The following is a 54,908-nucleotide window of genomic DNA, read 5'->3' as shown; positions in this document are numbered from 1 at the left end:
AGTATTTCTTGAAGGTATATATAGCTTAATAATAAAATGCTTGGGACACAAAATGTCCCAGGATTGTCCCAGAGGGACCTCTGGCTTCTGAGGCTTCCTTCTGCGCACACTTTTTGTTTCTTTGTTTCTTGTGCAAAGTTGTTTGAAATGTTGTGTATAAAATTACCTTCAGGGTATATGTATGAGGTATAGATGAAATAGTAATAATAATAATAATAATAATATAATGTTTCATCATATATATATATGTATGAGGTATAGATATATTAAATAATAATAATGATAAATATAATGATAAAAATAACAATAATGTTTCATATATACCTCATACATATATATAGATATATGAAATTATATATATATATATATATATATATATATATAGTATATGTATGAGGTATTAAATGAAATAATAATAATAAAATATATAAGCAAAATAATAATGCTTCAAATATACCTCATACATATATATGTATGCGGTATATATGAAATAATAATAATAATAATAATAATAATAATAATAATAATAAATATAATTATAATAATAATGTTTCATATATACCTAATAATAAATAATAATTTATACATATATATAATAATAATAATGCTTCACATATACGTCATACATATATGTATACATACAGGGTGTATTTATGAGGTATATAATAATAATAATAATAATAATAATAATAATTTATTAATAGCCCACCCAATCACAAGAAATCCGGGTGGGCTACAGCAATAAAAATACAGAGAATACAATACAATACAATACAATAAAAGAGGATGACGTAAGTATATGAAACAACAACAACAAAACAACAACAACAATATATCATAATATAATATATTTTTATTTAATATATTCATATTTTATTTCATATATTATTTCATATACAGGGTATATGTATGAGGTATATATGAAACAACAACATTAATAATAATAATACATATAATATTTTTATTTCATATATCCCTTATACATATACCCTGAATATGAAATAATATATGAAACAAAATATATTATATTATGTGTATGAAGTATATATGAAATACTTTTAATAATAATTATAATATAATATATATATTTTTTATTTCATATATATCTCATACATATACCCTGAAGGTAATTTTATACACAATATTTCAAATTCACTTGCTGCAAGAAACAAAATGTATGCAGAACGAACCATCAAAGGCCATAGGGGTCAGTCCCTCAGCCACCCATATGGATAATTGTGGAATATTTTAGGCCCAGGGGAATATCTATACTGTAATATTATAAGGTAATATTTATAATATTACAATAATAGGAGATGGAACTCAAATCTAAACATGAAATTCATTTATGTCAATGTTGTTATTACTTATATTGTTATCATCAATATAATCAATAGTTTTTTGTGGGTTTTTCGGGCTATGTGGCCATGTTCTAGAAGAGTTTATTCCTGACGTTGCGCCAGCATCTGTGGCTGGCATCTTCAGGGAATATATATTTGCCTTAGGGTCCCCATAACTCAGAAATAACTTGAAGGAAAATGTTACTCCCCCCCCCCCTTTAAGTTAAATTGATGACTTTTGAGAGCTGGAATTTATGTGAAATACATAGAATCACACAACCACAAAGCCTTTAGGCTTGTATTACTTGAACAGTAGCTCTATGACCAAATGCTTTCCATAGCTGCTTATGATATCGTGGGAGTCTTACGTTCAGAGAGACTAAAATCACAGGCTACCCTGTTTAGTTCTTTTGCCTTGTCTGAAATACTTCAGTCCATCCTACCTTTATTTTTGTTTCCACAATACCCAGTTTTGTCCAGCAGGAGTCCCCATTCACCCAAAGAATTAATCTATGGACAAAGTTGCAACACTTTATCCTCATACCAAAGTGCAAACCAGCGTAGTCACAGTGGTTTGAGTGTTGGACTGCAACTCTGGAGACCAGGGTTCAAATCCTCACGCAGCCATGAAAACTCCAAGGGTGACTTTGGGCAAGCCATACTCTCCTAGCCTTAGAGAAAGGCAAAGGAAAATCTCCTCTGAATAAATCTTGCCAAGAAAACCCTGTGACAGGTTCACCTTCAGGTCACCTTAGTCAGAAACGACTTGAAGGCACACAACAATTATATCTGGGCTACCTGTATAGCCATTTCTCAGATTTTTTTTTTAAAGTTGCAAGTCCCAGCTCAAAGTCTCAATTCATAGAATTCATATCACTGGAAAATACCTCAAGGGGGCATCCAGTCCAACCCCTTGCCATACAGAGCAATGGCCACTTAGTCTCTGTTTAAAGACATCCAAAGAAGGACACTCCTCCACACACTGAGGAAGCATATTCCATTGTTGAACAGCTCAGAAAGTTCTTCCTAATGTTGAGATGGAATTTCTTTCCCTGTAGTTTGCATCCATTGCTCCGAGTCCTAGTCCCTGGAGCAGCAGAAAGCAAACTTGTTCCATCCTCAATATGACATACCTTCAATTATTTAAATAGGACTGTCATATCACCTTTTAACCTTCTCCAGTCTAAACATACTCAGCTTCCTATGTCTTTCCTCACAGGGCAAGGTTTCCAGACCTTTCATCATTTTGGTGGTCCTCCTCTGGATATTGCAGAATAGTAAATCAGCACTTAGGTAAATTGCTTTGATTCGGTTTTCCAGCTAGCCTACTACATAGGAGAGCAAGAGAGCTCCCATGAACAGAAGAAGAGGCTTGCTGGATTAGTCCATGGGTTTATTAAATCTAATATTCTGTTTGCACAGTAGCCAATCAGTTGCCTATGGGAAGCATACCAAGCCCCATGGTGAAGTAGTTTGAGTGTTAGACTAGGGAAACTGGGAGGCCATGGCTGGCACCAAATAAGGCTTTCTGAGTAGCAAATTCCACTGGCATGGCACCACAACTGAGGAGGACTCATTACTGGTCACCTACCCATTAGATCTCTTAACTGTACTGACCTGTATCAATATAGAGAAGGGGGAGCTTTCTAAAAAGTAGTAGTTAGCATATAATAAAAAAAAGAAGACAATTCATCTCAAAATTGTGCATAATTTTGTTGTGCTTTAACAGCTTAAAGACAAGATTTTTAAAATAAATATAATGGCCAATTAGAGCAGTTGGAATGTTGGAATAGGCCTGGGGAGATCCAGATTCAAATTTTCATTCAGCTACGGAGTCCGCTGGGTGATCTTAGGCCATTCACAGCCCTTTATCTACCTCATAGAGTTGTACAAAGAAATGGGAGTGGGGATATAAGAAAATCATTTACATCAGCTGGAGAGCCTTGGAAGAAATATGGGATGTAAGTAAAAAAAGTTATTAACCCTGTGTTTAATTTTCAGTTTCATCAAGTTTTAATAATTCAGACTAGTACAGTACAGAATAGCAGCTGGATTAGTTGGAAGCATAGACCTAATATGACATGGAAAAGAGCATTGTTGTTGTTGTAGTTTGCCTTCAAGTCAATTTCCACTTATGGCAATCCTATGTTTAACCTATCATGGGGTTTTCTTGACAAGATTTGTTCAGAAATTTGCCATTGCCTTCCTGTAAGCCTGAGAACATGTGACTTGCCCAAGGTCACTCAATGGGTTTCATGGCCGAGCTGGGAATCAAACCCTGGTCTGCAGAGTCAAATCCAACACTCATATCCCTACTCCATGCTGACTCTCTGAAGCCTAAATGTTGAGCTAGTTAGGTATCCCAGAAAAGTAAGGACTACCTGATTTTAGCCTGCTGTTTGCTGGAGCACTGAACTACACATATGATGTACTGTAAAAGGCTGTACATTGTGTACTGTCATTGTGTGATCAGTTATCATCCAGGCTGTGGATATAGCAGGGGAGATACATTTATAAATTTCCTTTTAGTTTATTTTCATCGATCTTGCAGACACTCATTACAAGTGATATCTTTTTCTAGCAGTAGGGAGAACTCTATTAATTACATCCAATGTAGTGCCAAATAGAGTAGACCCATTAAATCAACTATTGCTTTATCATATTCCAACTGATTCAATAATGCTACTCTCCTGGTCCTGATGGGAAGAACTGCTCCATAGTGGAATGGACTGTCTTGGAGGATGCTGGGCTGTCTTTGCTGGAGGCTTAGAAATGAAGCCTAGATAGCCATCAGTAGTGATGTACAGTGGGCCCTTCCTATATGCAAGGGATCTGTTCTGGACCCTCCACTTATGACAAAAAACACATAAGCTCAAGTCCCATTTGTTTTAATGGGGTCGCGCATACCATTCATTATTCCAGGGCTTGCCATCCGCATGATGTTGAGTCTGCGTATGGCAAGCCTGCATATGTCACAGGTGTTTTGTACTGTAATTCTTCACTAAGTTTCTTGAAGGAAGTAATTTTCTTTCCACTGTGAGAAAAGCTTTAAAATCATGCCATTTTGGCAGTGTCCTCAAAATTCACGTCTTTTGCATTGGTTGTTTTGTGCATAATACCCTTTTCTGTATAGGAAAATGTTTTCTGTGCAAATCAAACAACATATGAATTTTTCTCAGAAAAAGCCCCTAGTTACAGCATTTTCTGTGCAGAAAACAGCTTCTTCTGTGCAGTAAATGATATTCCTGGATAAAAATATTATTTCACACAGGGTTAAGTCCTGAACTGGAAAGATTTTTGTCAGTTCAGGAATCTCAATAGGCAAAAAATAGGTTTGAACATCCATATCTAACCATCAGCCAGGGATATTTTAGCTGATGTCTGGCATTGGCAAAGAGTCAGAGCACATAACCTTTAGAGATCCTTCCAACTCTACAGTTCAAGTTCTTTTATCTTTGAAGTCAACAAGCCTATCTTAGCAGTTTTCCCTCTCCAACCCATGAAAAGGTTTCTTGTAAAGTTAGTGGGTCTTAATGGCCTGTTGAAGATAAAGCCACCCTAAAATACTTTGCATTACAATCGGAATATTATTGTTGTGCACCTTCGATTCCTTTCTGACTTATGGCAACCCGATGGCGGACCTATCATGAGACTTTCTAAGCAAGATTTGTTCAGAGGTTTGCCATTACCTTCTCCTGAGGCTGAGATAGTATGGCTCACCCAGGTTCACCCAGTAAGTTTCATAGCTGAGCTGGGAATCGAATTCTGATCTCCACAATGGTAGTCAAATTCGCAAACCACTATGCCACTCTGACTCCTACAACAGGGATAACTGAAAGCAATGTATCATTCTCGGAAAAATCAATTTCCTCCTAGCTACTGTCTCTTCTAATTGCTATAGAATTTCTATAGGATTTTATTGTGTTTTACTTGTTTTTGTGTTATTTTGAAATGGGCTAATCAATAAACATTTCTTCTTTTTTCCTAGCTACTGTGAGGATTGTAGCTAAATGTAGGGAAAACAAAGAGGTCTGAGAGGAATGGACAATGACAATAGCATTACTGCTAATAAGTTTTAAAAATCTTGGTACTTCAGATCTATAACCCAATTTTGCTAAACCACTGTTGACATACAACAATGATATGGAACATTAATGTTTTAAGTGTTTGTTATTCTGCCTTACAGCATAACGCTGAACTTTATCTGCAAAAGTAACATTGAAATTGATTACAGGAGAACCTGGTTGTAGTCCTACTTTGGTGTATCCAACACCTAAAGGTCTTAAGATTATATCAGCCCCTTTATATTGCAGGTACACTGCTATTGTGATTTTCTGACTTTGCTATAAAAGTATGTACATACCTTCTCACTTGAAACCTGTGGGATAAGGCTCTGTATTGCTTTGAACATGGGGAGAGGAGGACAGAAAGAACAAGAAATAAAAATAGAACAAGTAGTCAAAGTAAGAAGGAGAGCCAGGATGTGTGTGACAGCCACCACTGTTTGAAGAAGCCAGTCAGAGTGTATGTTTCAAGGTATTACTTTTACTGATGTTACCATGGCTAGTCATAGAAAAAACATGTTAATGTTGCTCACAGCACATTATGAAAGTTAGAAATACGCTTTCTATGAGGTATCCTCTCCCCAATTCCTTCCCAACTCATCTGATGAACCAACATAATGTCTGAGCATTCACAACTTAATGATACCAAAAAAATTAAATAGACTGGTCTGTTAGGCTAAAATAACCCAGCAGCCTCTCTGAAAGAAAGGGGACAATTTCCTTACTCAGATAACTGTACTTCTGCATTGCTCACTACAGTGCTGCACAGTGCTACTTAATTGTGCTTCACTAATGTGTAGTGGAAGAGAAAAGGGAAACTATAGTGTGTTTTGAGGGCAATTCAGAGACTGGAGTCAGTGGGTCATTCAGGTTTAATAAGCAACATTTTAAAGTTCTTGTGTTCTTTAAGTTTCACAGCCAACCACTTCCAAAACTTATCCACCTCAGGACACAGATCTTGTGTACCATAAAACATAACCAGTACAGTCTCATTTTCAGTTATTATCTGACTTGTAAGGTTTGCTTGGCTTGGCATATTTTGTACAACCACTTTAAAGACTGACTTTAATAGTATCAACCCATTACCAAGGCCAGTCCTGTAAATGATTATTCAAAACACCAAGTCACACTTATTGCTCTTTCATCAGTGTCCACTCATGATACTTTGCCCCATTTCCATCTAACTGGGGCCCTTCCAGACTACACAATTCTAGTGCTGTCATTCTATTTTAACTGCCATGGTTCAAGCATATGGAATCCTGGGATTGGCAGTTTAGGGAGGGTTATTCATAATCCAAGGCCTAAATGCTCTGAAGGCACCAGATCCTCTCTGATCTTGAGAGTGGAGTAGGGTCAGACTTAGTACTTGGATAGAAGACTTTAACACTGTGTGCCATAGGCTGTATTTCAAAGGAAAGAACTGGCAAAACCACCTCTCAATATTCCTTGCTAAAGAAAACTCTCTGAAATTCATGGCATCACCATTAGTCAACATGCAATTTGTAGGCACATTTACTTTTAGAATCCTGAGTCAGAAAGCTCAAGTGCCTCATCAAAATACAAAGCCCAGAATTCTGCAAGATGAAGTCATGGCAATTTCAGTGCAATCATAGTGCCATAATCATGTAGTGTGCACCTTCAAATCCTTTGTAATCTTGAAAGCTATGGAGAAAGCAGGGGTCAGCACGCAGTGAGGTGGCAAATATATGACCTAAGCTTCAATGTTGCTCCTGATCCAGAGAATAGGACTAGGGCAGGAAGACAAATTGGCAGTGGACACCCATGTTTCCTAGGTAGTTGGCAAGCACAAAGCATATTTATTGTTTCAATTGAACGTGACACAAAAGCTCAGGCAAGATATTTACCTGCCAATTCAATTATCTTTGGTGTCCAAGTGAAACTGGTACACAACCTAACCCTGCTAAACCAAAAAATATTTTGCTCTGAAATAGATTTTCACTGGCAACTCTGTCAATTGGAAGAGCTGCAACTTGAACTGGATGTATATTATTGTTTGGAACATATGCAGTTCTGCACTCTTCCTTATATTGAAGCTTCATCAGGTGTAGGTCTGCCTTCTTCCCTCCCTTAGGAGGTTTAAGACTACAATTACAGCTGTGGCAGAATGAGGCTGGAGAAAGATACATCAATTTCATGGCTGCGAACACATTATTGTTTTAAAAGCAGAGTCCTGAAACAAAGCGCATAAATGTGAAAATATTTAACTGAAAGACACTGGAAGCCATAAGAATAGTATGATCTGGGGTGGGCTGAAAGTTTGAGGAAGAGACAACTATGTTCCAGGTAAAAGACCACCTGAGTCTTTATGAGTTGCCTTGCTTTAAGAGCAGCATCACATTCGCTGTTCTTTGATCCACTGGTGAGCACAGTATGATTGGCATGGGAAACAGACTTTTCTGTGGTAGTCCCACATCTTTGGAACAAAGCAGTACATTTGGCCTCCTCTGTATTGAATTCTAAAGACTTATTCTTCCAGTCTGCCTTCAAAACAACTGTTGCTATCTTGTTATTTTAGTGCAAACTCCCCTCAACTTCCGGACTAAAAGCCTCATTATCACTGGGTATGGTTAATGAGAACTGTAGTCCAAATTAAGTGGAGAATACAAAACTGGGGAAACTATTATAATGACTTATGAATTTCATGAGCATTGTTTTCATGGTCTGAAAAATTTCAGTTTATGATATATTCCACCTTAGGGGCATTTTATCTTGAAAAGCAGCCCTGAAAGGTATTTTTATTCTTTTATCATCAGTAATATTCACTATAAAGATGGTCCTCTTTTTTATTCCCACCCACTTAGAATATCAAGGCCAATAACATCCATGCAAGTTGTTGCAGAACCATGGCATGAACATAGGGAACGTGTACATAAAAACAGAGAAATCTAGATCTTGAGAAATGCAAGTGGAAGCCAATGTTTTTAACACAGAGGCAGCTACAGTTAAGGTGCAATAAAAGGCTGTTCATTGTTGAGGCACATAAGTGTGTCACAAAAAGAGGATTTTTTTATGCTACAGAATATTCCACCAGTCTTCTATACAGATCAAGAAATCTACTCTTGGTCCTGTGAGTGTGTTCAAGATCTATTCTACAATTTGCATTTGCTCATAAATGACACTTAGTTGTACTCTCATGAAATAAATAAATAAAGTGAATTGCAACAAGACTTAACAAACGCAATTAGTATAATCGAACTGCTTTGTTATAAATTATGTACATTCAGACCACATTAAAATATTATTCCATGTTACACCAAAGAAATTTAAGGCTTTATGATATTTACATGAATGAGCAAGCACCTTTAAAAATACACACCATTAACCTAATCCTTCTAATATATAAATTTAATGATGTGCCCAATTTTCTAGATCTAGTTTAAACAATGATTATTGGAAGAATCATACTGAAACAAATCCAATCACTGAACACTAAGTGATCTAATACAAGTGATTTATATGTTTGACACTCACACAGAACATGGTCTGTTTTTCCTCAGATTGCTACCAAGTTAGTTACAGGCATATATAGCAACGGTCTGCTCAAATATCAAGGAAGTGGAACACTTGTTTATTTCAGGAGACAGACAACAGCAAAGATCCTTCAACCCACCAGTTGAATAAGACTCCCTAGTGTTCTGCTGCACACTAAACTAAGTGTACAGTGTTCTGCTGCACACATAGACTAAGACTTGACATGATAGCAAGATGAATCAACTGAAAAGTGTACCAAACACAAAATGCATTGAAGAGATGACAATTTCATGAGCTTCCTTTCCTTCTGATTCTCATGCAGTAAGTTTGAATCTGCTCCTTTAAACACAATGCTTATATGCTATCTTGTGTCTCATACTACTTTCAAAGTGGTAAAATCATGTTGATACAACACATTTTTTACTGTGCCGATGACATCTTACTAGAAATGGTACAGTGTCTTCTCTGACTAATGGCTTTTGAGACTCAAGGATGAAAACAGTCAACATCGGCAGGTGTGGCTAACAGAAGGTGCTCGGTACAAATGGGAAAAAGCCATTTGCATTTTCAAGTATTATTTTGAAGAGTGAGTCCTTTAACTTGCAGTCTGTTAGCACTTTTTAAAAGCATTGTGCTTTTAGTCCATTATTTCTTTGCAAGTCTTTAATTTGGCTGATGGCTTTTTTTTTTCTTCTTTTAAAAATATTGGCAACAAGTATAAGGACAGTAGAAGCCTGGCAAGAGTTATTTTATTTTCTGAGCCCATTTCATATCATCTGCTCTAGGTTTTTCGCCTGTCAGTCCTTGAATGATATTTTCCAGGAACCGCCAAAACCTGATTTTTTCCAGTGGGTAGTTCAGCCAGCCTGGAAGGTAAGAGGAAGAAGGAGATGGAATGAATTAAGAACTCATTTGTTTTGAATGCTAGGTGTAAGATCACTCAGCATCTATATGAAGAAGGAAGATATAACCCATTCTATACAAGTCAGGTGAAAGTTACTCTGTGGTCTCTTTGATCACCTTATCTGTTTACATGAATTCCTTATGGGTATACACAAACATGTTTATGTGGTTTTCATGTGACATTGTAAACTGGACTGACAAGCCTAATTTTAAAGAGGTCACACAAATCAATTAGTAGTGTCCTTGAAAATTTAAGAGTACTTAATCCAAATTTTAAATGCATTCAACTGGACTGAAAAAAGTAAATTTTCCCACCCCAGTCCCCCAAAAAACACTAAAGAGAGAATCTTGTCACAGGAATTGTTAAGTGAGGGAGGGAAGAGATGATCTCCAAATTTACAGTCGAACCTCCCTATACGCGGATTTGCCATACGTGTATTTGAGCATACGCGCATGGCAAACCCAGAAGTTGTTCCTAATGGCGGCGCACGTGCACGCGCACCGCCATTAGGAACAAAGTCCCTCTCCTCCCCTCCTCTTTCCCCCTCCCTCCCTCCCTCCCTCCCTAAAACTAACCTACCTTCCCTCCCTCCCTCCCTCCTTACCTGGGTCACCGCGCTGCCGCCGCGTCCTCGCTGCTGCCGCCGCCACCTCTGTAAGTGACTCGGATGCAGCCTGGAGGTCTCTTGGCCTCCAGAAGCAGCACAGCCGTTTTGGGCGGCGGAGCCGATGCGCGAGGGAGAAGGGCTTGGCCTCGTTCCTCCTCGCGGCCTCGGTCTCCGCCACCGCAAAATGGCCGTTGCTTGCTCCTGGCGGCAAGGGGCCTCCAAGCTGCAGCCGCTCTTTAAGAGAGCGGCGACCAGGGAGGAGGAGGCCAGGCCCGTCTCCCTGGTCGCCGCCGTGAGGAAGAGCCGGCTGCAGCCTGGAAACGAGGGGCCTCCAGCCAAAGCCGGCTCTCCTTCGGCGGCGGCGACCAGGAGAAAGGGGCTCCTCCTCCCTGGTCACCGCCTCTCTTAAAGAGCCGGCTGCAGCTTGGAGGCCCCTTGGCCTCCAGGAGCAGCAGCCGGCCATTTTGCAGTGGCGGAGACCGAGGCTGCGAGGAGAACGAGGCCAAGCCTCTTCTCCCTCGCGGCCTCGGCCTCCGCCGCCACAAAACGGCTGGGTGCTGCTTCTGGAGGCCAAGAGCCCTCCAGGCTGCATCCGAGCAGTGGCGGCGGCGCGGCGACCCAGGTAAGGAGGGAGGGAGGGAAGGTAGGTTAGTTTTAGGTAGGGAGGGAGGGAGGGAGGGAGGGAGGGAAGTTAGGAAGGAGGGGGAAAGAGGAAGGGGACTTTTCTGTCCAATGGCAGAGCACATGCACGCACGCCGCCATTGGACAGAATAGTGCTTTGAGCATACGTGGATTTTGGTATACGCGGGGGGGGGGGGGTCCAGAACAGATCCCTCGCGTATACCGAAGATCCACTGTAGTTAGATTGGATCTTCCATGATAGAAAAGACACCATGGATCCAAACCAATGTATAATCCAATCCAAACCATCTGGTGCCATCCGGCTATGGAGCGAGAGATACAGGCCCAGCTCCATGGGCCTGGCCTAAATTAAGAAGCAGAGCGCTCCCTCCAATCCATCTGCCTTGGACCTAAGCCGCGTAGGGCTTTATAGGTCGTGACCAGAACTTTGTTCTCGGAAACAAACCATTAGCCAGTGAAGCTGTTTCAATTCAGGCGTTATATGCTCCCTATAACTGGCTGTGGTCATTGTTCTAGCTGCAGCATTGTGGATCCGCTGAAGTTTCCAACCAGTTTCCAAAGGCAATTCCAAGTAGAGTGTGTTACAATAGTGTAAACGGGATGTAACCAAAGCATGTGTCACTGTAGCCAGATTAGACGTCTCAAGGAATGGGCGCAGCTAGCGCACTATAGTTTTAATTGTGCAAATACACTCCTGGCCACTGCTGAAACCTGGGCATCCAGGTTCAGAGTGGAGTCCAGGAGCACACCCACGGTGCAAGCCTGAGATTTCAGGAAGAGTGTAACCCCATCCATCTCAGGCACAGCCCCAATTCCCTGATCTGCCTTATGACTGACTAGGAGCACCTCTGTCTTGTCTGGATTAGCCTTCAATTTGTTAGCCCTCATACAGTCCATTGCAGACAACAGATACTGGTTCAGCACAGAGACAGCTTCCTTGGAGTCAAATGGAAAGGAGAGATAGAGCTGATGACACTTCAACCCCAAAACTCTAGATGACCTCTCCTAGAGGCTTCATGTAGATGTTGAACAGCATCGGGGACAAAAGCCAAGGAGTCGAACAGGAGTCCCCCCAACATCACCTTCTGAGTCCGGATCCACTGCATAGCATGCCCCCAAGTCCCATCCCAAAAAGGCAGCTCAGAAGGATACCATGGTCGATGGTATCGAAAGCCATTGAGAGATCCAGCAGGACCAACAGGGACATACTCCCCTGCCCAGTCTCTGTGCCATAGTCAGGCCTGAAGCCAGATTGAAATGGATCTAAATAATCAATTTCATCTAGAAATACCTGGAGCTGGGAGGCCACCACTCGCTCCAGAATCTTGCTCAAGAATGTATTGTTAGAGACTGGCCAATAGTTATTTAGAATGGTGGGATCCAGGGAGCTCTTTTTCAGTAATGGTCTCCCACAGCCTCCAAATGGGCCTTTGTGCATTGGTACGTAGGGGAAGGTATGGAAGAAGGGGAGTTCTCTGAGGCAAGAGAAGACATGGCTGCCCTGGAGAAGGATTATGAAGAGGTGGGAATTGACTCATATGAAGATGAGGAAGAGGGAGAAGAGTAAATATAGATGGCCTACTTTGTTTGGACCTTCTTTCGATTAAAGAATGCTTGGATTTAATCTGGGAAAAAAACCTGCCCCAGAGACTAGGACCCGGAGCAATGGATGGAAGCTACAGGAAAAGAGATTCCACCTCAACAGTAGGAGGAACTTCCTGACAGTAAGGGCTGTTCGACAGTGGAACAAACTCCCTTGGAGTGTAGTAGAGTCTCCTTCCCTGGAGGTCTTTAAACAGAGGCTGGATGGCCATCTGTTGGGGATGCTTTGATTGAGATTTCCTGCATGCCAGGGGGTTGGACTGGATAACCCTTGCAGTCTCTTCCAACTCTATGATTCTATGGATGGAAATTTGCCTTGCTGCAGTGAAACATTCACCACTCCCACTCAGGAAATTTGGGAGTTGTAATTCTCAAAAGGAATTTTCCCAAGCTCTACCCAAGACCATTAGAGTGGCCTAGCACTGGTTCATTCAGCTGTCCCCTAAATCAGATCAAAAAGGGAGTAAGTCCCGTGCCATCAATATGCCAAATGGCACCTCACTCCAAATACACATCTTACCTAGAATTATACCTGGGATCAAACATTGATAGGAATGGTGACTGCAGCCAGGAAATCAGAAGATTTAAAACTAGGAAGGATGGCTATGAAAGAACTAGACAAGATCCTAAAATGCAAAGATATACAACTGACCACAAAAGTAAGAATTATACAAGCCATCGTATTTCTATTACCATGTATGGATGTGAGAGCTGGACAGTTAAGAAAGAAGATAGAAAGAAAATCCCAATAGGTCAGCCAACTCAGGCCTAGAGGGCCAAGCATTCATCACTACTGTTGGCTAAATCTCCAAATCCATGGAGGACAAAATACAATTGCCCCTCTTAACTCGCAGATCTGGGGTCCGTGCCCTCGAATATCTGTGGAAGGTTCAGGCAGCTGTTACAGCATTGGGGACAGTACTACATACATTGAACTGGATGTTTCCCTAAAATATCTTCTAGAATTGGCCCCCCAGAAGGAATAAAAGTATCAAAAATACAAGAATCCAACCCGCATCAATCTCTAACTGATAAGGGTTTATCTGGAAGGGTCCTATAGTCAATTGTATCAAAGGCTGCAACCCTCTCCCCCAGGTTTTGCACCCTCTCTATTCAGGGATATAGCACATGGGGGAGCATGGGGGTGGGATGAAGGCACAGCCTTGCCAAATAAGAATTCTGCCTCTCACAAAAGAAATTGTTCTTTGGTCTCAGATTTCTAGCACTGTAGAAAATAACACTGAATAACAATCTGGAATTCTTATTTTTGCTATATTTGCATTCCCTTGGAATCTTTCCTTTCCCCTTTTTGTTGGGGAAGCCTGAACTGTATTTCTAAATGCTCAACTGAAGTTTTAAGTTGTGACAATGTCAAACATTGGAGTCTGAAGAAAAATTTCATCTGAAGGTGCAGATTTCTTATTTGGAGAGAGCAATGCGCTCATTTTGGGTCTCACCTCCCCTCCCCCGCCGCAACAGGTACACCCCATCTGTTATTGCCTTTTTGGCACAGGACATCCATTAGGGTTTCCAAGGTATTCTGTGCCAAAACCAGGTTTGAAACCAAAAGGAGGAACTAGAATGGATCCTAAATAATTGAAAGTGTGGCTGGAGTGGCAGAAATGTGCTCGAGCACCTTGCTAAAACCACCTACAAGCAGAAACTGGCTGCCATCTAAGATAATATCCTGGCTTCATTAGGAATTGTCCCCAAACCACTTACTTTCAGGAAAAGGCATTCACTATTTTCTGAACCCAAATCGTCAGTCCCCCTCTGCTCAGCATTCAAAGAGCGAGGGGCAAGGGGTTAAGAATACTGGTAGTAGATGGTCTGCTAAGACTTCTGTCTGTATTTGGGTCACAACCACATATTAAATTGGGGTGGATACTGTCCAACATTCAGCCATATGAAATTTTAAAAAGTGTCTGCCATGTGAAGAAATGGAGAGTTTTGCTTTTCTTTACCTGTAGTAATACAGAAGTAAGTTTCATGAGGAGACACATGGTGGATCCTGTGGTGTTTTCGTGGCAGAATAATGTGCCAGTCCTGTAGGAAGATTACCCAGCGAGGAAGACCAAAGTAGGTGTGAGACCACTTGTGAATCTGATTTGTCAAGGTTGCAAATATAGCCAGGGCAAAGACGTAACACTCCCAAGGGCACGTTTGGTGTAATGCTTCTGGAAAAGACAAAAGTGGGGCAGGGGAGGTAGGATCTATTTTACTCTAATTGAAATATGCATGTGTCCCTTCAAGTCACCTGTCGATCTATGGTGACTCCATGGATTTCATAGTTTTCTTAGGTAAAGAATATTCAGAGATGGTTCTGCCAGTTCCTTCCTTTGAAATATTGCTTAGAGAATCTGGGATTCATTGGCATTCTCCCATCCAAGTACAGTCGACCCTTGTTATACATGGATTTTTTATACATGGATTCAAGCATATATGGTTTGAAAATGTTAAAAAAAAGTATACATTTCAAATATCAAATCTTGATTTTCCATTTTTTATACAGGACACCATTTTGCTATGTCATTATATTTAATGGGACTTGAGCATACACAGATTTTGTTATACACAGGGGATCTTGGAACCAAACCCCAGCGTATAACAAGAGTCCACTGTACTAACTAGGGATGACTCTGCTTAGTTTCCAAGACCAAATGGGATCTGTTACCTTTAGGGTATTTAGGCATCCCTAATTAAAACTGGAGTACAAAAATATCTGGACATATCTCCTACCATCTTGCCTTGCAGTACCAGAACTCTATGGGATGATACAGTTTAAGCAGTTTATTCTGTGACACTGTAGCAACTAAGTGATTCATTTTAAGTTATATATTTATATGTAATTTTATACTGTTTATGGATGATTTTAATTGTTCTAAATTAAAAATTGTAATTAAAAATAAAGTTTTATTTGTGAGCCACCTTGGGTCCCTTCTGAGAGAAAGGCAGCATACAGATTAAATAAATAAATAAATAAATGTTCTGAAATGCTACCCGATGACCAGCCCAACAGTGGTTACCAAATACTGTACTCAGATGGGCTTGGCAAAGAATTTTTGATGATGACGATGATGTCCAAAATCTTCAGCCAGCATGACCAGAGGTTGTGATCCAGTGAAAAGAAAAAGTAACCTGGAGAAGCTTTGATGGTGGGCTGCCTACTGTAGTTCCCATCCCGTGACTAGCAACTATGTTGGTTGAGGCTTATGGGAATTAAAATTTGAAAAAGTAACTCTCCCAGATGGTGGCCATCTCCCTCCCATGAGAAGAAGGAGGCAGGTGAATATTACCTCAGAGCCTGTTCCTATCAGACTCTCACTTCCCCATGATATGGCCATTCAAGCCTAATTCCCTGTTTTGTTTTCCAAAGCTTATGGAATTTTAGTTCATTTTAGTTTTAAAATCTTATATCTTTTATTATATGTATTTGTTTTGATTATACTACATTGGTATTTTTTTATCAATAGTTTGCTTTACAATTGTATTGTATTGGTTTTATATTTGTATTTCTCCTTCCTATTTGTGGTTATAAGCCTTCAGGTTGTTTCTGACTTATGGTGACTCTAAGATGAATCTATCATGGGATTTTCTTGGCAAGATTTATTCAGTGGGAACCTGCCATTGCCATCCTCTGAGGCTGAGAGTATGTGACATACTGAGGATCACCTAGTGGGTTTCCATGGCCAAATCTGCCACAGTGCTAGCCCAACATTCAAACCACTACATTGTGCTGGCTCTTTTGTGTGTGTGTTTACACTATACACCTTTCGCAGGTCTGTCTTTTTGGTTGTTTTATTCTGTGAAGTGCCATGTACACTGATAGTGCTATAGAAATGTATTTGATGCTTATTTCATTTATATGCCACCTTTCTCCTGGAAAGGGACCCAAGGTGAATGACAGATAAAACAGTTAAAAACTTTACAATAATTTAAAAAAAAAACAATTAAAATCATCTTGTTAAAACAATATAAAATAACGTATAAAAACATAAAAAACATAAATTGAACACCTCTCATATAAAAGCCTCCCCGATAATGATTAAGTATGAAAAGCCTGCATGAACAAAAAGATTAAATGAATGATGATGGTGGTGGTGGTGACGACAGTGATGATGATGATGACAATCATATTTAAACTTCATGGATGACAGAAGTTCAGTTTATGGACAGATTTATAGTCGCTCACCTGGTGATAAAGACACCAATTTGTAGGCCATGTTTGCCAATGGAACTACCGCCAACATGCAGTTATCGCCATTGGTCTCTATGAAGTCATGTCTGGTAATTGCTGTTGGGTCAATGTGATGCTCTCTGAAAGGTCTAATAAAAGCCTGCAAGTAGGAAGAATGGAGAAATGCAATTATATCAACCTTAACAGCCAAGTCCAGGTAGCTTCTCAGCCCACACAAATTCTACTAGCTTATCTACTCACAAACAGGAAAGTAATTGATACAACAATCAAAAGAGGACCACATTCTTGGCTTGTCACTTGGAGAGCATTCCTCCATGCCACAGTCAATCAGGTGTTTTATTAGCATTACAATAAATTGGAGAACACAGTTTATGATTCAAGTTTGGTAATAAGGAAGTAATACAAGTAACCCCCTGCTTTTTTAACAAGGACATAAAGAACCTACATTTTAGAAGTAATGCAAGGAATTAACATGAGCACCCTTTTTTTGGTTCCTGTAATAAGTAACATTATCAACTTATTTCTAAACGGTATTTTAGAGACATCTTCAGTAGAATTTTCCACTACTCTATGCTTTTTTCTAATAGGAAGGGAGGTAATACAGTCCTCCAGATGTTCTTAGAGTGTAACTCTCAGCAGCTTAGCCAACATAACCCAGTGCTAAAGAATACTGGGATTTGCAGTCCAGGAATATCTAGAAGGTTGCATGTTTCCCACACCTGCTCTAATCAATGTGTGTGACACTGCCCTACCCTCTCAAAAGCAAAATAGTAAAAAACTACAAAAATAAAGACACGTGTCCTGGCAATGTTAATGGTTGCAAATCATGGGAGGCTTTGTAATAAGTCACACAATGGATTACATTAAAAAAATTTTTTTCCAAGTTCTGCTACTTTTTGGGCTTACAACCTCCAGACTCCTCCAGCCAGTATGGCCACCTTATTTGTTTGTTTGTTTGTTGCACCTATATCATCCTGCCTTTCTCCCAAAATGGGATCCGTGACGACCTTAATCGCAGGACTGCCTCTGACTATACTGACCATACTGGTTGGAGGCTTCTGGGATGTATAGTCCAAAACAGTAACTTTTTCAAGCTCTGGAGACATGGTGGCCTAAAGCTACCCACTGCATTCATTCTGAAGACAGAACCTGCATACAAGAATGTACAAGTTAGATATGAAGTATGAAGCCACTGTTTTCATCTATATTAATAGGCACAGAACAATCACAGTGGAGTTAAATTGGGAGTAGGAATTCACCTAGTACCACCTCACGTGGTATAATCTTGAAAGTCATAAGCAGGCCATCCCTAAAGGGAAAACTATTCGGTATTTCCTGGCTTGTTCAATCTAGAACAAGCTTAGCTTGGCACAATACGTCAGTTTTCTGCTAAGTACACCAAGCTTATTATGATGGAATAAAGGGAGGGGGGCAGGTAGGGAGAGATCAAACACAGTTTTTAATCAGATCAGCAGAGAAGACACTTGCACTAGCCAGTGTTAAGATGCTGAACAGTGATGGTGTGGTTAAATTGTTTTAGCTCATAGGAAGAAGCACAAGATGTGCACTTTAGATTTCAACTGTGACAATTGCTTCTTTTTATTAAAGCTGAAAAGGTCCAAAATAGTTATTAGGGAGCCCTCATATTCTCTTGTGGTCTTTTCCTAAAAAGAATAAACACACAAATAGGATTTTGTTTTAAAAAAACTGATATAATGTGACAATCTTGCTTTTTCTTCTTCTTTTTTTGTTTGGTTTCGCATTTTAAATGGCTAAAACAAGAATGTCTAGTAACTGGACCAGACTGACAAAGACAAAAGATGCAAGAGGGAAAAGAACTATGAGCCCAGGCAAGTTCTTAATGTTTGGCTAACATTTGGATGTTATGTTTTAAACAGCTAAAAGCAGAAGGTCTAATAACATCAATCTGGTCCAGTTAATATTAACCATAATTCATTTCCAAAGCAGAATGAGAATTCAGCTTGAAGTGCGTTTCCAATTTGTTTGGAGACAGATTATGATTTGGTTCCCCTATCCGATGCCCTACTGATATTCTGGATAGCACCTCCCAACATTCCTGCCTGTTGGCCATGTTGATAGGATGCGCTGACTATAACATCTGAGGAGCACCAGGTTGGGGAAGAGTGGTTTTGTCATAAATACAAATAGGTCAAGCTAGATGTCAGGGAAAACTGTGATTATTGCAAGCAAGGAAATTAGATTAGGAACTGAAGGCAGTGTGCAAGACCTAAGCATGTTTAATGGTCAAACTATGGTAGCACCATAATGTTTCAATAGGATCAATCTACTCTGGGACTCTGCACCCAAATATTCCCTATCCTATCCTATCCTATCCTATCCTATCCTATCCACAACGTCTAGGAAGCTGGGAACCTTTGTAATTGAAGGCAGGGTATAAATCAGAGATGGGCAAAACATGTCCTGAGGGCTGCATGAAACGCCCACGGGGGCTGTTTTTGTTGGCACTATTTTTTGGGGGAAAAATACTTTTGCAATATAGTGTTCTCTATGTGGATAGGATTTCCACCATGTTTAGGTCCAGGAGAGAACTTTTTTTGAAGCAGAAAGTGAACAGGAAATTATATCTATTCACCTCCTCTTGTTAAGTGTCTCTTTGGCCTATTTGTTGTTGTGTGCCTTCAGGTCATTTCTGACTTATGTAGACCCTATGCCAAACCTATCATCCTATAGTGACCCAGAAAGGTGCCCCAAACATGGTGACAATGCTCCCTCTGTCCTCCAGAGGACATTTGGGAGTAGGGGACTTGGAAAACAAACTACAGGCATAGATGCAGTTGGGGAGTGCAGCCATTCAAGGTCTCCTCGGGGGCTGAAGTAGCTGTCTAGCCTTCCACAGTTACCCACCACTGGTAATAATATTCTAAATAAATAAATAAGCTTCAAACATTAATACAGGAAAAAATTAATAGTCTTGTACATGAATTCAGCTTTGAAAAATCTCAACAACAACAACAACAATAATAATGACATTTTTAAAAGTCAAACCTTTCCAACAATTGGCAGGTCTACAGATCCCCATGTGTCTGCTCCCCAGTGCACCAGACCTGAGACAAAGTCAGCAGTAATAACTCCTGCAACTTTAGAGACAAAGAAGAGGGGGGAGAAAAAAAAATTATTGCTATTTTTAAAAACAACACAACATCTCAATACTGTATAGGTGCTCTTTTGAAAGATATACAAAGGTTGATCATGGCAAAGATTTTCCATTTCTGTGGAAAAAAACCCATGGCACCTTTGAGAGCTTGACATCTTAGATCTTAGGAAGAATAATTTTGTGACTACAAATCTCAGTGATCATGCTGATGTCTCTGTCTGTCTGTCTGTCTGTCTCTCTCTCTCTCTCTCTCTCTCTGTGTATTGGAATTGTGGTCCAAAAGAATAACCTTCCCAAACTCTAGGATTATATTCAGAACCCAATATTTAAACACCTAGAAAACATAGGCAAGCAAACTCTCATCACAGAATCATAGAGTTGGAAGAGACCTCAGGGGTCTTCCAGTGCAATCCCCTGTCATGTATGAACACAAAATCAAAGTACAGTGGACCCTTGTTATACGCTAGAGTTTGGTTCCAAGATCCCCTGGGGATAACAAAATCCGTGGGTGCTCAAGTCCCATTAAATATAATGACATAGCAAAATGGAAAATCAAGATTTGATATTTGAAATTTATACTTTTTTTGAACATTTTCAAACCATAGATGCTTGAATCAGTGTATAAAAAATCTGTGTATAAGAAGGGCCGACTGTACTCCTGACAGATGGCCAGCCAGGCTGTTTAAAGACCTCCAAAGAAGGAGACTCCACTATACTCCGAGGGAGTGTGTTCCACTGTTGAACTGCTCTGTCAGGAAGTCCCCCCTAATGTTGAGGTGGAATCTCTTTTCCTGTAGTTTAAATCCACTGTTCTGTGTTCTAGTCTCTGCAGCAGTAGAAAACAAGCTTGCTCCATCTTCAATACGATAACCCTTCAAATACTTAAATAGGGCTATCATATCATCTCTTAACCTTCTCTTCCTCAGGCTAAACATATCCAGCTTCTTAAGTCTCTCCTCATAAAGCATGGTTTCCAGGCCCTTCACCATTTCTGTCAGGATCCCTGAATACACCTTTTATCTATAATTTTCAGGGCCTTATCTGGGTTACTGCCTGTATTTATTGTTGTTTTGGTTTACTGTTTGTTGTCATGTTTTGTTTTAGAATGTATTAATAAAATTTTAATTAAAAGAAAGAAGAACCATTTTGTCGCCTTCCTCTGGACATGCTCCAGCTTCACAACATCCTTTTTGAATTGTGATCCCCAAAACTGGACACAGTATTCCAGGTGAGACCTGACCGAAGCAAAGTAGAGTGGCCGCAATATTACTTCCCTTGATTACTTCTATTGATTCAGCTTAGAATCACATTGGCTTTTTTAGCTGCCACACCACTCTGTTGACTCATGTCCAACTTGTGGTCTACTAGAACTCCTAGATCCCTTTCACATGCAGTCCTGTTAAGCCAGGTGTTCCCCATCCTATATTTATGCATTTTATTTTTTTGCCCTAAGGGCAGTACCTTACATTTCTCCCTGTTGAAGTTTATTTTTTTAGTTTTGGCCTTCTTAAGGTCATTTTGGATTTTGACCCTTTCCTCTGGGGTATTAGCTACTCCTATTAATTTGGTGTCATCTGCAAATTTGATAAGCATGCTCTCTGTTCTTTCATCCAAGTCACTGATAAAGATGTTGAATAGCACTGGGCCGAGAACCCTGTGGCACCCCACTGGTCACTTTTCTCCAATTTGAAGAGGAGCCATTGCTGAGCCAGTCAACCAATTACAAATCCACCTAACCGCTGCATTGTCTAGCCCACATTTTACTAGCTTGTTTGCAAGAATATCATGGGAAACCTTGTCAAAGGCCTTACTGAAATCAAGATATGCTATATACAGTAGACAGAGGTATCTGTGTTAACAGTAAGATCTTCTAAGGGTTCAAAGTAAATCCCCCTCATACACCATCTCAGCCATTCTCACAGCAGTCTATAAGGCAGACTGTTTCACTCCAATAATGCACAATGCCACAAACAGCAACTTTTTAGTTACTTGGTAGCCACATTTGAATTGGGAACTTTGATTCATCACAGTTTACAAGGCTTAGCAACCATACTACCCCATCTTTTATAATCCTCAACTGCATTTCTAAGCAAGCCATTCATCTAATGGGGGAGGGGAAGGAGGAGACCAGACAGAGGCATGTAACTTCAGGAATGTGCCCAGCCCAACTGCAGCAGCCAGCCACTAAGTGTAGATTTGTAAGCATTTGTTTTGGGCCATTCAAGTACCAGAAAACAGTTGTGAGGCTGCACAGTTCTCTTTCATTAATTATGCAGACATGTTTTTGGCTTTGCTGAAAGTCTCAAGCTGCAACCAAAGGGACAAGGAGTAACAAAAGGTCCATTCAATCAATTTATATTTGACTAAAAGGTGTGGTTTACTGTAAAATTAATTTTGCTGTTCAGGAGACAGTAATGTGTGCTTCTGCTTGAAGATATTTAAGTGTGATCTAATCGAAATGTTTATTTAGAGAGCACTATATTCTGCCTGGTCCTAAATATGAAGGCTAACAACTTTATAAAACATGAATTTGGGCACCTGGAACCCTCAAACACCACAATCATGCTGGCTGGGGGACTGTTGGGATTATAATCCAAATAGTAATTTTGCCAAGATTTGTAACAAACATGTATATACACAGTTTCCCTAAGTGAGTTGTGAAGAACAAAGCAACACTGTTCATCTCTGAATTGAGGATGCAGTATAGAGTTTACTAAAAACTAACATGCATTAAATAGCCCTCACATAATTTCACTTTTGCTCTACCCCTTTTATTGTGCTTGCATGCTACCTGTAAATCTCACTCTCCTTTGCTGCAATACAAATAATGTTTTGCTTTTGAGACACTTTGCTGCTTATTCATTTAGAACATTTATACCCTGCCCTTTACCAAAAAGGCTCCCCGAGGGGTTTACAGATTGTTAATAAGACAGTTCCCTGCCTCAGCCTACCCTCGGGTTTACAATCTATGCCACAAAGTGCAAGGAAAGAATCATGGCAGTGGGGAAGGAACTTGTTGCTGTTGTTAGCTGCCCTTGGGTTGATTCTGCCTCATGGCGACCCTTTGGATGAGGCATCTTACCCTATCCTCCACTGTTCTGGTCAGGCCCTGCAAGTCCATGTCCATAACCCCCCTGACTGAGTCCATCCATCTGGTCTGTGGTCTTCTCTTCCTTCTTTCACCCTCTACTTTTCCCAGCATTATTGTTTTTTCTAGCAATCTATGCCTTCTCATTATGTGGCCAAAGTATGATAGCCTCAACTTGACAATCTTAGCTTCCAAGAAACTACATGTAGCAAATGTTGGCTAACTCAAAGAGGCCTGGACAAGGCAGCTGATATAGATGGAGGACCTTTCCTCAGCTGCTGGGGAGGTTTTGTGCAGATAATGATGGCCAGAGTGGTCAAGGGAGAGGTCTGATCTTGAAATGGGAAGGTCTCAGGAACCCTCCCAACCACAAAGTGAAAGTTGAGAAAATACAAAAGAAAACTAGATACAACCAGGGCTGTGCAGTCGAAATTATCGAGTCAGAGTTATGAAGTCAGTCAAAAGCAATTTGGAGTGGAGTAAGAGTTGGTAGAAATGTGCCAACTTTGACTCCAACTTCAAAATAAACAAATATAGTAGCAGTGTAACAATATATGTATTATGCTCTGTTTGTCTTAATTTTATATATTCTTTAATTTTAAGACATATACTATGTTTCTGTAAAACCCTTTTTAAAATGTATAAAATAATAATGATATTTTAAAAAGGAGAAGAGAAGATTAAGAGGCGATATGATAGCCCTGTTTAAATATCTGAAGGGCTATCATGCTTGAGATGTCTTCTGCTGCTCCAGAGACTAGGACACAAAGCAACGGATACAAACTATAGGGAAAGAGATTCCACTCCAGCATTAGGAAGAACTTCTTGACAGTAAGAGCTGTTCGACAGTTGAAGACACTCCCTCAGAGTGTGGTGGAGTCTTCTTCTTTGCAGATCTTTAAACAGAGGCTGGATGGCCATCTGTTGGGAGTGCTTTCACTGGGGATTTCTGCATGGCAGAGGGTTGGATGTGATGGCCCTTGAGGTCTCTTCCAACTCCATGTTTTATAATTCTATGAAATACACACTTTGTTGCATTTGAACGTACATAGGAGTTTATGAAAATTTTCTTTTTCATATTGGCCCAATCTAGACGGGCCTTTGTGGCGCACCCGTCACGTGCTAGGGATTGGCCGAGGACGCACCGCCCATATTGGCCTCACCCCAACACGTGATGGGGGCGTCAAAATGGCAGCACCCTGTACACTTAGCGTCCACACATCCCAGCGTCATAAGGACATCAGTGCGCCACTGGCGTACTGCAACGTCCTTATGGTGCCGCAAGAAGGACCCACCTTTTGCCGGTCCTTTTTGCTGAGCGAGGGAGCCGCATGGTTTGTCTGCTGCGGCTCCCTCGCGCAGCAAAGCAAGGCACCAGCAGACCACCCTTTTTGGGTGGTCTGTACCCCGCCACCTTTTCATCAAATAAATATACTGTATGTTCTAAAGCCTGGTGATTCAAGTGAAGGTGATGGAATTCCTTATGCTACAGTAAATTTGTACTGCTGAAAATAGAGGAGCCAGAGCTGAAGGTCTGGCATATCAACTCCACTGCCTTGGATACAACAGTATCACAAACAGTGTGGCCAACAAGCCTCGAAGATATTCCCCAGAACGTTTTTCCAAAATCCCTGGAATTCCCCAATATTTATCAGAATATTCAGTCAAAATTCCCTGAAAGAAATTAATTAAATTCCCCAGATTCCAGGGAATTCCCCAGAAATTGGCAATGCTGACCAGGAAAGCAATCCACATGTTACAAAAGTTAGAAATAGCCACTACAGTGCCCCTCCCTCAGAAGCAGCTGTTGCATGGGAATGAGGGGATAATACGCTCATCATCATAATGATACCAAATATCCTCCCTCACTATGGCCTATTCTCTTTCATTATGGCCGGTGTGGGGAGAAGAGACGGATTTTCACTAAGACGACTGTAGCCCATTAATGATCTGAAGAAACAGAGGAAATCCATGAAGGAACATGCTAAAAAGATGTTTTATATCCCTCCTCTCTGCATTTTTATTGTCTTTCTGAAAATCATGTGTGCTAGTCACTTTCATGGAATTATCACCACTCCTAGATCAGCCTGATATCATTGGCCAGAGAAGCAGGTTTTGCCCTCCACCATGAGCAAATCCAGACATGTGGCGCATGCAAATCAGGGCTGGTGAGCCAACTTCCCATTCTGAACAAGCCACTTAGATCAGCTCTCTTAGATCCCAGTTAACAGGATTTTGTTCTGAATTAGCAAGATTGCAGACAGCAGATAACAGCAGCAGTGCAGAAGTCAGAAGGCTACTTTTAACACTGCGTTGCATTTCCTTTGCCTGTTTGCAGAAAGGCATTACACAGATCAGGTTATTTCTTTCACAACACACACATCAGCTCATGTTTCCCCAGCTAAATCTGCATTCCTGAATAAAACTCATCAAAAGCTACCAGCCCTTTCTCTATATCCAAAGCAAAACAGACATGTGCAATTTCAATTAAGTAAAAGGAAAAGTCTTGTGGAACCCTTCCTGAAAGGATTGTGTGCACCAGAACTTGGAAAAATTACTTTTGGGCTATGCTTTGTGATGGTCCAAAGAAATAACTTCCCTCACACCCTTCTCCTTATCCCCCCCCCTTCCATCTTCCTCTCCTCCTTTCTCCAATCACAAGCCTTGTCTTATCCATCTCTTCTACCCGTCTCCTCCAATCTACCTCCATTCCTTCCCCACCCTCTCTAACCTTCCTGTACTTCATCTATATCTTACCTACGTGCCTAATCCCTCTAAAACTCAATCTTCCCTTTTTATATTCCAATTCATCTAAACCATCTCAAACATTGACTTCCTCCCTCCCTCCCTTATATTTGTCTGTTACAACATAATATCCCTATTATTTATTCTCTTTTCAATTTATCTTCTACTATTAAATTATTAAACTATACTATGCTATTCTATTTTCTATTCTCTTACATCTCTAGCTAATTAGCCTTACTACATTTACTGAGTTCTATTTATTAATATATATTCTTTTTATATCACTTACATCACTTATATTTTACTGCATGTTATATCAGTATTGTGTTCTTCCGATGCTCCTTCATATATTCCAAAATTAATAACCAATCTTTATCAATTTTGTCTTTTGGTCTAGTCTTTAAAATTTGTGTCAGCTTTTTCCAATAATTTTTAGAATATTTGCATGACCACCAACAATGCATAAATGTTCCTACTGCTTCGCCACATTTCCAGCACTTATTGTTTTTGTATATCTTGGCTAACTTCTCTGGGGTTAGGTACCATCTGTAGAACATTTTATACCAGTTATCTTTTATAATTTGTGATGCCGTATATTTGATCCCTCTGTTCCACATTTTCCCCCATTGGTCAAATTTGACCAATTAACCATAGTATCTTTCATTGTTTCATCCTCCATTTCAATTTCTAATAATTTTTGATATAATTTCCCTATTAACTTTGAATTTTCATCATATAGTATTTTTTCCAAGTCTGATTTTTTTCCTCTGCCCCAAATATCTTTAAATCCATCATTGTTCTTTCATAAATTTGTCTATACTCAAGCCATCCCAGATCAAATCCCAATTGTTGCAGTTCTTCTTGTGTTTTAATTTTTATTTTCCCCATATGTTTCTTTATAATTTTGCCATATTTAAACCATTTCTTTTCTCTATACATTTCTTTACTATATATAGCTTCCTGGGGAGGCAGCCACATAGAAAATTTCTATATTATTCTATTCTTATATTTTTTCCAATGTAATAAGAGGTTTTTCCTCACACAATGATTGTTGAATGATAGGCCCAATATGCATGTCAACCAAATTTTAATCCTTCCTCCTCTAATTCTAAAAGTCTTCTATCATCTAAATGCATCCAATCTCTCATCCAGAGAAGTCTGCAAGCTTCAAAATATGTCTGCAAATTTGGAACTGCCAATCCCCATCTCTCTCGTACATCTTGAAGAGTTTTAAACTTCATTCTCGGTCTTTTGCCTTGCCAAAATTTAAACGTACTTAACTTAGCTATGTCCCTATGCCAAATTCTGAATGGTTTACTAGAACCTATAAATGGGGGAAAATCTAGCTTTTGGACTAAAAGCACTTGTCAGTAAGGAAGATTCTATAGCATCCAAGATGTATCTCTTCCATCTGGTGTGTTTTTGTTTTTTCATTTTTAAAAAAAGCCTTATCCCGCATTTCCACTAAAATAGCCATCAAGGCAACTAGCAATAAAATACAAATAATACAAGATTATACACAACATTGAAGAGTATCCTTTGTATTCAAGTTAAAGCTTATTTTCTGGATTATGGCTCCCAGAATCCCTACCCTCCATGGCCACTGGGATTCTGGGATTTGTCGTCCAAAAGAAGTAACTTTCCTAATCTCAGTAAGAGCTGCTTGACAGTGGAACACACTTCCTCAGAGTGTGGTGAAGTCTCTTTCTTTGGAGAATCTGTGGGGCCATTCACATTACCTTTTACATCAGTTTTGAAAGCGATTCTTGCACGTGAAGTTCATATTGGGCCCGATTCTGTCACAATCCATGTCGAGGCTTGCACAAGGAAATGCCCCTTACCCTGGGGTATCCAGATTTGGGCTAAAATCTGTCTTTTCTCAAAAGACCCAGTTCTGCGAAATATGAACTTGCCCTCGATCATGTTTGGGGCAAATTAGGGAGGGATTAGGGTCAGGGGGTGGGCAGAGGTCAGAGCATTCCCTTCCATCATCAGAAGGAAGGGGGAGGAGGAGGAGGAGGAGGAAAGAGCCGAAAAAAAGGGAATCGCTGGATGCAAAGGTTGAGAGGAGAAAGGGGGAAATCAGGGGTGACTTTTGGGCTGCAGAAGTCTGTCAGAGAGAGGTGGGGGTGGAGAAAGTGATGAAGGAGGAGGAGGAGGAGGAAGAGCCCATGGGAGGAAGGGAGCCATGGAGGGGATTCTAAAACGGAGGAGGAGGAGGAGGGAGATGGGTGGTGGTGGAGAAAGCTCAAAGGGAGGAGAGGGTCGGAAGGAAGGAGGATTGCCCAGGGAAGTAGGGCTGTGGGTCCAAGCTGGGCATGTAGGAAAATCAGCCTCTTTTGACAACTTATGCACATTATTTTTTGGGTGCTTGCTTATTCTACTTTCCTCTTGCTCCTGGATTATTATTATTCTTATTATTTGTGTTATATGAGGATGCTACAGGAATGCCTGTGCTGCATTTCCATTTTATTCCCAATTGATTCATGGGTCTACTTTAGTTGGAACTGAACAGGTCACACTCTCTCAGCCTCAGTGGAAGGCAATGGCAAAGCTCCTCTAGCAGGAGGAAAAGGGTCAGGTCAGGTCAGGTCAGAGGCAGGGCACAAACGGAGCTCACATCAGGCACCCCCCCCTTTTCATATTTTTAAAAAATTATTTTTGACCAAATATGCACATGATTTTTTTCCTTGAGGCAGATAGAGCAAGGCTAGCAGCTTGTGCAAGGGGTTTCTCTGCTGGCTTCAAGCAAAGGGGAATGTTACAAATGTTGCAAAGGGCTAGACTTTTACAATCAGAATGGTACATTTCTTGCTCTTGTCAATTAGATAATGATGCATGCTTTTGCTACTGAATCAGAGGCAGCCCTGAATTGCTTTTAAAAGCAAAAAAATAAAAAATAAAAAAAGGAATGCATGGCAATTCCATCCTTTACTCACATTTCTGAGGTGAGGAATTTATTATTATTATTATTATTATTATTATTATTATTATTATTATTTCATGTGTAAGAGGCATTCTGGGGGGGCAAGGAGTGGGGGATGCATTAGCTTGCATGGGATTGAAAATGGGGACAGGGGCAGATCTGACCCAAATGCCCACATATACACGCAACACACAAAAAAGAGGTTTTAAAAAAATTGACACTTGGGGCATTTTGTGCATGGCTCTTTAAAAAAAGGAGGAGGAGGACACCTCCGATGCCCCTGCAAAAACGTCACCGTGACGATCGCTTGATTGACAGCAGGCACCTTCACAGCAGGCACAGAATGCATTGGATTTAAAATGCTCCTCTTTTTGTAGTGGGCACTTGCTAACGGAGAGATTCGGGGGAGGGGCATCTGAATCAGCCCAGTTCCTTCCAGGTTTTTTATGCCAGTCTGAATGGGGCCTGTGATTCTCAGATTAAAACCTGCTTTCAGCAAACAAGTCAAAAAGCCAAAGGTCAGCCTGACTAAAAGTGGAACTGCTTGCTAGATAGAGGGCAAGACAATGAACAAATCTGTCCTCCTTTAGCAGAAAGTTCCTGAGCCTGGGATCAGCCATTGAGAAGGCTCTCTCTCATGTTCGTTCCAAGCACACGACTTATTGGACAGGGACAAAGGTCTCTCCTTAGGATCTTAAGATACCAGCAGGTTAATACGGGGAAAGGCAGTGTTCCAAATATAGTAGCTTGGACCCAGGACAAATACAGGATTTTATTAGGTCATAAATAGCATGACAACTGTTTTGCAGTGACTGAGTTTGGGGCCATCCAGATTCTTGCTAAACTAGGAAACCTTAAGGGGAGACTGAACACTACCTTCAATCCCTGGAAGCAAACAAAACAAACCAGGCAGCCGATACAAATAAACACAAAAGTACATTAAGATAACAGAGAACATGCCAGCAGGGGATAAAAAACACTGGAGTGTCAATATGTAATGATGCCTTCTTTGCACTGTTTGCACTGAGCTACTGTATTTTATTTGTCGTAAAGTACAGGGATGTGGTTCACCCAGGATACATGATTGCCAAGTTCCATTAACTTCAATGGCAATATTGCTTAGCCCAAGGAGAAGGGTATGAAATTGTTAAGGAAACAGTTAAAATGATTTTCCACATGGGAAGAAAAAAAAAATTAAAAAGAAAACACCATTCCTGGGGTGGATGGGGGAGGGGCAAAAATAAATAAATAAATAGAGGAAATATGATGTGTGTGTGTGTGTGTGTATATATATATGAAGGATTGGTAAATAGTTGAGAATATTTTTGAGATAGGATATGATTAATTTGTTGGCTTGTAAGGTAAAATGTTTATATTAATAAACTCAAATAATATGTTAAAAAACAAGCAATGTTTAACCCTAATATTTATCCCATGAAAGACATTCTTACTACTACATGCACCATTGTCTGCTATCAGGAAGGAGAATTTTTGTCTCTAAACCTAGAAATGGGTCGCTTGCTGCTTTATGGAGGTTAATCTGTTCTTAAAGGCACAATAGTAGACAGGCAGGCTGTGACTTTCTAAAAGTAGCCAATTCTCGCTCATAACTAAGACTGTGCAGGTGTGTGTTGAGAATCAGTGGTCCTTGAGAAGTGGTGGGAAGCACCAGCAGTGCCACAAGTTTGAGCAATAATCAGGGTTTGTGGAAACTGCTCATCAGCTGAAGGACCACAGGTTCCCATCCCATAATCAACATTTCAGTAAAATCAGGAAATGTGTAGCTATCCAGTAATGTGGTTTGTAACAGCCTATAAAAGAAAGATTGCTAGCTGCTGGGTGGAGGAAACAAAAGGCACTCATAACTGAAGTAGGTACTTATTCTGTACTACAGCAATGAACACTGAGAATACCTGGTGATTCATGTGTCAGGTATGAAGCAGCCTGATGCAATTTAGTAGCAGTTCTTTGTGTACAAGACTGCCTCTTCACAGAATTTGTGTGTGGTATTCTGAAACTATTGCAGGGAAGTGACTCAACAGGTTTCCTCCTGTTCTCAGCTGGTTCCACGCAGCTGGCTTCTATGCTGCTGTTCATTTGAGTTCAGTGTGAAAAACCCAAAGTACAAAATGTTAGGAGCAGTCATTCAGTTAAACACTCATCACACTTAAAGCTTGGTAAGTGTCCTGAAAGAAGAAAAGAATCTTCATAGAGCACCTATCTCATACTTACATTAATTATCTAAAAGTTGGAAAATCTGTGCCGAGAAAGTTAAAGTGGTCCTTTGAAGAAGGACTGAGGCACTGATTAACTAACTGAGCAAATATTTAATAAAGTTAAGAACATCTTTGTGTTAAGTACTTTTTAATAGGCTGAACAGGGGATAAAGCCAGTTGGTCTTACCCCATTCCCAACCTATTCTGGCCAACAATTTGAACTGATCTATACAACAATGGAAGAGTTTGGATATGTTTGTTGTTGCTGTTACTATTATTTTGAACTGCAGCTCCCAGACCCTTCAGCAGCAGGGCTCCTTTTGACAAGGGAACATATGCAGAAACACTGCATAATGAAGAATCCCTATTAGTAGAAGTCCATCAGGTTGAGAAATGCTGCTCCAAAGGCTGAAGGCAGATCCTCTATAGGCTCAACCCACACAGAATGAAACTGGCAACAGGGTGAGAGTACCAGTTGTTAGCTATGGACAGGGATGAGGTGGCCTTTGAAGACAAGGAGTCAGAGTGAGACATTGCATTCTAGAGAAGGCAAGGGTTGCCTTGTAAAGAGACATTACGGAACTAACCAATTCTAATTCCCACATACGCAAGTGCACTTACAGAGAAGTAAGTTCCATGTGGGATTCTGGCCATTAATATTAGTACTAACATGGCCTAAAGCTTCTGGGAACAAGATGACACTAGAATTTGCCACAACTGTGAAATGTTAATACTTTAAAATTGACCAAAATGTCAAATGCCTGATTCCACACACATAAAATAACTGCCACTTAGGAACAGATCTCATAACACTACACCCAGAAGGTCATATGATCACAACTAGCTTTTCTCTTTACCACCATAGTCCAGTTCCAATTTTTTTTCAGTCCATCTGCTATTCCACCACACACACACACACACACACAACCAGGTATCACAATTTCACTCACCTTGCCAGGTCAAGCATCCTTGTCCTCTGGCAAAAATTCTCCTGCTGATTCTTCCTTTATCTAAGCATGTGGGCAAAGGAAGTAAGAATCTGGCTGCCTTCAGAGGTCAAGACATTTCAGAATGTAAAGGAATTCTATCTTGGGGGTGCTCCTGGACTCGTCGCTTCACCTTACATCTCAGGTGGATGCGACGGTCAGGAGCACCTGTTATCAGCTTTGGCTGATACGCCAGCTGCGTCCCTACCTTGACCGGGGAGACCTTGAAACTGTTGTACACGCCCTGGTAACCTCTCGTTTGGATTTCTGCAATGCGCTCTACATGGGGCAACCCTTGTACCATACCCGGAAGCTGCAACTTGTGCAGAATATGGCAGCCCGTCTGGTCACTGGCACTGCCAGGGCCAGTCATATAACACCAGTCCTTAAAGACTTGCATTGGCTGCCTATTCGCTTCCGGGCGCAATACAAGGTGTTGGTAATTACCTATAAAGCCCTAAATGGCTTGGGCCCAGGGTACCTGGAGGACCGCCTCTCCCCGTACAATCCGCCCCGCGCACTTCGATCTTCAGGGCAGCTATTGTTAAGAGTTCCAGAGGTGAAATATAATTCCACCTCTAGGAGGGCTTTCTCCATCTCAGCCCCCAACCTCTGGAACGCGCTGCCCTTCGAGCTCCGCTCAGCCACCTCCCTAGCCCAATTCAGGAAGGGGCTAAAAACCCATTTATTCGAACAAGCCTACCCTGACCAGTAATTCCCCCCCCCCCCCCCCATGTCAGCACTGTTTTGCCGACATGTAATTTTTATTATTTTTATTGTATTGTTATTGTATTGTTTTTAACGTATGGTTTTGTTATTTATATTGTTATTTCTTGTTGTTCACCGCCCTGATTTTCAGAAGGGCGGTATATAAATAAAAAAATTATTATTATTTATTATTATTGTCCAGGATGACATCATGCTGATATGTGCTGTCTGATTATTTTTACTTGCAACAGGCCTGGCTATTAGTTTATTTATTGTGGCATATAAACATAACAGAAGTCTCCATTAAGAAAATAATCCACAGTTTCTTTTAAGGTTAACTCTGGCTTGTCGGGAGGAAATTAAGTGGAAGAGCTGGCTTCCTGTTGGATTCACATGCCAAAATGAACAAATTACTTTGGTTCTTGGTTTGTTTTGATGCTTCACCTGCATGAGAAGCATGAATCAACAGACTACTCACCAACAATAAGGCAAGGTTCATATGGATCCTTGGCTTACCATGATGTGTGAATCTAAGCAATGTCTCATTTCTAGCCCTCTGTGCTTGGAGGATGGTGGAAAGAATGGTTATTAAGTCAGGCTTATAGTTACAGATATACATGGAGCTCAAAAGCTACACTATGAACCAAGTGCTCCCACAAAGGTTTCCATAGAACTCATGCTGTACCCTTTGTGAATGGATAAGTCTTTATAAACAGACAGAATATTCTTTGTCAGCATGCTCATGCCCAGCCTTCCTACCCAGTAATAGGGCCACTGTTGCCTACAAACAATGGCACATTCTCTGTTGAACTTCTCAGTGTCACCTCACAAGAAAAATTCAGCAGGAATGGCACACTACAATAGAGCAAACATTTCCAAAAGTTTCCTAAATAACCAGTATGCAGTACACTTCTGCTTTTCCGAATCTATGGTATGCTTTCAATTCCCTGGACTGAGGCAACTACAGTAAAACCCTCTTTTGAGGCTTCTGTCAACTCTCAAAATGACTTTGATTTCTTCTGACTGCTACTGTTATCCCCAACATTCTGAGACATGTACAATATTCTTTCCCTTCTCATTCTTTCTATTCCTCTTTACATTTTGTTACTGTGCTGGTGTGATTTCAAGTCACTTCCAGCTTATGGCAACCCTAAGACAAACCTATCATAGGTTGTTTTTGGGCCAAGATTAGTTCAGAGGTTTGTCTTTTCCTTCCACTGAGGTTGAGAGAATGTGACTTGTTCAAAGTCACCCAGTGAGTTTCCACGGCCAAGCAAGGACCTGAACCCTGGTCTCCAAAGTCACAGTACAATGCTCAAACCACTAAACCACACTAGCAAGGCAAAGTAATATAACTCAGGGTTGGACAACCCCGGTGTCCTTCCTATGTTTTAGATTACAAGTGCTTCCTTTACAGCATTCTGTTCCAGGAAGCTGTAGCAATCTGACATAGTACAAGCTGAATACCCCTTATCCTAAATTCCAAAATCCACAACTTTTTGAGCTATATACCTGAACTGTATTTGCAAGGTTGGAGAGAGGCACAAACATCTGTGAAATGGTGGGAGGTGTGGATTCTTGCCAAGTACCACAAGTGGATTCCCACCATTTCACAGATTGTCAGTCTCTCTCCAGCCTCATTTTGCCTTATAATCTATGTGAAAATAAATGTAAGTATTCCAAAACCTGAAAGGGAAAAAAACAAAACCCAAAACAGAACTCTTCAGGTTCCAAGCATTTTGGATAAGGGATACTCAACTTGTATATGCAATAATTAAGTATATTATAAACAGCGATTGGGTTCTCTAGACCCAAGTTTGACAACCTGGCACTCTCCAGATGTTGTTAGACTGCAGCTCCCATATTCTTTTACCACTAGCTATGCTGGCTAGATCTAAAGAGAACTGCAGTCCAGTAACATCTGGAGGGTCACAAGTTGCCCACCATTGCTGTAGTTGTTGGGATTCCCAACTCTCCATCAGCCTCAGATAGCACAAACAATGATCAAAGATGACAGCTGAAATAGTCCAATGAACTCTGGAGGGCCAAACATCCCTTACATCCTTTAAAACTTCACAAATAAACTGCAACAAAAAGTTCTAGGGATCATGAATCCTTCATCAAATGCACAAAGGGATCACTACTTTGAGTGCATGATAGAAAAGAAAGTATCTTGTTTGGTCCCAGATGTGTTCGGCAGCTATCATATGGTAGATACATCAAATAATCCTCTTCCCAAATGATTATTGAAAGATACAGAAAGGAAACACTTATAAATATGTACCACACCCTCTGATTTTGGAAGTTACGTACGATCAATCCCAGCTAGTACTTAGATGAGAAAGCTTTAAAATAAATCCTGATAAGACTTGGGAAACATCCTGCCTGAACTACCAACTCTGAGGTAAATGGATTTATGCTCTGATTCAAATATGAAAACAGCCGCCTCTGTTCCTATGAAGGTCTATCAGAAAAGGGGTAATATATTCAAGGGTCAGGTGGTTTAAAGTAGTCCAAATTCAGAATTTCTGAAATCCATCACTTGGCACTCAAGCTCTGGTGTTTCCTAGTAAGTGTGTGAAAATTGACAGATTCAGTCCCCATGTTGCTATGGCGCACTGCTAGCTTATCTGATGGGAGGTGAAAAACACAAGCATGGATTACTACAAGCAGGGATGATCACTAAAGTAAGGAGGCAAATGGATGAAAAGCTGCACATTATGTGCCTATGATTGTTGGTTATGTAGTACTTCCACACAGCCATAGATTTCAGTTAGACAAGAGCAGGAGTTTGGAAGGAGGGAAGCCAAAGACTTAAATGCAGATATTAGGCTCAACTTCAATCATGTGTAGACTCAAGGATATGTTCTTAGTTGAAACCAAATCCTCCCACTAATGGATTCTTTAAAACTGCATTGATGATTTGGAGCTCAAGATGTATTGGTCTAACTTCACCCAGGATGGCCAATGACAGGGGATGGTGAAGTTGTCCCAACTTCTTGTGTCATTACCTCTCAATTTAAGACATTTGTAGTTGGAGACAATGGCCTGAAAGATCGCTTTCACCAACCTCGCACCCACCTCAACCATATTATTCCATGGGTCCCCACTAGTTTATTCCCAAAACAGAAGTCTACTGCTTTTTAGATCTCTGCTAAAACCACAGTTATTTTCAGTAATCCATAGTTTAGAACAGACTGGTTCTCCCCAGCACTGCCAATGCTAACAAACTGACACCAACCATGTTATTTCAGTTTACACTGCAGGAGGAGGAGAAAGAAATCTGTGCACAATGCAATCCTGGATACACAAAGATTTTAGATGTCAGGGGATCTAACCAAAGTCTCCTCATGACACTCAAGGAACAGTCTCTTTGACAAGGAGCACAGAATAGGGTCATTCACAGCCTGCAGTGTTTGTCTAGTCAGCAAGAAACAGAAAATACACAGATAAGAAACTGTCTCTAGCTAACAGGAACAGACAATATGCATAATCTGCCAGTCTTGACATCTCATGAAGATACAAAGTGTAGTAGAATGGAAGCAAACATCTTTGGAGGGTAAGGGCCACCACCTCAACATTTCCCATTTTCAACTGTCAAGAGTTTCTTTAATTACGAGCTCAAGAGGATACACAAAAGCCCCCCATGAATAATACAGTTCCCACCCCTGGACTACAATATTCAAACTCAAATGTAATTTGAGAGAACAGTATCCAGAACAATGGATGGAAGCTATAGGAAGAGAGATTCCACCTAAATATTAGGAAGAACTTCCTTACAGTAAGAATTGTTCAACAGTAAAACACATTCCCCTCAGAGTGCGATAGAGCCTCCATCTTTGGAGGTCTTTAAACAAAGGCTGGATGGCCCTTGTGGTCTCCTCTTCCAACTCTATGATTCTATTTATATCCTGCCAGCTAGATGAGAAAGAAAATGAGATGGCATATGTTACTAAATAAGCAAAAGAGGTTCAATACTGTGGAATTGCTTCAACTGAGGTTTGGGCAAGTCTGCCTTTGCAGATGTTTCTGAACTGCAACTCCCACTGCCTTCATATTCTTGGCTACACTGGCTAGGGATGATGTAATCTGTAGGCCAAAAAGCCATGTAAACAGGCATCATTGACCATCATATGACAGAGAGCAAGAGCAGCAATGCAGCTCCAAAATCCAAATTGTATTTGATTTATAGTGGAATGGCTTGCAGTCTCTTTGGTAAATTTGTAAGGGAAGCTTCTGATCAGAAATTAGCTTTAAGAGCTGTAAGACATGTATAAATTTTAAAGACATGGTGTATTTTATCCCATTGCTTTTGAACTCTGTTAAGAAATTTTTCTGTGGCAAGTGAGCAGTTATTGCAAAACAAATATTGGCTCCAGTTCCTGATTCTTGAACTGGGTCACCAAGGGCTGAAATCAGGTGCCCAGCTACAATACACATGGTGCCTCATTGTTGAAGAGTTTGTAATTAATCGCATATAGATTTTGATCAAGCCTCTTTCACAATCAAAATGGGAAAGTTAATGAAAGGGTATGAAAAATAGGGCAGCCTATGAAATTTGCTGTAAGTAAACAGAACACAGAACAGTATTAGTCAATAGCAGAGATGGGAAGGAACACTGTAAAAAATAATACAGTTGCGTGTAAAGTTTTTGTTGTTGGCAATGAGGATGTAACTGTAATTCAAAGGAAACAGAATGTGCGGAGGGTAGTGGGGAGATACCAGTTTAGGTTTAACAGAGTGAGGGGCCACCAGTTTCTCGCAGCTCCACTGTGGGATGCACCTCCTAGAGAGTAAGTCTAAATACTTCTGTTTTCTCTGCAAACCCTCACTGAAGAATCTGAGGTAGTACAGAGTTCTGAGCTACTGGTGAGGTGAGGGAGAACTATTTCTGGGTTTTTTTCCCATGAAGTTGGGGGCTTTCTGTGTGGGTGGGGACAAAAAAAATCCCCAAATCATGCTAATTTTATATAACAGGAAGGTTTTTAAGGGAATAGTGGGGACTTCAGGGGCCACACTTTGCCCACCTCTGGTTTAACAAGTATTTTATTGTACTCTTTGGGACCCAACTCTGGGGGGAAAGTGGAAATTAGATACGATGATGATGATGATGACGATGATGATGATGATGATGATGATGATGGATGGTGTTTTACAAGCTTTTTCTGAAGAGCATTTCAGAGGTATTTTGACAGGAATCTTTCAAGCTTTATGCCATTCTCTCAAATAATCCATGGTGCTTGAAGGGCAAGTGACCAGTACAGGGGTTGCTGGGAGTGAGTGGGGGTAAGAAAAAAGAGAAGAGATGCAAAATATCATAAATTGGAGATGGGAATTTAGGCTCCCAGAAATACACTTCTGAAGGAGCCAAAAACAAATTGTGCCATTTATAATCTATGCCATGAACTTTCAACCACTGTGTCATGTACTGGCTGACCTTAGTTCGGAAAGCCATGCCTCAGTGTGAAAACATAAAGCTTTATTTGGAAAAATAAAGTAGTTCACAGCATGGTGATGTTGTTACAGCTAAAGCAATTTCAGCTGCATTTTGAAAACACAAAGCATTTCAAACTTTTTTGTGCACTCAAAACTCATTTGTCCCCAAGCCAAAACATCTCTCTTCAAGGAAGAGCCCCATTATTTCTCTTGTACCTTGCATTTCCAAGAAGTGACCTTGACCGCTCCCATGCCTATTACTTCTGCTTCACATCTGCTCATTAACCAAATCCTTCTTAGACAAACATTATTTCACCCTAAGGTATGACACATCCCAACATCCAGTAATACAAACCCAAGCAGGCTAAGCATATTTCACTAACAGACATGGCAGGAACTCAAGGGACTAACACTCTAGTTCTCCAGATGTTCTGTAGTTCAGCTCCCAGAATCTCTCAACATGGGCCATGTTGGCTACTGTTCCTGGGACCAAATGCTGTAGGACCAAAGGCTGAGAACCCAAATATTCTCTGGCAGTTCTTTGGTTTGTGACACTGCTTGCTTTGAATGTACAATTAAACATGTTAAAATCCATTAACATTATTGCAAATGAATTAAATTTCTGAGGATATCAATGCTTAATTAAATCTATTTAATCCTAATGCCAATGATACACTATCTGCTCAGTAGCTATATTTAAAGGGTCAACTAGAAATGTAATTTGTGTTGTGACACTCTGGTGTGGAGGTGGGGGGTTGACTTTTGAGAACCCAGTTAAAACTTTGGGCTTTTAAGAACTGGCTGTTTTTTTGGACTCAGGCCACAGAATGCATGACTTTTTCAAAAAACACCACCACCACCTGTGGTTGTCAGAAAGCTCTGTTTACGAAGAATCTCTGTTCCATTGTTTTAATAATTTACCATTACTTCAATAATACTATCAGCAAGATGTCAGTCCTTACCCACTAATCACTGAACTGATAATAGCTGAGAACTTTATAGTGGAAGACAAAAATGCTTGCTACAACATAATGAACTTAACTGATGGATTCTACATTTCTGCAAGAAAGATTTAACCAAGACAATCAGAATGAAAAGGGATCTTGTAGCATCTCTGAAATTAACTGTGTGAGACAAGTTGTAGCATAAGTCTATTTTCTCAGATGTGTTTGAGGAAGAAGACCAAGTTAAGAAAAGCTTATACTACAACTTGTTCAGCTGATCTCAAGCGCAACAAGATCCCTTTGCATATTGATTTTCCAGAGTAACACAACTATGTCTCTGAGTTCTTAACAAAGACAAGGTATACTTCCCACCCAAAAGCCTGATGTAGCAGCACTACTTCTGCAGGGCAATATCCTCCATTGTCATCACCACCATTACCCCTTGAAATGCAAATAGCAATTCTGGAGAGGCAATTTCTCTTGGAGCTAACAGCCTTTTGTGTTAGTGTAGTTAATATGACATCTAGTTTGGCCCTGTGACAGTTCAGTTAAACAACTTTTTAGTAGCAGCAGGTGATATTTTAATTGTAAGTCTTCACTGAACAGGTTAAAAGTATGAAAATTCAATCTATTTGATGTTTGGCCTTGAGTTGAACAGGCTGCTAGTAAAATGGTTGGAAGCCAAACAGACCAAGTTACCACACCTGCACCCACATAAACTCACTGAGAACAGTTCCTAATACAGTATTTGCATCACGGTTCCCAAGACATTAATTACATTGACATTTGAAATGGAAGAATTGACTTTCAGAGAAAAGGACAATGCCAAAGCAAATCTCCTTGTTATGCAGAACAGAACTGAGGAGGTGATCTGTCTGTTTTCCAAAGTTAAGCTCAGGCACAGAATGTCCAGGCATAACATTTCAATAAGGAAAAGAATCCTTCTACATTGAAGTTGTTAAGAAAACCCCATTAATTGTCTTACTCAACAAACAATGCTGTCTGACCTGTTGGGGAGTCAGACAAATAAAGTTAAAAGTATGTCAGACTGCACAATGCCTTTTATTGAGTGCAGTTGTAGGTCAAGAGATGCCAAGAACCCATAGTAATATTGGTTTTGAATGAAAAACAAAAAACACCCACACCTGAGAAGCTTCCAATCTTGAATATTATGTACGTACCAGGATGTTCCCCTGCAAGATTCATCATTTAAAAATACTCTACAGGCCAAGACCTTGTACTGTATAATTAAATTTGTCACACAAAAAGCACCATAGTAACATAGCCTGAACAGCATGGAGCCAGTCCCTATCCCCTTATGAGAGAGGGAGGCACACAGAAGAGAACACAATAATTGTACAGACAAATGTAATAACAAACATTGCATAATGTTTATACATTTGATATAATTAAAAGTTAACTTTATAATTGATATAGTAAAGATCGCAACCAAAGCTATAAGACCATGATAGTTCCTGATGGATGAGGTACATAACCTATCAAAATTGTATTCAGTATTTTTGACCCCATTTGATATCATCCCTGAATGAAAAGCCCCTTTTCATTATCAAAGGCTGTACTACCTCCATGTTATTTGTCAGGGACCATATGGACCATATCGTGGATGGGGGGGGGGGGGCTTGGTGGAAAAAGAACTTTTGGTGTTAGGCCAAGGGTTGCTGGTTGCACACTTTGATTGAAAGGCATCCTTTCAATTAATGAATGACATTTTGGACACATTAATTGGTAAGGTAACAAGCCAAATATGACATCATTCCTGTTTCAGCGCAGAGGTAAGACAATTCCCTGAGATCCCAGAACATCCAGTTCAAGGACTCTGTATGCTGAGACAGTTTTCAGGATAGATCCAATTTCTAGCTTCTCTATATAGCTAGAATGGCACCGAGTGCCAGCCAGAAAAGGAACTAGCAGGCCCATACATTTCAAGCTATTTTTCATTGGTATAAATGAGATCAGAAGTATTTATTTCTTTACAGGGTTGGCTGGTTTAAACCATATGACTTTAAAAAACACTCCTGGCTTTTAAAACTGACTAGTCATGTCTTTTTTTTCCCTTTTTTTTTAAGTCTGGCTATTATTACTATTTACCAACCCTCTTACTGGAAAAACAATTACTAATTGAATTTAAACATTTCAACTTTAACAGTCTGGTATTTGGTATTGGTAATTGTTCATAGTTAGACTAGTATCCAGTGTCAGTTGTTTCTTTTCAATCACTTTATTTTACAAGGCAAGAATTATTATTCCACATTCCTGCTGCTTGTGGTCTTTGAGTGAGCTGAACCAATGCAGTGAGATGAGTGGAACAAAAAAAGACATAGTCTACCTCTCTTTTTATGAGAGAAAAATGAGAGTAAAAAAGGATGTAGAGCCAAGTGCAAGAACTGTGGATATGAGCTGGAATTAAAACATTAATGTAAAAAATCTGGTTTAAATAACAATAAAACAAACTCTGGGTTTCTTGGGTGTGTGTGTGTTTTATACACCGTTTCCTCCTGACCCTGTTTCTTCACTGGTTATTCCAATGTTTTCATTCTGATTAACACATTTGGGAATACAGAATATGGCTTAAGTATGTTATTCTGACCCAACCTCATTACCACAGTTGGGTTTTCACTGGTTATGCCCACACATAAGAAGCCAGCTATTTGGGGTTCTAAAACCACAATGTGAACAAGCTGGACATAGGTGTACACAGCCCATTTGCTCCTCCCTACAAGAGTGCAGATACATCAACTAAGCAGAGTCAGATTAGTAAAAGAGTTTATTGTAGATAATAGTATATTGTGCCCACCCACCCCAATCCAGGAATGTAATCCAACAACAAATGCAGTTGTTTAGAGCTAGCTCCTGATTCAAAGCTTGCTTGGGCAGAATATGCCATCATCCCAGGTTACTAATAATACTATGCCTTCCTTGCCTGATTCAGCCAAGGGTTGGACAACTTGGGGGGTGTACTGACAACCCAAAAATATTGTGGTAAATGTAGTCACAGCCTATAAGCAAGGACCAATTTGTACTGATTGCAAGGGTGATTTTGTGCTGCTAGTTGTGATTTTCCTTGTTGCATTGATTCTGCAGAGCTGCTCTGGGAATGCTATACAAACCAATTTGATAAAACATTGCCCAAACTAATTTTTCAACTCAACTTTTCATTTTCAGAGTACACTTAATCTTCATTATATATATTCTATATCACTTCCTACACCAAATGATATCTCATTAGGTTAATGTATAATTCTACCTGTATACAGTTTATGTTTAAAAAGCCAGGAAATTTCTGGAGAGACAAAGAGCCAAAGTTAACAGCCCTTGTGTTACCTCCAAATTATAGATGAAGACATGATTCCCCTATTCAGAGCACAAAAAATTCTGCACATGGTTGTGATGTTTTTTAGCATCCAACATACACTTTAATAGTTATGGAAAATATTACTTTACTGCATCGAAACTAATGTGTACTTACATATCCCAACAATAACTGAGAAGGCATGTTCCAGTCTTAAGCAGAGGAGGAGCTTGTAGAAGTTGAAAGACATCAGAGAAAAGCATAAGATGACACTGATCCATTCTTGAAGTCTTTTCCCTGTTTAACAAAATAAGACCATTTTTACTTATAAATCTTTTAACACAGCCAGAGAAGCTTATTTTTAAACATTAAATAAGAGTAAACACAAGTACAGTTTTGACATGTAAGCAGTTTATAAAAATAAAAAGAGTCTGGCTGTGTTTTGCTTGGGAGGTCGTACAACTGCAGGCCCAGCTCTGTATGTACTGAAAATGCCCTGAAAACAGCCCTGGTCCAAAACCAGTAGTCATAAATTACTTATAAATATTCACATGCTAAAACAACCAAAGCGACAGAGCTTCTGGTTCAAGGATCAATGCCTTCCATTAACAGCCAACTTACTCCAACATAGGACAAATTTTCAAGTAAGTGTATTTTACTATTTTTGCAATATACAGGCCCTAAAACAGCCAAATGTTGGTAATTGCTCACCGCTTCAGTCTCAGCACTAAATCATAACTCCTAAGGTGGAATAAGCCACCAAGCACAAGAAATCAGAGAAGTGCAGTTTTGCTTACACAAAACCTGCCTGCTAAGGTGTTTTAACTAAAAAGCCATTTGTAGCCTGTTTGGTGAAAGCCGCTTTAATACTTGCAAATGGGCAAATGAGCAAATGGGCTGTGTACACCTCTGTCCAGCTTGTTCACATTGTGGTTTTAGAACCCCAAATATTTAAAAGTCAAATACTACCATTTCCATTCCTTAAAATTTGTCCTATGTTGGAATAAGTTGGCTGCTTACGGAAGGCACTGATCCTTGAAATGTGGTGAATGTCAGCTGGTCATATCTTAAAGGCATCCATAATTATCTTGTGACGAAGATGGGAGTATTTTTTCCTTTTATTGTGTGCCTTCAAATCATTTCTGACTTATGGCACCTCACAAGGGAATCCTATCAAGAGTTTTCTTTGAAAGTTTTGTTCAGGGGAGATTGTTTTGCCTTCCTCTGAAGCTGAGAGAATGTGACTTGCCCAAAGTCACTCAGTGGGTTTCCATGGCTGAGCAGGAATTTGAAACCTGGTCTCCTAGAATCCTAATCCAACACTCCAACCATGCTGGTTCACCATTGTGTTTGAATGGTATGGATTCCATACACCAGGGTCTGAAACATTTTAAAAACCCTAACAAATAATTAAAAATCAAGCACACAGATCTCGGTTTCAATTTGAGACAAAATGCTGTTACCAGATTTAGTCATACTGTAAGGAGACATACTGTCTGAATTAGCTATGATTAAGTCCCATAATTTCAAAAGGCCAACTAAACATGAAACCAGTCCCTAATAGTTAGAGTCAACATATCTATTAAATAATAAACACATAGAGAAATTCAACAAATGAATGGATTCCTCCCCCCCTTCCCACATTCTATCATTTCAAGTAGACACAGCTACAATGCAGAAAACAACAACAACTGAGCAGTATGTTCAGGACTAAAACATTACGTCACACTAAGGAATCACAGAAACATGCATACTGCCAACCAACACTTAGTTAAATACGTTCTGTATCACTTCACCTATTATTTTTTCACCCAAGCAGCTGCCATTAAGTGGAACAGGAGAGTAAAGTACAGTACTGATTTATAACATCACCACAACACAGAGATATAGTTTAACCACTGTAAGAGAACATTGGAAGAGGCAGTAACCCTTAACATGCAGTTTATAGGCCCAGCACAGCTCGGTGAAAATGTCAACTCAGTGCACAGCCACCATGAGAAAGACAAAATCTATACTGGGACCATTAGGAAAGAAAAAAGCCGCTGCCAATACCATAATGCCTTTATATCAACCTATGGATGACCACATTTGAAACAATGTACACAGCCCAAGGCACTTAGAGAACAGACACTATGCATGTGGAGATGCTGCACAGGAGTACAACACGGATCAAGGTACAAGAGCAACAAAGGAAGGCTGCAACATCTGAAGGTCTTCACCTTAGAAAAGAGGCATGCAAGACTTGATGTGGCACAAGGTGGAGAAAGTATACTGTATAAAGAAAGGATCTCCCTCTCCTATTAAACTGGAGTTCGAGGTGATTCAATGAAGCTCATCAGAAGGCACTTCGGTACAGATCTCATAGCCAGATTTTTGTTTTTGTTGTTCTGTGCCTTCAAGTCATTTATGACTTATGGAGAACCTGCCATGGGTTTTGTTGATAATATTATTCAAGAGAGGCTTTGTTTTTGCCTTCCCTTGAGAAACAGAGTTTGCTACCACAAAATGTAGTGGCAGCCTCCAACTCTGTCAACTTGTAAAGGGATTAGATAAATTCAAGGGGAACAAAGCTATCAATGACCAATCTCACCCTCCTTGCATAGTGCTACAGGCTACATTGCACCAAAACCTGGCAGTGGAGCAGCAACTCCTAGACTCTTTAAACATTACCTTTCCACATGAAAATGAAGTGCTTTCTTTCCTGGTGTGTCTTGCTTAAGTGTGGAAACGCAGGTTCATTTCTTGTCTTTGGGATTGTGCAAAGAAGCCAGCCTATATTCCTTCAGAAGACTTGATCTGACCTGGAAACCTGTTACTTTAAGCCTTTCATATACTTTTTATTTTATTTTATTTTAATAAATTTTATTGATTAAAATACAGCAACACAAATATATACAACATACAAATACAATAATTAAACCAAGCCTTTCATATACTTTTTAACAGAGTCAGTGTGGTGTAGTTTTGGACTACACCTCTGCAGACCAAAGTCTGAATCCCAGCTCAGCCATGGAAACCCACTGGGTGACCTTGGGCAAGTGACTTTCTCTCTCAACCTCAGAGAATGGCAACGCCAAACCCCCTACACCTCTGAAGGAACTTGCCAAGAAAACTCCATGATAGGGTTGCATTAGGGTTGCCATAAGTAAGAAATGACTTGAGGGCACACAGCAGCAACAACAAATACTTTTTAACTTTCTGATTAAGTAAGGAAACACCCCCAGTACGGAAAGCAGAAAGCTTTCAAAGTATGTTTTTGACCATGAACCAGCCTTCTTGCCTATCATCAACCAACTAAAAAAAACTAGGCTCAAAACAAACTGAAACAACCTGTGATAACTCCAAACTACAGTACTGTTTAAAAATTCCCACTGCATATGAAAGCTATCATTGTGTGTTCAGAATAGCATGTGAAAGTGTCTAAATGCAGTGACACTTCAATGCAAAATTGTTTGTGCTAAAGCAGACTTATCAACAGTCATTTACCTATGGTGAGTGAAAGTCATTTCCTGGTGACCCGCTAAGGACGCTTTTATAAAGCTGGTTCTTGTGACACACTGTTGACTTATGGGATTGTAACTTATTTGCACACTGGTCCTAAGGAGACCAACACAATGTATCAGATCTTAAAGAATATAATTACCACCATAAGTAGCTTACGCATACCTTAAATATTGAAACCAGGATGAAAACTGTGTTTCTTGTACCAGGCAGAAAAGCCAGCTCTGACCACAGTGGCAAGATGACAGCATGGCAAACAGAATTAAAGGAAGCAGATCAGCTTGCACTGTAACTGCATTCAGAGACACTTGGCGTCTAAAAGCCTCATTCTCTGGAGTCTGGTTTGGGTGGGGTTTTGTCTTTCAGTGAGCCAGAAAGTGACCTAAAAAGTTCATTTACAAGCCTTCATCACATGAGATACGAAAGTTACTGGGGGGAATTCATGATACTTCCTGAACCAAGGAGGGACTTAAGATTCTCACAGTGTTAAGGCTGGACAAGAGCAAATTATCCTATGCAGAGCTGAAGAAAAAGAGACTCCTAAGTGCTCACATTTTTAAAAAGTTACTAAAGTTTTATGTTACCACTCCAACATAGTTTTAATAATTCCCAAGCATGTACGTTGCATTACAAAATCCATACACCTTGCAGAATTTTTTTTCATTCTTTCATTTGTTGCTATTTCTTAAAACAGTTTGTGAGAACAAAAGTAAGATAAAACCCACATAAGGCCTCCAACTTTCCCCCAGATCTGTTCTAAATGCCAGCCCACACTTATCTGATGTTTTTTCTTCTTCCTCTAAATCTACAATATACACAAACAGGAAATGAGCAACTTTTGAATGGGCCAGAGATCCTGGATTTTATGCAACTACTACAAACCTTTTGGTGAAACGTATGGCCATATGTTGTGTAATGGTTTGATTGTTGGACTCTGGAAAACCAAGGGTCAAATGCTCAGTCACAGATATCCACTGGGGAGGCCTTGGGCACGTCACACACTCTCAGCCTAAGAAGAAGGCAATGGGAAACCTCTGCTGAAGAAATCTTGCCAAGAAACCCCCATGACTGTGTTGCCATGTGTCAGAATAGACTTGAATTCACCTAACTGCAAATATGACCCTAGTTGGCCATAAGGCAGGCAGAACAGCATGGGCTTTCCATTTAAGTTAACAGATGGGATGTATGGATGTGTCCAAGTACCAAGCCTGGCCTTCAAGTCAGTTCATAAACGCCTAAGTGGGGATCTGCTTTCAGATAAACAACCCTCAAGCTTCTAAAAAAAACAGGTCTACAGTGTCCTTTCTAGAAATTTTACAAAATTCCTTTTGAACTTATCTTTATTATACCTCAAGACACACGCAAATTAAAAATAAACATACCTTAAACTGATAGTAAGCTGTCAGAAGTCCAGACTCTGTCATAAAGACTTTAAAGTATCATAAATACTTCATTTTTTGGTCCATCAGACCCCATGATAGAACCACAAGACCAAACTTCTAACCTCTCCTCTCACATACTAACATACTTAAAGGTTGCAGAAAACCTTCAAATAATGTATCACTCATTCAGATTAACTCATATGATACAATGAAATACTTCCAGTACTAGAGTTACTTTGGGACAATGCTTGGAAGAGTTATTTTTGGACTACAAGTTACAGAATCCCCTAGCCAGCATGACCACTCTGGAGAATTTTGGGAGTCCACAGCTGTACTCTTCCTGAGCTTTACTTTGCAAAACATTGATTCAGAAGTCATTAGGAAAAAAATTAAGCATGTTGGTTTCATTAAGAAAGCAATATGAAGATTCCACCCTAGATTGAACGGCACATTTCTCCCCCGAAGGCAGAAAATGATCAACTCCTCAGGACACACACTTCTCCTTAAGATGAATCATCACCATGCAACCTCAAAGGCAAAAACAGCAGCTTCCCCTGCTTTCAAAAGCATAAGGGACCCAAAGCCATGCATGAAGATCTCACCCTTCTCCCGTTTAGTTCCAACAAGGATTAGGATTGCTATGTCAATGTAGCAGACAGCCAGCATGGCATAGTGGTTTGAGTGCTGGATTATGACTTTGGAGATCAGGGTCCGATTCCTCAATTGGCCATGAAACCGACTGAGTGACTTCGGCCAAGTCAGATGCTCTCAGCCTCCAGGGAAGGCAATGGCAAATCTCCTCTGAACAAATCTTGCTAAGAAAACCCCATGACGGGTTCACCTTAGGGTCAGCACACAACACATACACACAGACACCAATGTAGGGAGTCACTGTACACTAACATCTTGCCTTGAGGACACCTATGTGGCCTGTTTTTTCTCCAGTTGTGCTGACAGTATATGGTACAAGATTTAAGTAGCTCCCACACAATGTATTAAACGCTTTTAACATGTAAAACTTTGCTGTACCATCTGCATGAATACCCTTCCAGAAACTCCTTTTCTGCCAAAGCCAGAAGGTTTAGCAGGAAGATATACTATTTTTTACCACACCCCATTATTGTAGAGCAGGGGAGGAAGCAAGTGTGGTGGGCCTAGGGGGGCACTTTTCTGCTCTTAGACCAGGGGTAGGCAACCTGTGGCCCGCGGGCCGGATCCGGCCCGGCGAGGCCTTGGGACCGGCCCCAGCCCAGTCCTGCCGCCAATTGCCGCCGGGGCCTTTGGGGGGCAGTTGTCTATAGAAGCCTCAGAAACATGCATTTATATTAACATGTTTTAAAAAAATGAGCAATTTTTTTCGCATGTCCTCCATTTTTTCTAAAAAAAGTGTCCTCCATTTGAACATTTTGTCCTACATTTATCCCGGTTTATTTATATATTTAATTTTTTAATTATTTATTTTTTTGGCTTCGGCCCCCCCAATTGTCTGAGGGACAGCAACCTGGCCCCCGGCTCAAAAAGGTTGCCTACCCCTGTCTTAGACCCACATACACTTCTGGATCTCAATGGTAGTAGCATTTGTCTTACTAATGGGATGTAAAGTTTATTTCCTGGACTGAATATCCCAGTAGCTACATGGCAAGGAGGAGGAGGGGTCCACCTGCATAAATACCCTTCCATACCATCTGAACTGTGGACAGCAACCACAACATTTTGATCAAATGTAGGGTTAAGCCTGGCATTGTAAAACAACAATAACAAAAGCAACTCTCTTCTGTATAATTTTTAATACCTTTGCCTAATGAAGAAGCCAGTAGAGCTTCAAAAGCTTGCAACATGTTTAACACGCATTTGGATTGGCCCAATAAAGATGCTACTATTTTGTGGGCTTTGGATAATACTGTACACACAGCCAAGAATGCCAAAGGCAAAGGATTGATCCAGTTCTGTTTTTGACAAATTGGTATTTTTTGAAGTTTAATAGTACATGACAGGCTGTAATTTATTTAAAAGGTGACCTGCTTCTCCTGAAGGATTCTAGGAGAGGCAACTCACCATTTTTGGCTGGATGAAGGGAGTCCATAGGAATCTGGAGAAACAGGGCCAGAAAAAGAGGCTTGGAAACAACATGCAACTTCAGGAGCAAACTTTGCTCACCTCTGTTGCAGAGAATACGACAGGGCACGTCTATGAGCCCCGCAACCCACCCTAACCAGAAGGCTTGGGGTGGGAAACAATATCTGTGTGATTCTCCCCTAGGCTCCAAATGCCAGGCGGAATGAATAAATCAAACACCACCTCTGTAAGATACACCAAGAGTTTTCTGGCAAATCTCCAGGGCAAGAGACTTGCCAAGCTGAAGCAGATAAGAAGGTTTTACAAGCCAACCAACTCACATGAAACAACCTTGAACAGAAGCATGTTGATGCAGGTTGTGGCTACTTGAGATTAGCAATGACAACGTTAGAAAATGGTTGAGTTCATCAGTGTCAACTGCCACGATGTGCTCGGCTCTGTGTCTTCGGAAAGCCATTTAATGTGTTACATGACAACAGAGAACACGCTATACTCAATATGTAGAAAGATCTTGTACCACCTTTGAGACTAACTTAAAGAAGGAGGTGGGCAGCATTTCTTTCTTTCAGCTAGTCTCAAAAGGTGCTACAAGATATCTCTCCACATTGATTCTACAGACCAGGGGTAGGCAACCTGCGGCCCGTGGGCCGAATGCGGCCCGGCAAGGCCTTGGGACCGGCCCCAGCCCGGTCCTGCCGCCGATTGCCACCGGGGCCTTTGGCGTCTCACACGAGGGGCAAGGTGGGGCAATTATCTATAGAAGTCTCAGAAACGTGCATTTATCTTAACATTTTTTAAAAAATCAGCAAATTTTTTTTGCATGTCCTCCATTTTTATTTAAAAAGTGCCCTCCATTTGAAAATTTTGTCCTACATTTGTGCCGGTTTATTTATTTATTTAATTTTTAAAAAATTTTTTTAAATTTTTTATTTTTTGGCTTCGGCCCCCCAGTTGTCTGAGGGACAGCAACCCGGCCCCCGGCTCAAAAGGGTTGCCTACCCCTGCTACAGACTAACACAGCTATATCTTTGAATTTAGGTATATACACTAGTTACCATAAAGGCATTTGTTGCATTCTCAAGTCTAATTCAAGCAATCCACCTATCGCATTGACTGCAAAATTACAGTTATTGCCACCACTCAATGACAGATATCCTACTCAACTGATCACATCTAGGATTTCTAGATTATGTATTACGGCAAGTGCCGCTTTCTTTCACAGGAATGCCAGGGCTAAGAAGAGCCAGTGTGGTGCAGTGGGTACAGAGTTTCTACTGATCTTTGGAGGATCCAGATTAGAGTAACCAGTGAGACATGAAACTCAAAGGGGCAGCCTTCAACCCGCCACTTTTTCTCAGCTTGGCCTACCCGATAGGTTTCTTGTGAGATTTATAAGACCTAAAGAGAAACCAGAGTATAGTTGTGAGGATGCAAAGGAAAGGAACTACAGTGGGCCCTTGCTGTATCTGCTGGGGTTTGGTTCCAGGGTTCCCCATGGATACCAAAAAACATAGATGCACAAGTCCCATGAAATACAACGGCAGAGTAAATTGGTGCCCCTTATATGAAATGGCCAAATCAAGGTTGTACATGTTTTAAAAATATTTTCAAGCCATGGATGTTTTAATCTGTGACTTAAAAAAAGTATCTATGGATATGGCGGATTTACTGTAGATACAAACATATAAATACACTGGATGAGCTTATATCTTACATGTAAACCCACTGGGTGACCTTGGGGAAGTCGCATGCTCTCAGCCTCAGGGGAAGGCACTAGCAAACCTCCTCTGAACAAATCTTGGCAAGGAAACTCTAGGACAGGGTCAACGTTAGGGTCACCAGGAGAGCCAGTATGGTCTGAATGCTGGAGACCAAGGGTTCGATTCCCAGCTTGGCCATGAAACCCACTGGGTGACCTTGGGCACGTCACACACTCTCAGCCCTAAACTCAGCTGTGTGTATTATTAGTGTTGAGAGCCTGTGTGGCACACAGTGGTTTGAGTGTTGAGACTATGGCTCTGGAGATCATGGTTCAATTCCCTGCTCATCCATGAAACCCATCAGGTGACCGTGGCCAAGTCACACTCTCTCAGCCTCAGAGGAAGGCAATGGCAAACCTCCTCTGAACACATCTTGCCAAGAAAACCCCAAGATTGGTTTGCTTTAGGGTCACCATAAGTTGGAAAGGATTTGAAGGCACACAACAAACAACAAGACCATTAAGATCATGGGACAACACACTGGCAATAAGTAACTATATTTCCTTTCTTCTTTTATAAGTAGCTACAATTTTCTAAGACTAAACCAGAAGGGATGGCTCCACTGACACACAGGAGCTGCCAAGTGGGGCAAAAGGTGGGCTCAAAACAAAACAGAACATCAAGTCCTCAGAAAGAACATCCTTTTCCAAAAACATCCTGGCTTTCCTAAATATAAGATCTACAAAGTCCACAGTTCAGCTGAGCCACAACCAAGAAGATATATATATATATATGGCTATGACTGTAACAACTGATCTCCTCCAACAGCAAGCGCTAGTTATAGGACTGAGAACAAACTCACCCACAGTTTTTAACCCTTGGGTCAATTTTATGCCTCTTTCATTGGGTTAACGTACAAAAAAAATTAAATACTGTATACATTTTAAAAAATGTTGTGATCCGCCTGGGGTCCTTTCCCTGAGAGAAAGGCGACACACAAAAGAAATGTCTCAATATCTGAATAGACTCGCGTGGCTTCTTCCATAGCAGGGCTCACCGGGGGAGTAAAGCTCGGCCAGCTCCCGGGCTCCGGCGTGCTGAGCCCCCCACCGCGGACCTCCGCCCTCGGGCTCCTCCTGGGCTCCGGCTGACGCAGCGGCCTCCTCCTCCGCCCAGCGCTGGACGCTCTCGGCCCCGGCCATAGGGGTCCCCCCGAGGCCCCGCTCCTCCTCCTCGGCCTCCTCCAGGATCTCCGCCGCCAGCAACAGCGGAGCCGAGGAAGAGGAGGAGGAGGAGGAGGAAGGCGGCGTCGGCGGCAGCGGGAGCAGCATCTCCGAGCCGCCCTCCGCCGCGTCCGCCAGCCCAGAGAGGCGTCAGGGCAGGCCACGCCCCCAGCAGAGGAGGAGCCGGCCAATCAGGAGGACGCTCCTGCCTCGGCCAATGGCGGCACGGGAACGTCGGGACCCGAGGGTTCTGGCTCCGCCCACCAAAGAAGCTCAGCCAGGGAGGGAGGGGGAGCCGGCGCAGATGGCAGTTCCTCAGGGAGACGCAGGGGGCAGCACTGAGGCAGGTGGGTCTTCTGTTTCTTCATCATCATCAGTTTCTCCCAAAAAGGGACCCTATCATCATCATCATCATCATCATCATCATCATCATCATCATCATCATCATCATCGTTGTTCTTAATTTCATTTCTATGCCACCTTTCTCCCAGCAAGGAACCCTATCATTATCATTATCATCATTATTATTATTTCTATGCCACTTTTCTAAAAGAAAGGGACCCTATTATTGTTATTATCATTATCATGATCATTACTATTGTTGTTAATTTCATTTCTATGGCAACTTGCTGCCAGAAAAGGACATTATTGTTATTATTATCATGATCGTGATCATTATTGTTGTTGTTAATTCCATTTCTATAGCACCTTTCTCCCAGAAAGGAACCCTATTATTGTTGTTATTGTTATTGTTAATTCAATTTCTATGGCACCTCATTTCTGAGGAAAGTGGAGGGTGGGAGCAAATGCAGCAGGTGTGTCTATTATTATTATTATTATTATTATTAATTATCATCGTCGTCGTCATCATCATCATTATTATTGTTGTTATTATTATTATCATTTCTATGCTGCCTTTCTCCCAGAAAGAGACCCTACTATTATTATTATCATTATTGTTGTTGTTAATTCCATTTCTATGGCACCATTCTCTCAGAAAGGGACCCTATTAGAGGCTGCTTCTTCTGGACTGTGTGCTCCGGCTCACAGAACTGTAATTCCCAGGATTACACACCAGTTAAACTGGTGTCAAACTTGATTCTTTCTACAGTGTAGAAATGGGAGGAACATCTGGAAGAACATAGCGCTTTCACATTATTGCGCAACGTTGGTGACACTAACATTGCGTGATAGGCAGGAAAAATCGCCAAAAACTCGCATCTGATAAACTCCATGATTTGGATGTTATCAAGTATTTTGGATACTTTTCTTGAGGATGCATCTTTGGTGTTAACTGCCCTCGAGTCGACGTTGGTTCATGTGGATGAGGCATCTCCAACTCCTCCTGCCCCCCATTGCTCTGCTCAAGTCTTGCAGCTTCATGCCTATGACCGCCGTGATTGACTCCATCCATCTGGTCTTCTTCTCTTTCTACAACATCCATCTGGTCTTCTTCTCTTTCTACAACTTCTACCTTTCCTAGTTTTATTATCTTTTCTAATGAGTTGTACTTTCGCATGATGTGGCCAAAGAACAACAACCTCAGTTTGGTCATCTTAGCTTCCAGGGAGAGAGTTCAGGCTTGATCTGTTCAAGGATCCACTTGTTTGTCTCTGCACTCTCCTCCAGCACCACATTTCAAATGAGTTGGTTTTCTTTCCTATCGACTTCCTTCACTGTCCAGCTCTCATATCCCTACATGTTGATGGGAAATACGATGGCTTGGATGATTCCAGCTTTAGTGTTCAGGTGTATATCTGTACATTTTAGGATTTGGTCTTCGTCTTTCATAGCTGCCCTTCCCAGTCCTAGGCTTCTTCTGATTTCTTGAGTCCCCATTCAGTCTCTCAGTCTCAGTTCTGATCAATGTTTGATCCAAGGTATGGGATCTTTACCTATTTCAGTTTCCTCATTATCTAGGCTGAATTTATGTAAAATCTCCGTGGTCATTATTTTTGTTTTCTTTTTGTTTAGAGATAGGCTTACCCTTTCACTTTCTTCTTTGGCTTTCTGTGGAATACATTTATTTGTCTTTTTGGCCATCCACAGTATCCTCAGCACTCTTCTCCATCACCACATCTCAAATGGGTTGGTTTTCTTTCTGGCAGCTTTCTTCACTATCCAGCTCTTGCATTCATATGTTGTAATGCAGGAATATAATGGCTTGGACAACTGTGACTTTAGTTCTCAGTTGTATATCTTTACATTTTAGGATCTTAATAATTCTTTCATAGCTGCCATTCCCAGTCTTAGTCTTCTTTTAAATTCTTGACTGCAGTCACCATTCTGATCAATATTTGATCCAAGGTATGGGAACTCTTTGATGAATTCAATTTTATCCTTATCTAGGATGAATTCTTCTAGATCTTCTGTGGTCATTATTTTTGTTTCCGTAATGTTCGACATTAATCTGACCTTGGCACTTTCCTCCTTGACCTTTTTCAGTAATTGCTCCAGATCTTTATTTCTTTCTGCCAGAACTCTCCCTGGAAGCTAAGATGATCAAACTTTCTTTCGTGTGGCTCAGTCAGCCCTACTGTGGAATAGCAGTATAATTACAGTGCTCTAGAAATAAAGTTTAATAATAATAATAATAATCAGCTTAAACTAGAGTGGTTTGTTGCAATAAAAACAAGCAATCTTATATAGCATCTTAATGAATAATTATATTTTGGGTATGAT

At 40.6% G+C, this 54,908-nt stretch overlaps 1 protein-coding gene across 1 annotated transcript; it reads right to left on the bottom strand.

Moving 5' to 3' along the window:
* Positions 1-6,260: 6,260 nt before the first annotated feature.
* Positions 6,261-52,374, bottom strand: LOC121927916 (plasmanylethanolamine desaturase-like). Its single transcript, XM_042461956.1, has 6 exons — positions 52,061-52,374; positions 42,522-42,641; positions 19,877-19,968; positions 16,844-16,988; positions 14,616-14,828; positions 6,261-9,762 (listed from the first exon to the last, which is right to left on the bottom strand). Exons 1-6 carry the CDS (start codon positions 52,332-52,334, stop codon positions 9,641-9,643), a joined length of 966 nt encoding a protein of 321 aa, XP_042317890.1. The 5' UTR covers positions 52,335-52,374; the 3' UTR covers positions 6,261-9,640.
* Positions 52,375-54,908: the final 2,534 nt, after the last annotated feature.

Source organism: Sceloporus undulatus, chromosome 4, assembly GCF_019175285.1.
Source record: "Sceloporus undulatus isolate JIND9_A2432 ecotype Alabama chromosome 4, SceUnd_v1.1, whole genome shotgun sequence".
Lineage (NCBI taxonomy): Eukaryota > Metazoa > Chordata > Lepidosauria > Squamata > Phrynosomatidae > Sceloporus > Sceloporus undulatus.
This window is presented reverse-complemented; position numbering and strand designations above follow the sequence as displayed.

Excerpts from the sequence above, each read along its gene's own strand:
- LOC121927916 (XM_042461956.1), bottom strand. The coding sequence starts at position 52,334 with ATGCTGCTCCCGCTGCCGCCGACGCCGCCTTCCTCCTCCTCCTCCTCC. Across the intron at positions 42,642-52,060 it reads GGCCGAGCTTTACTCCCCCG|GGAAAAGACTTCAAGAATGG; the intron begins GTGAGCCCTGCT and ends TTTGTTAAACAG. Across the intron at positions 14,829-16,843 it reads ATTGGTGTCTTTATCACCAG|AAGCATTACACCAAACGTGC; the intron begins GTGAGCGACTAT and ends TGTCTTTTCCAG.